The sequence below is a fragment of the Strix aluco genome, unplaced genomic scaffold, assembly GCF_031877795.1.
Source record: "Strix aluco isolate bStrAlu1 unplaced genomic scaffold, bStrAlu1.hap1 H_2, whole genome shotgun sequence".
NCBI classification, from domain to species: domain Eukaryota; kingdom Metazoa; phylum Chordata; class Aves; order Strigiformes; family Strigidae; genus Strix; species Strix aluco.
This window is the reverse complement of record NW_027436667.1, coordinates 639,952-707,873: the sequence shown is the minus strand read 5'-3', so window position 1 is coordinate 707,873 and position 67,922 is coordinate 639,952. Positions and strand designations below refer to the sequence as shown.

The window sequence follows — 67,922 nt, the reverse complement described above, 5'->3', positions numbered from 1 at the left end:
CACCGTGCCCACTGTAGGAAGTTTGACCAAGACAGGTTGTCCTGGAAAATTAGATGGATTGCTGGAGTGATCAGGACCATGTGGGGCTGACATAATTGTTGGAGGTTTTGGACAGAATGCTGTGGTCTTTGGGCATCCGTTTACTCCCCAGCGACTGTTGACGCTGGTCACCACATCCCACACTCGCTCAGCCCATCCTGGCTTATGATGTTTGAGGAAGTGTTTTAGTAGACCATTTGTTCTTTCCACAGTTCCATTTGCTTGTGGGTAATACGGAGTATGAAACACCCACGAAATTCCCTCCTGGGCTGCCCACTCTTGGACCACTTTGGCTGTGAAATGTGAGCCATTGTCTGATTGGATTGACTGGTTTGGGGAAAATTCCAAACCATTCTTTCAGAGCTTTTATTGTGTTTTCTCCTGTCGCCTTGGCACATGCTTTAGCTTGCACTAGTCCAGATACTATCTCCACACCTACCAGTATATAGTGCTTTCCTTCTGATTTTCGAAAGGGACCAATGTAATCAATCTGCCAGGCCTCCCATAGGCCTTTTCCCTCTCTTAAGTGCAGGGGGTCACCCTCCAAAGGGTGTCTGTCCAGACAGACACAGCATTGTTCGCAGGAAGATATACAAGTTTTACATTCTTCCCTGGTAACTGGCCACCCTCGGGCTTGTGCCTCACAATAGAGGTCCTTAACTCCTGAATGTTTCTGCTTTACATGTAGCCATTCCAACAGACTTTCCCAATCTTCTGCTATCTGGGTGCTTTGTAGGGGAGCCAGCCGGGCTAGTTCATTCACCTCGGCATTCCATCGGCTCACTGGGGTATCATCCTGCTGATGAGATGCTACCCATGCTACTGCAAATTTCCCTTGTCTGGCAATGGTAAGGATATCCTGCCATTTTCCCTTTTGCCATACAGGTACCCTATTGACCTCCCATCTGTTTTGTTCCCAGAATGGAAACCATTCAGTGCAACCTTTAAACACAGCATAAGAGTCAGTATAGATATAGACAGAAGAAGCAGATTGAGCCTCCTGTTGGAAAATGCTCCACACAGCAACTAGTTCTCCTACTTGTGCACTACCTTCTACTTCAGTAATGATCTGTTCCTTGGTGTCTACCTGAAGTGCCACAGCTCGGTATTTCCAAATTTTCCCCTCTCGCTTTGACGAGGCATCCGTAAACCAGACATTTTGCAATTGTCCAGAAAATAAAGGAGTACTTGTATTACAGACAGAAGCTCGGGTGTTTCCCTATCCGGGTCTACCTCATCTTGTATATTTAAAACTTCTGTGGCTCCCTCAGTTACAGAAAACAATCCACAATAGTGTTCTATTTGTGCACACCGTTCTCGCACGGAGGATCTCTGGGCCACCCCGTCAGGGGGTGGAGTTCCTGCCAAAACTGCTTTGATCACTTTAAATGGGCCTCTAAGAACTATAGGTTGTTGCCGGATGGTGCGTTCGACCTCTCTCAGAGCTAGACTAACTGGAATGTATGGAGGATAACTTCCTCACACAGCTGGTGAGTGAACCGACCAGGGAAGGTGCCCTCCTGGACCTGCTTCTTGTGAACAGGGAAGAGCTTGTGGGGGAGGTAAAGGTTGGAGGCCATCCGGGGTGCAGTGATGTTGAGATGATCGAATTTTTCATCCTTCGAGAAACAAAGAGAGGGGTTAGTAAAACTGCCACCTTAGACTTCCGGAGGGCTAACTTTGACCTGTTGAAGAGACTGGTTAACAAAATCCCTCGGGAGACTGCCTTGAAGGAAATGGGAGTCCAGGAAGGCTGGTCATACTTCAAGAGCGAAGTCTTAAAGGCACAGGAGCGGGCTGTTCCCGTGTGCCGGAAAACAAGCAGGCGGGGAAGGAGACCGGCCTGGCTAAACAGGGACCTTTGGCTGGATCTCAGGAAAAAAAGGAGAATCTATCGCCTTTGGAAGAGGGGCCAGGTCTCTCATGAAGACTATAAAGTCGTAGTGAAATTATGCAGGTAGAACATTAGGAGAGCCAAAGCACAGCTAGAGCTCAGCTTGGCTGCAGCTGTTAAAGATAATAAAAAATTTTTCTATAAATTCGTCAAAAGCAAGAGGAGTATTCGAGAAAATCTCCCTCCCCTACTGGATGCAGAGGGAAACATGGTAACTAAGGATGAGGAAAAGGCTGAGGTGCTCAGCGCCTACTTTGCCTCAGTCTTTAGCAGTGGAACTGGCTGTTCCCTGGACACCCAGCCTCATGAGCTGGGAGATGGGGAGGGGAAGCAGAATGACGTCAGCACAGTTGAAGAGGAGGTGGTCAGAGACCTGCTAACACCACTTGGATGCACACAAGTCTGTGGGACCGGATGGGTTACACCCAAGGGTGGTGAGGGAGTTGGCAGATGTGCTCGCCAAGCCGCTGTCCATGATCTACCTGAAGTCATGGCTAACTGGGGAGGTCCCATTGGACTGGAGGGTGGCAAATGTGACACCCATCTACAAGAGAGGCAGACAGGAGGATCCAGGGAACTATAGACCTGTCAGTCTGACCTCGGTGCCAGGGAAGGTCATGGAGCAGGTCACATTGAGTGCCATTAAAAGTCATATAACGGACAACCAGGGGATTAGGCCTAGTCAGCATTGGTTTATGAAAGGCAGGTCCTGCCTGACAAACCTGATCTCCTTCTACAACAGGGCGACCCACTTATTGGATGAGGGAAAGGCTGTGGATGTTGTCTACCTTGACTTTAGTAAGGCCTTTAACACTGTTTCCCACAGCATTCTCCTGGAAAAACTGGCTGCTCGTGGCTTGGATGGGCACACACTTTGCTGGGTAAAAAGCTGGCTGGATGGCCGGGCCCAAAGAGTTGTGGTGAACGGAGTTAAATCTGGTTGGCGGCTGGTCACAAGTGGTGTCCCCCAGGGCTCGGTTTTGGGGCCACTCATCTTTAATAGCTTTATTGATGATCTAGATGAGGGGATCGAATGCATCCTCAGTAAATTTGCAGATGACACCAAGTTGGGTGGGAGTGTTGATATGCTCGAGGGTAGGGAGGCTCTGCAGAGAGACCTGGACAGGCTGGAGCGATGGGCTGAGGCCAACTGTGTGAGTTTCAATAAGGCCAAATGCCGGCTGCTGCACTTTGGTCACAACAACCCCCAGCAGTGCTACAGGCTTGTGGAGGAGTGGCTGGAGAGCTGCCAGTCAGAGAGGGACCTGGGGGTGTTGATTGACAGCCGGCTGAACAGGAGCCAGCAGTGTGCCCAGGTGGCCAAGAAGGCCAATGGTATCCTGGCTTGTGTCAGAAATAGCGTGGCCAGCAGGGACAGGGAAGTGATCTTGCCCCTGTACTCGGCACTGGTGAGGCTGCACCTCGATTACTGTGTCCAGTTCAATTTTGGGCCCCTCGCTACAAAAAGGACATTGAATGACTTGAGTGTGTCCGAAGAAGGGCAGTGAAGCTGGTGAAGGGTCTGGAGCACATGTCGTACAAGGAGGTTGTTTAGTCTGGAGAAGAGGAGGCTGAGGGGAGTCCTCATTGCTCTCTACAGCTACCTGCAAGGAGGTTGCAGAGAGCTGGGGATGAGTCTCTTTAACCGAGGAACAAGCGATAGGACATGAGGGAATGGCCTCAAATTGCGCCGGGGAAGGTCTAGACTGGATATTAGGAAACTTTTCTTTACAGAACGGGTTGTTAGGCGTTGGAATGGGCTGCCCAGGGGGATGGTGGAGTCCCCATCCCTGGAGGTGTTTAAGAGTAAGGTTGACTTAGCGCTTAGGGATATGGTGTAGTTGGGAACTGTCAGTGTTAGGTCAATGGTTGGACTGGATGATCTTCAAGGTCTTTTCCAACCTAGATGATTCTGTGATTCTGTGATAACTACAAATAGACCTTTTTCCCAAGTTGTATACCTTTTTTCAGCATCTTTAAAGCTACGAGAATAAAAACCAATGGGCCTAACAGGACCCTCTGGACCCTTTTGCCACAAATGGATGGACAGTCCAGTCTTGGCGAACCCCCATTCAATTTGAACCGGATCTGTTAGGTGAATTGGACCCAGGGCTTGACAGGCAGTCGCTTCAAACACCAACAGCTGTAAAGCCTCGTTATGGACCGGAGTCCATTCCCAGCGAGCTCTCTTTCTCAATAAGTCATACAACGGCCTAGCAATAATTGAAAAGTCAGGAATGTGATTCCTCCAAAACACAAGCAACCCTAGTGCATGCTGTAAGTCTTTCTTTGACTCTGGCATCTTGATCTGATCGAGAGAGGAGAGAGTATCCAGTGGGATACACGTCATGCCTCCCTTCCACCAGATTCCTAAAAATTTTACCTCGCTTGAAGGCGTTCGTATTTTCTCAGGTGGAATTGTCAGCCCTATACTTTCTAGATGCGTGATGATGTCCTTCTGAGTTTCTCTAACTTCTTCTACCTGACTCCTTCCTATGAGTATATCATCTATGTATTGATAAATCTTCACCTCCGCTTTTCTGGGGATTGTTTCCAGCTCTTGCGCTAGAGCATGGTGAGCTAGTGTGGTAGAGTGCTTGTATCCTTGAGGGAGTAGTGTAAAGGTGTACTGCTGTCCTTCCCAGGTGAAGGCAAAGCGATCCTGGTCCTCAGGCTGTAAAGGGACCATAAAAAACATATCTTTGACATCAATTGTTGCCATGACAGGGTGGGATTGTTCCTGAATGGTTGCTATCAATTCAGCAATGTTTGGTACAGCAGCTGTTAGTGGACCTGTGTTGGCATTGAGCCTCCTATAGTCTATTGTCAATCTCCATTTGCCATTTGGTTTTTGGACCAGCCATGCTGGAGAGTTGAAGGGGGAGTGAGTGGAAACTACAACCCCTTGTTTTCTCAGTTCTTCCAGAACTGGTGTAATTCCCTCCCTTGCTCCTAGAGACAATGGGTAGGGTTTAACACTGGTCACTTTAGAGGGAGGTAGGGTAGGTGCCGCTTGCAATAAACGCACCTCTGTGCCCAATGTTTTGGTCAATTGCCTGATCTGGGGAACACCAAAAGACCATGAGTTTCCCTGGGTGTCCCGCCACTCCCTACCCTTTAAAACATCTATACTAAAAGATTCATCTGAAAAGATCCTATGGCCACCATGGTGTTGACAGGGCTTTCCTCTCCTGGTAACCATAGTGTCACCAGAGTCATAGGTACTGACTGTGTTTTTCCCAAGGCATTTAAAACATTTAGGTTTCTAGATGGAATCGAGATTCTACATTGTTCTTCTTTGGTCCGCGTTAGCGCAGTGATTTGTGCCCCAGTATCAATCAGAAATGTTACCAGTCTTTTCTTTGGTCCTACAGCGACAATAATCAGTAAATCCCCTTTTGTGTTGCAGGTGAGTTATCTTACAAACATCCATCCTCCACCTCCCCCCTCACCTTTGGGGGGCGGAGGGTCTAGTTTCCCGCCACCTACTTTTCCCCAGTCGGCTCCTCCCAAGGTCTATCAAGGGTGGAGCATTAGGGGTTGGTCCGAAAGTGACCCTTTGTCCTGACCAGTTCTGCACAAGTTGTTCTAATTTTTGAGTCGGGAGTCCATCCATCAAGTCCCGGGGAATGCCTTTCTGAAGCCCTAGCTGCCACAGTGCCTGTTGAGTTAGGGGCCATTCTCTCCCAGAATTGTGACCTCGGCGTGACTCCGAGCCTTGGCCCTTCCTCGTGGATGACTGTCGCCCACTAATTTGCTCTGCAGCCTGTACGAACCTGGTTTCGGTTCTTTGGGATGATCCACCAACAGGGCCATATTTTCTCCCAAAATTAATCAATTCCTGGGCTACCTCTCCCCATGTCCATACTTTCCTCCCAGGCCGTCGATGGTCAGGGGTCACTATCCCCTCCAGAGCGGCCATCATTCTTTCTGCATTGGGGGTGTTCTGAATCTTCCCTTGTAGTTGAATGCCAGTGGGTTTCACGGAGTCAGGAAGTGCTCGTATCAGGGGAGTCATCCTCTCTGAGTCCACAGGCATCATCATCGGGGAGCCTTGGTTGGGCTTGAGCTCCCGATCATACATCATCTGGAAACAGGCTGCCTTCTGCACACTTTCCACTAACTGATCCACTGTTCCTGTTATGGCAAGGGGATCCCCCCTCTCCAAGGGGTTCAGCCCTCCAGCCCAGTATGTAGCTCTCTGAGTCAATGACCACGGGGCTCGGCATCACCGGTAGTTAGAAACACACCCAGACCCCAAAATCCTTCTGTTTCTTTCTCTGACAACAAAATTCCATCCCCTCCTGACAAGGACACTCTCCACACATACTCTGTCTCCGATTCTTTTGCAGTCCTTGAAAAATCTTGTCTCAGCTTTGTCAATTTGGTTGCTGTAAATGGGACCTCTTTGGTGATAACGTGAGGACAGTTATCGCTATCGTCCTCGTACACATACTCTGTTTTAACCAGTGGATACATATGGGGAAGGCTTTCTACGGTTTCTTTTGCCTTCTGCAAATCTCCTTGGACATAAATCTGCCGTATCCCCTTCTCCAAAAGCTTCACTTCTGCCTCCGCCAGTGTATCCATTTCCCTCAAAAGTTGCTCCCTCAACTCATCTTTAATATTATATTTTGATTCCTTTCCTCCTCTAGCAATTCTTTGGTTTCCTTCAATTGTTTCTGCAGGGTCTGTATGACCCTCTCCAGAGAGTCTATTACAGTATCAGCTTGACAAGGCTTCTGCTTTCTCTCTGCCACCGCAGCTGCCAGACTCACTCCTAACACTGCACAAATTATAGCTTTTCCTTTCCCCCTCCTAACCTTAGCTTCCTGCTGCAATATGCTTATCCTATCCACCACCCTCTGCGTTTGAAACCAGTGTTTTTTCGCCCAGTCTTGTCCCTGAACTGAGGGGCGAGACCGGTGTGCCTCCAAAAGATCATCTAATTTACCTATGCCTTCAACCCGTGAGGACACATCATCACAAGCATCGGCTGCCTTCTGGGCAGCTATTCTTTTTCCTTTCCTTAATGCAAAAGGGGATTATCATCCTGAGAGGGTCACACCTTAATGTCAAATTCCCCCTTTTCTCTCCCAGGAATCCAGACCTGAATCTAACACAAAAGCAACTCAAAGGGGTTTTTGTCCTGAGAGGGTCACACCTTAATGTCAAAATTCCCCTGTTCATTCTCAGGTGGTCACACCTTATTCAAACGCAAATGCCCACTCTTCCCCCTGTTCACTCTCAGGAGGTCACACCTTAATGTAACACAAAGGGGGTTATTTCATCCTGAGAGGTTTGCATCCAGCACAGCAAGGTAGTACAGCACTCTCGTCTGTAGGGATCCTGTCCGTGACACCAATTTAAAATGTCCCGATCCGATATTGGGGAGGGTTCTTAAATGATCCCAAGAGCGAGATTAAGACACAAACCAGGTCAGATGCTGTACAACCTTGTAAACTTTATTGTACACATAGCTGGTAATAGCAGTAGGACAGAGAGAAAAGAAAGGAAAAAAGTCAGAATCCCTAAGCAATCAAGTGGTAGAGATGCAGCAAGACTAATTACCACCACCACAAATCCAGTGACATCCTGTTGGCTTGATGCAGGTGATGGTGTTCCAAGCTCCAAGCTCTGCCAAAGTCTCAGCTCCAAGGAAGGAATAGATGACAAGGGTGAATAGCGTGCTCATGAAAAAGGAGTGCCCCACCCTTTTATTTTCCCAGTTCCCACGATCTCTCCGAAGAGTCCACCAATTTCCAGGGAGCTCATTGCAATACATGCCGCCCCGTGGTCCCATGCCAGCCTGCACGTCTTCCTCATCCCGATTTAACTTCGGGCGGATGTGGTGGTCCGTTGGGGACAATTTGTCTTCTTCAGAGCGTATTCCTCTGTCAGCAGGATGCCGAGGCCAGGAAATGGGGGTGGTGTGACAGCAATGTTTGAGACAGATAACACAGTCCCTTACACCTGGCAGCTGGAGAGAAGGTTCTCCCCACTGATCCCTGGCCCTTTTTGGGTGGACATCATTGTCCCCATCTCATCTTCCAGTTTTTGGTGAAACCTGCCTCGTCCTTTCTCCTGATCCTGGATCTGATCTTTTGTCCCTGCTCTGGAGCCCCTGCCAGCAGCTGGGAGATGCTTGTCCCGATAGAATGGACCCATTTTCCCCTCCATCTCATACTGGATATTGCAGCAGCTGAAATGAAAAATTAATCCTGAAGGTGCCTGTGGGAAAGGACCCTCCAGGGGCTTATTTGGGTCACGGCCAAGGATTTGCCTGGTGGTTTCAGCAGTCCTGAGACCCTCCCAAAGAGCAGCATCTCCTGGGGTGAGTAGTGTTTTTGTCTTTGGGTTCAGGGCTTGCAGTTTTGCTTTGCCTGCAAGTAGAATGGGGAAATGCTTTGAAATCTCTATTTTTTAATAGCTTGGCAGCCAACAGGTTCTAATATTGCTTGTAAAATCCAGGTCTCCCCTGATCACCCTCAGGCAGGAGGAGGACTGGTGGGATGAGTGTGTGGGGCATGGGAATGGAGATGGAAATTCCAGATTTCTGGAGTTTTCTGCACTGGTGGGGATTGCAGCTGCTTGCCTCTGCAAGGGTGCTCTGTTTTTGGGTGCAAGCAGCACCCCTTTCCACAGCACCCCCTTCTGCAGTCCTGGAGGTGACCTGAGCGGGGCCCCAGCAGCTCATTTAACATGAGGTAGAAACAGGGAGAAAATCCTCCAAAGTACAATAATAGTAATAATAATAACAAAAAAAAAGCCAAAGCAGCAGAACGGGGAGACTTAGCACTGCCACAGCTTTCTCACATGTGGATTCACAGGTGTGTAGCAAAGGCTCAACCAGAGCCATCTCAATAACTTTGCAAAAAATCCTTTTAAAATCATTCCCATAGAAATGAATGCTTACAAAAATTATTTTCTTAATTTCCTGCCTCTCTTTCTAACGTCACTATCCAAGGATGTGTGCAGCCTGCAGGGGAGCAGGGTGGGAGGGAGCACGCCATGTCTCATCTTAGATAATGCTCTTGGGTTTGCTTGGATCAAGTTGCCTTGGCTATAAAGGTCTCTGATGTGCCCAGGAGGAAAAACTACCCTGGGGAAAGGGGAGAAAAACCTGCTGCCCGAGCCAGCAGTGGCAAAATAATTGGGGTTTGAGTGCTCGGTCACCGACAGCGACTTTTTGGGGCTGATAAAGCATCTTTTCACCTGCCTTTAGGTCAAAGAAATGCAGCTGCGCCGTTGCTGGGGGGTGGTGGCGGGGGGATGTGACTGGTGGGTGTGCTGAGCTGGGCAGGGGCAGCACGCAGCCCCGGTGGGTGCTCGGCCCCAAAAGGCAGTGTAGCACCTGGGAAGGAGGCGGCAGTGGCCACCGCAGCCTGGGACGAGGGGGACAAGTGGGTCCCACCCCATGAGCTCGTGTCCGTGGGTGGCCCCTTGCCCGGTTGGAGCTCTGGGTGCCCATTCCCTCAGGCGAGGGCTCAGGCAGCGCCGTCGGATCGTGCCTGCAGGTAATTTCATTCCTTGTTCTGTGCATTAATCAAATAATTTTACAGGCAAGAAAGAAGGGGGATGGAAAACCAGTGTTGCATTTCCCCTCCGCTCTTTCTCTAACCACCCCTGCAATATTTTTTCTGCACCCCAATGGCTATTTACTGCTGCCTTGCAAACTGAGATGCAAAGCTATGCTGCTCCATGAAGCATAAACCCGAAGGGCTACGGAGACTTGAGCGCTGCTTTGTTTCCCCTCGGCTGCTGCCCCATCTCCCCTCCCACGGCTCTCAGCTACGTGTGTCCATCTCTGCGTGCCAAGCGGATGCCACTGGCCATGCCAAGGGGCTGAGCTGACACCAGTCACATGGTTTACAGTCAAGCTGCCGTCGCAACCAGCACCAAGTCCGGCAGAGGGATTTGCCGAGCAGCAGCATGCAGAGAAAGGCTGGAAAAGAGACTACTCTTACCTCCAGATTACTGCAAAGAGAAAAGACTTCTGGCTTAATTTTTATTTTTATTTTTTTTTAATATTTATTTGGAGCAACCCAAGAAGAGGGTTTTCTTTCTTGTGCTGCTGCAGGAGAGGAGAGAAAGAGTAGCTGGAACATTCCACCACCATCGCACCTTGACACTCACGCACCCCACCTGCCAAATCCCCCAGGCCGCTTGGATCTCGGGCTTCAGGGAGATGACAGAGCCCTGGAAAGGCACCGTCAGCTGCCTCAGCGTGGCCATATTCTTTGCTATGACCATCAGCATCATCTCCTGGCAGGTGCTGGAGCACTCCCCGGCGGGATGCTGTGGGAGCGCCGGCGGGGGGCCCTGCTGCTGCGGGCACTGCCGACAGGGCAGACGGTAGCGGACATCACGGTGGGCGGTGTGCCGGCTGCAGGACCCCCGCCAACATGGGACCGCTGGTGAACCCCACTGCTCCCTGACGTGATGCTGAAGGTAAGAGTGACCCCTGTGCCTGTCTCTGAACTGTGGCATTTGGGGTCAAACGAGCCAAAGCAGGGAGGATCTGGCCTGAACACTCCATTTCCCAGTGCAGTTACGGGGTTGCACCTTGGCTAGGGGCACCCCATCTTCCAAAGTCTCCAGTAGCTGGAGGGTCCCAGGTGGGAAAAGGCCCTTTGGAAGGTTTGTGCCCTGATGCTGAGCTCCCAAACCACCAAGGGGCTGTGGCTGCCTCCTCCTGATGCCGCATTGGTAACCCCAGGGTGGGAGAACTGTATTTATATAGAGACTGAATAAATAACTGTGTAAGATAACAATGTTGGCGAGAAATGCGAGGAGCTCAAAGGTCTCTTCCAGCCACAGACACAATGTGGCAGCTCTCTTGGGATGGGATTAATCTATGTTGGCTGCTGCAAAAATTTATGGTTTTTTTTTTGTATCCTTCCAAGTCTTCTCCCACACTTAAATAAAAGCAGACTCTGAAGGTGAGCCTTAGGGAGAGAAAGGAAAAAACCTCATCAGACCATGGTGACATGTTGTGGTGAGCCACTGGGACAGGCACCGAGTGGGATGGGATCCTGCAGGATGGGGAATTTTCCGCTTTAGCTGTAAATCGCCTGTTGACATCGTTGAGGGCTGGTGGAAGGTGTTGCCTGAAGACAACCGCTGTGCGTGGGGCTGGTTTTCCTGCTGACATCAATCTAGGGTGGTTGAGAGGATGAGAAAGACAGAATAAAAATAAAAAATAAAATAAAAAAAAAATAAAAACCAAAACAACAAAAACCCAAACAAAAAAACCCCAAAACCCCAAAAACCCAAAACCAAACTATTAGAAAATATGATCCAGTGAAATTTAAGAGTTAAGAACAGGCTTTTTTCCCCCCCTTCTTTCCCAGCTGGTGTAACTAGTTCAGCTGACACCTGGTACAGCTATTCTGAGCCTCCAGGGTTTCCACTTTAATAATTTACATCTCCTCTCGCCACCCCTTAGTGAGACTTAACCTCTCTCTGTCCCCCCTGGCTCCAGAAACACTGCCTGAGCCGTGGGGTCAGGGTTGGAGTGAATAAAACTTGGTTGGGTTGAGCTGGGAGATCGTTGGGTCTCTATCTGCCCGTCCCAGCATCCCTCTGCAGCCCCAAATCCCCAGGATTTTGGGGAAGCCCGTCCTTGCATGTGAAGTCACGTGGGATGCTAAATCCTGCTGATCCCCTGCTTTGGCAGAAAGGGGAAATTTTTAGAGGCTTTGAAGCAGAAATTGATGGTTTCTGAAAGGAGGCGGGCCAAGGATGGGGGTGTCCCCCGGGATCAGCAGCTTTCGGAGATGGCTCATTGTTCAGCTGCTCCGTCAGCCCTATGAGAAGTGCCCCAAATACCCCCACTGATCTGCTCTTGCTGAGGGAAGCACTTTTTATCATCAGCCCTCAGGGAAGAGGGAGACTTTGCCTTGAGGGAGAGCAGAAAACCCACAAGTTACCCCGGGGACACTGTAGGGCCATCAGATGAGCGCTCAGGATGGGGTTAAAATCTCCCTGTGTGCACGCAGCTGGAGAGAGCTGCGAATTCAGGCAGTAAACCCACCCCAGAAACACTGAAGAAAATAGTTAGGAGAGGTTTCTTCCTTTTCTTTTTTTCTTTTTTTTTGAAAAAAAACCCAACAAACGGATTTTTTCTAAGCTGGGTTTGTGAAAGCGCTGTCACTGCAATTTAAAGCTGCTGCCTTGAATTTTCCACCTCCACCATCACTCCTGTCCTGCAGCGACAGACACCTGCAAAGCCTCTTCTCTTAAACAGTTTTCAGCATCTTTTCACCAGCAACTCAAAACCCTGTTAATTTTTGATAATCGTGGTTGGGAGCAGAAATGTAACCAGGTGGGGTCTCTGAGGCACAGGGTGTTGTGTGCGGGTGTTACCAGGTTACTAGGCTGCTTCACAGCAATTTTATTTTATTTAAGTTCACCTATCTAAAACTGGCAGCCTTTGGGGAAGATGTCCTGTGGGTTTTTTATTTTAAAGGAAACCATAATTTTTAAGCTATAGTTTTTCTTCCTGCAGTGGGATGTTTATATTCCTCCACATGACTGCATGTTGAAAGCAGACCCGTGAGGGGAAAAGGAAGAAAATTTGTTGTCTTTGGCTTTAATTAGCCTTTAATTAGCAAATTAAGGCGTGGTTTTGTTCTTTGAGGTAAATAAAGCATGTATCTTGCACTTCCGATTCTTGTTGCAATTTTTTTTTCTCTTCCTACTCTTACATCATTTGGTGACTTTCATCAACTGCAGGCTGAGGAATCAAGCAGTTAGGCAGAATTTCAGCATGTTTTGGTACCTGGAAGCCTAGCTCCTGTTCTTGCAGAGCAAAAACTTAAAGCCAAGTATCTTCTCCTGGGTTAGATGTGGAAAGCAGAGTGAGCACCTGATGCTTTTTGCATAAAACACCTAAATCTCATGGGGTTGGGGTTTTTCTTCCTGGGAAAAGACCTGTCCCATGACTGCTCTGACAACACTGGAGTAACACGCAGGGGTTTTGCCTCTCTAAGTGCAGCTACTCGTGTGTTCATCCTCACTCCGAGGCGCTTCCCCCCGACCTGAGGATGCTCTCTTGGCTGCAGGATTGCATCTCCATGGCCAACATCTCCTGGTACGGAGGGGTGAGCATCTGCGCCCAGCGCTGGCCGCTCAATGGTGCCGAGAGCCCCGCACAGCCCTTCATTAGCAGCGACTTCGGCAAAAACCCCACCGGCATCCCATTATTTTTATGTTTGGCAGATGCAAAGGGCTATGCAGGCTGTTTGCAAAATGACTTATTTTCATATTGTGGATGAGGCATTGATGGTAAATTGCATGAGAAATTAGTTCATTTTCAAAGAAAAAACAGTTTCACATGCTGAGGTGGTGATGGGCTCTTACTCAGCCATCTGCAAAACCCAAGTGGTGAAAATAGCTCCTGTTCTAACCACTTCTTAGTCCATCCAGGATCATACCTTTCCTGGTGGGCAGTTTCCATACCAGAAGAGTTTCATAACCCATCACATCAGCTTTACCACCTCCTAAGATGAAAAAGTGTCCCTGGGAGACCTTTGGGGAGTCAGCAAGTGGTGGGAGGTTGAGGAGGAAACCAAACTCTAGGAGCAAGCAGACTCAGACCAAAAATCCCCCTTGGCTAGATGAGCTCGACACCATTTTTCAAGCCAAAGCTCATCATGAAGGTCCAGATCTGACCCTGTTTGGACACCAGAAACAGTCTCCCATGCTGGGCTGCTTGATGACATGACCCCTTGCACCACCAAGTAAACCCAAGACATAGAAACACTACTGAAAAAAAAAAAAAAAAAAAAAAGAAAAGTGGGGAAAATAATGTTTTCCTCTGGAAGATGGATAAAGCTGCTGTCAGGAATGACAGCCGCTTGGCGTAAAACACAAGCACAAATGAAAGCCAGGAGGAGAAATCCTCCCTGCAGGCCATGTCCCCCGGGCCACCCACATCACAAGGAGGTTGGTGCTTTGGGTTTGGGGGACCATGTGGCCGGGGCTGAGGGGGTGGCTGGGCTACCCCTGCTGGCCTCGTGGGTTTTGGTGAGCGTGTTCCCACCAGGGTCGGTGTTGCTATATGAGAAGCAGCAGCAAGACGATGGCTACAGCCCAGAGTGTGGCTGTGCTGCCATCAAGGTGGACCACCCAACTGTGGTCCTCATGAGAGCAAGCCAGAAGGAAAGCTTTGAATAGGGGATTTGGGGAGGAGGAGGAAGATTGGGGTTGCCAAAGTCAGCAGGGCAGGCACAGTGCATGGGAGTGGTATGGGGGAGTGCTGATTTCCCTCCAACGGAGATGCCGAGTTGTTGGAGAAACCCATATCTGACCACAGCGGCGGCCAAGACAGACAGGCGTCGGAGCATTTTGGGTCCTGCAAGCCATCTAAAGACATTGGGTTTGTGCTTGTTTCCCCCAGAGCCAGTCACCTCCCATTCTTTGTCCAGATGAGCCCACTGCACTCGGACTGGAGCCACGCGGGGTTGAAGGGGCTTATTCCCTCCGTGCTGCACAACAGCTTCTTAGGCTGCAACTTCTTCATCCCCGATGCAGTAGGTAATAATTTCTTTTCTGCCTTTTCCCCTATTTCTGGCTTTGCTGCAGAGGGTTTTGCAGCAGTTGCTCAGGCAAGAGGAGCTCGGGAGGTGTGTTTGCACCACCTGGCTTAGTTGGGCTGTAGGAAGGCTCGAAGCACTTTGTTCCCGGTACCCAATTTTCTGCTGCGCTGACTTCGATTGTTGAATGTTACTAGGGAATCGGCTGAGGAACTGAAAACAAAAAAACATGTTGTAAATTTTAATAGGCAGCCCCAGAAGCAGGCAGGTCTCTGGGGATTCGCAGAGAGCTGCCTCGACTGCAGGCGGTGGGCAGCCTGCCACCTCCCGCGGCTTTGCTGGAGCTAAAACCCACCCGGCAAAGGCAAGGAGGGAACACACAGCCAGGAAACTGCACACCCAGGCTCCAGGGTGGGAACTAGATGTTCCTAAAACACCAGCAGCCCTGCTCCAAGTTTGCATTTCTGCTCAAAAGCACAATGGCTTGAGAAATCCTGAAATAAAAATGTTATAAAAGTTTAGAAACAATCCTTTGATTGGGGCCAAGCAGCTCATTTTTCCTCTCGTCTTGGAGGTGACCAGGTTATTTGTGTTTAAAACATGCCCCAAACAGGCAGAGGCTGCAGGTGAAGTGTCAGACTGTAAAGACAGCCCTGAAAAATGGGGTTGTTGGGCAATTTTTCAATTTGGCCTCTATTTTCTTTAGAAAACAAGGCTGAGGCAATCACAGCATACCGGTTCCCTTCCCAAAGAGACGCTGAACCCATTGGTCTTGGCATTTGGTGCTGGGGTTGTGGCCCATCGGGTTGGGTCACCGCAGCTCGGGGCCACTCCGAATGGGAAAATCCTCTGGAGAAAATGGGGCTTTGGCTGGTCTGGGTGAGCCCTTGGCATTGGGGTTCTTGTGCCATCTCTGGGGGAAGCTGGGCCAGATTTTGAGCAGTGGCTCCTAAGGACACTCCAGCCCCAAGGGCTTCATTTTCCTTTCCCTGTCCCATCCCATCCTCTCCTGTCCTTCCTAAGCCCCTCTCTAGTATTTCAGAGGGGAACTGGAATCCCCTTCTACTACATGTTTCTGATTAATTAGTTAGCAATAATCTGCTTCTCCACCACTTTTCACTATGAATTTGAAGGGATGCTCGCCGAGGAGAGCAACTCCAGTGCAGGTAAGCCCGTACTGGGGGGTTTTCGCGGCAAAAGGGACTGGAAAGTAGCTTTTTTTGGGGGGGACTTTTGAATCTTTTTGGAGACAGAAAGGCGGCTAGCCGGCTCTAAGGAGACTGGCAAGCCGGTGGGCGGGCAGCTGAGGAGGCGTGGGCTGTGGGCTGAGCCCAGGGCCGGTGGCGCCTGTTTCGAGCGAGGTGTAAACACACCAACAGTCACTCGCCAAGGAGAGCAACTCACACCCACCCCTCGGTAACGAGCTGGGAGGGCTTCCTAGTTAGCGTGGGCGGAACCAGCACCACCCACCGTTAATTCGGAGAGAAGAACCCTGTGGGAGGGCAGCGACCAGGTCGCTGCCCACCGAGCTCAGGGTGATCAGACAGTACCTGTAAACCACTGGTTAATAGTACTTGTCAACGACCGGTAGCCTGAGCCATGGTCTCCACTCGCCTCAAAAGCACCACCAGCAAGAACGTGGCGACCCAGACGGAGCAACCACGCAAACATGCAGCAGTCCAAGTCCCAGGCTGCAGGGAGTGCCTGAGCCTGTCAGTGCTGTTGGAGGGCCGCAGTGACAGCACCTGTGTGCGCTGTGACCAGCTGGATGACCTGCTCAGCCTGGTGGCAGAACTCAAAGAAGAGGTCGAGAGATTAAGAAGTATTAGGGAATGTGAAAGGGAGATTGATTGGTGGAGTTCCACCTTGGCACCCATGAATCAACAGGAGCAAATAGAGACTCCAGGCAAGGCAGGTGATCCCTCACCCTCATGCTACCAGGCAGAAGGAGGGGACTTAAGAGATGAGGGAGACTGGAAACAGGTCCCTGCTCAGGGAGGCAAGAAAATTCTCTCCCAACCTCCCTCACCCTCCATGGTGCCTCTTCACAATAGATTTGGGGTCCTGGAACTTTTGAATGAAGACATGGAGGAAGAGAATGAGACAAACAATGAGGAAGATCAAGGACCACCAAGGCCAGGTCACTCTAGAAAAGGTATTAAAACCATCTCTGAAAGGAACCCCAGAAGAGTCATTGTAGTGGGGGACTCCACTCTGAAGGGTGTCGAAGGCCCCATATGCAGACCAGACCCACATCATAGGGAAGTCTGCTGCCTCCCTGGGGCCCGCATCAAGGACCTCACAAGAAGACTCCCCTCTCTAGTTAAACCCAAGGACTATTACCCTCTTCTGGTTTTTCAGGTAGGTAGTGATGACATTAGCAGGAGAAGTATTAAATTAATGAAGAGAGATTTCAGGACCTTGGGGAAACTGATCAAGGGGTCGGGGGCACAGGTTGTGTTCTCCTCCATCCCTCCAGTTGGGGGGATGGATGAGGATGAACACTGAAGAACACAACAGATGAACTCGTGGCTTCAAGACTGGTGTCACCATCAGGGCTTTGGTTTTTACGATCATGGGTTGGTATACAGGGCACCAGACCTCTGGGCCTTACATGGGATACACTTGTCCCAGAAGGGGAAGAGGATCTTGGGGCAGGAGTTAGCTGGGCTCATTGACAGAGCTTTAAACTAAATTTGAAGGGGGAAGGGGGCAAAACACCAGCCCATCTGAAGTGCATGTATACCAATGCACGCAGCATGAGTAACAAACAGGAGGAGCTTGAAGCCGTGATGAAACAGGAAAATTATGATGTTGTGGCTATCACAGAAACATGGTGGGGTGCCTCCCATGACTGGAGCGTGCCAGTTGATGGCTACAAGCTCTTTAGAAGGGATAGACAAGGTAGGAGAGGCGGTGGGGTAGCAATGCATGTTAGGGACTGTTATGATTGCCTCGAATACAAATGCAGTGAAGACAGGATGGAATGTCTTTGTGTTAGAATCAGGGGGAAGGCCAACAGGGCAGATGTTGTAGTAGGAGTCTACTATAGGCCACCCACGCAGGACAGAGAGGTGGATGAAATATTCTATAGGCACTTGGGTGAAATCTCACGGTCGATTGCCCTTGTTCTTGTGGGGGACTTGAACTTCCCAGACATCTGCTGGAAATACAACACAGCAGAGCGGGACCAGTCCCGAAGATTCCTGGAATGTGTAGGGGACAACTTCCTAACACAGCTGGTAAGAGAACCAACCAGAGAAGGTGCCCTGCTAGATCTCCTCCTTGTGAACAGAGATGGACTGGTGGATGATGTGGCAGTTGGAGGACAACTAGGGCACAGCGATCATGAAATAATAGAGTTCTCTATTCTTAGGGAGGCCAGGAAAGGGCTAAGCAGGACTGACATCCTGGACTTCCAAAGAGCTGATTTTGTCTTGTTTAGGCACCTGCTTGACAGGATCCCTTGGGAGACGGTCCTGAAGGGTATAGGGGTCCAGGAAGGCTGGGCGCTCCTTAAGAAGGAAGTGTTAATGGCTCAGGAGCAGGCAGTCCCCAGGTGCTCTAAGAGGAGCAGGCGGCAGAGAAGACCACCCTGGCTGAACAGGGAGCTTTGGCTGCAACTCAAGGAGAAAAGGAGAGTTTACAGCCTTTGGAGGAAGGGGCTAGCCACTCACAGTGATTACAAAGATGCTGTGAGGCTATGCAGGGCAGAAATCAGGAGGTCCAAAGCCCAGCTGGAAATTAATCTAGCTTCAGCAATCAAAGATAACAAGAAATGTTTCTATAAGTATGTCAATAGCAAAAGAAAGACCAGGGAGAGTCTCCATCCCCTGCTAGATGCTGAAGGAAACTTGGTAACAAGTGATGAGGGGAAGGCTGAGGTCCTTAATGCCTTCTTTGCCTCAGTCTTTAATAACAAGACTAGTTGTGTTGAGGGAACCCAGCCCCCTCAGCCAGATGATAGAGACTGGGAGAACGACCCCCCCGCAATCCAGGAGAGAGTCAGTGACCTGCTACACCACATAGACACACACAAGTCTATGGGACCAGATGGGATACACCCAAGGGTGCTGAAAGAGCTGGCTGGGGTGCTCGCCAAGCCGCTTTCCATCATTTACCAGCAGTCCTGGCTGACCGGGGAAGTCCCGACAGATTGGAAACTGGCCAATGTAACGCCCATCTATAAGAAGGGTCGGAAGGATGATCCAGGAAATTACAGGCCTGTCAGCTTGACTTCGATACCTGGGAAGCTGATGGAGCAGCTCATCCAGAGTACCATCTTAGAACACATGCGGGACAACCAGGGGATCAGGCCCAGTCAGCATGGGTTTATGAAAGGCAGGTCCTGCTTGACAAACCTGATCTCCTTCTACGACAAAGTAACCTACTTATTGGATGAGGGAAAGGCTGTGGATGTAGTTTACCTTGACTTTAGCAAGGCCTTTGACACTGTTTCCCACAACATTCTTCTGGCGAAACTGGCTGCTCGAGGCTTAGATGATCGCACACTTTGCTGGGTAAAAAACTGGCTGGATGGCCGGGCCCAGAGAGTTGTGGTGAACAGAGTTAAATCCGGTTGGAGGCCGGTCACGAGTGGTGTCCCCCAGGGCTCGGTTTTGGGGCCACTCCTGTTCAACATCTTTATTGATGACCTAGACGAGGGGATCAAATGCACCCTCAGTAAGTTTGCAGACGACACCAAGCTGGGTGGGAGTGTTCTGCTTGAGGGTAGGGAGGCTCTTCAGAGAGATCTGGACAGGCTGGAGCGATGGGCTAAGGCCAACTGTATGAAGTTCAATAAGGCCAAATGCCGGGTGCTGCACTTGGGTCACAACAACCCCCAGCAGCGCTACAGGCTTGGGGAGGAGTGGCTGGAGAGCTGCCAGTCAGAGAGGGACCTGGGGGTGTTGATTGACAGCCGGCTGAACATGAGCCAGCAGTGTGCCCAGATGGCCAAGAAGGCCAATGGCATCCTGGGCTGTATCAGAAATAGTGTGGCCAGCAGGGACAGGGAAGTGATCTTACCCCTGTACTCGGCACTGGTGAGGCCGCACCTCGATTACTGTGTTCAGTTTTGGGCCCCTCACTACAAAAAGGACATTGAATTACTCGAGCGTGTCCAGAGAAGGGCAACGAAGCTGATGAAGGGTCTTGAGCACAGGTCATATGAGGAGCGGCTGAGGGAACTGGGTTTTTTAGTCTGGAGAAGAGGAGGCTGAGGGGAGACCTCATCGCCCTCTACAACTACCTGAAAGGAGGTTGCAGGGAGCTGGGGATGAGTCTCTTTAACCAAGTAACAAGTGATAGGACAAGAGGGCATGGCCTCAAGTTGCGCCAGGGAAGGTTTAGACTAGATGTCAGGAAGTATTTCTTTACAGAACGGGTTATTAGGCAGTGGAATGGATTGCCCAGGGAGGTGGTGGAATCCCCATCCCTGGAGGTGTTTAAGAGTAGGGTCGATATAGCGCTGAGAGATATGGTGTAGATGGGAACTGGCAGTGCTAGGTTAATGGTTGGACTAGATGATCTTCAAGGTCCTTTCCAACCTAGTTGATTCTGTGATTCTGTGATTCTGTGAAATTACAGGAGTATTTTCCCATGATGCTTCATCTTTGTACATCAAAGTGGCAGGAAAATCCAGCATTTTCCCAATGTTTTGCTTTGCATGAGACAAATCCCTTTTTACAACGTTCTGCTAAAATTCAGAAACTCCTGAGACATCCTCCCCAGCACATCTGGTCTTAAAAGGGCCAGGGGTAGATGTCTGATCCACATTTGCTGATGACACTCAAGGAATAAAAACACAGGTGGGGAGGATTCAGCTCCTCTGGCAATGGGGTGAGGTGTCCTGCCCGCACAGAGTGCGGGTCATGTGGGACTCGTCCCACCGTGAGATGCCCCCAGGCAGCTTCACTCAGCTCCTTGTCCCCGGCAGGAGGGAGCCTGGCCGGTGACATCCCAGAGGACCCGGAGCTGTACGTGCAGTGGCTGCAGATCGTGATGTTCCTCCCCGTGATGGCCTTTGGCACACCGCCCTGGCTCTGCTGCAACGCCTGTGTACGTGCCCCCATTCCCCACAGAGGAGGACACTGTCCCTCGTATGACAAACACTTCCAAAAGCCATTAAGGTCCCTACTGGGGAAAGCTGAGGCTAAAAATCATTGTCGTCTTCTTGCTACCCCCAAAATCCTGCGCTCTGCCCCAGCACCCAGATCGCTGTATGCATTCAGCAGTACTTTTGCTGCAAAATTAACGTGAGTTTTTTGTGGCTTTAAACTTCATGGCTCTGCAACCATGGGGCTGGTATCTGCAATGCCTGTAGAAGTGACGGTAATGGTCATGTGTATCTCCTTCCCTTTTGCTGCTGGAGTTGTTTAATTATGGTTTGATCAAATAGTTAATGTCTACAGTAGGGCGAAACCTGCAGATTCACATTCAAGATCTGTTTAAACAGTTGGGGGCATTTTTCCCAGGGATGTCCCCTTTAGGGCAATAAAAGGGGAGAGCGTGTCTTAAGACTGGGGACACAGGGGGAAACGTCATTAAATGTCTTTGCCAGCAACAAAAGAGCTTTTGTTAGACACGAACACCCTGGTGGATATCACCTGCCAGCGGCTGTCCCTGGCTTTTGCACCTAAATGGGAATAAATCCGCTGTATCAGCCCTGTTTGCACCTTGTTAGCTGTCATTACTTGATCAGGACATTGCAATTTGGTAATCTCTCTTCCCAAGGGAATATATATATTTTTTTTTTTTTTTCCTTCTGCTGGCTTTGCTGTTTATTGGATGAAGGACTTGTCATGGGTTTCTTTTTCTTCCCCCACCCTGCAGGTCCTGAACCTCACCCGGCAATGCATACAGAGGCACCAGGATTTCGTTGTGCCACTCCTCCTAAAATACAGCGAGGAATGGCTCAGTTCCAGGTACTCCACCTTCCGGCTGGTGTGGTGGCTCAGCCCCATGGATCCAACCACTTTCACCGTAAAGGATGAATTTCTCATTGGAGATGAGGTAGGAAATGCGGGGACTGAATGTACCCCCCAAGGGTAACTGGGGGCAATAAGGTGACCCCTGTGCTCGCCTGTCCACCCCTCTGCATCCTGTGCTCGTACAGAGGTGATGTGAAACCAAAGGGCTGAGGGGACCCTGCTGGCTCCACCAGGTTTGTCATTTATTCAAAATGAAAAGTCTATGAGACTTGTTTGTTTGTTTGTTTGTTTAATATCAGGGTATTTTTCAGTCCTTTCTGCCAGAAGACATCTCCTGACGATCACCACTGCTCCTTTCTCCCCTCTTTTTGGGCTGTTAATTCCGTTACATGGAGTTCCAGCCCGCAATAAGCAAGTAGCAGCACAAGTTAGGTGCATGCTCTCAAGCTCTCTGTGGCACATTTAAGATGGATGGATGCTTTTATCCGTTTTTCTAGTAGAGATTTAAACACAGCTGGTATCTGCTTCCCCAGAGTTTTCCTCTGCTGCTTCAGATTTCAGTGGTTTCATGCTGCAAATACTCCTTGCAGGTCTGGTGTTTTCACACTTTTGGGCGTGGCATGTAGTGGGGAGTTTCTCCCTGCAGATGTGTCCTTCTCATCTTACTGCAGCTCACAAAGTCATTTAACACACAGAAGGCATGATGTTTGATGTGATGGATTGTCCTTTAAATCTAAAAGATCTTGGAAAGGCAAGTCAGGCCTTCTGAAGAAGACTTCTCTTAAAGAAAGCTCTGCCTCATCCTCCCGTTTTTGTAAGGAGACATTTTATTTCGTGCAGTGGCGTCACTTCATCTTTGTCCCTCCTGCTCTGCCTGGGTGCAGGATCCCAACAGTTCAAGATTTTGGCAGTTTCTACAGGTTTTTCTTTTCATTAAAGGCATAATCCTCAGGTCATATTATTGCACCCATTTTTCAGCAACATGTCAGTCTGTCTTTACAGGGGGATGCTGCTAATCATGGGGACATCATCTCCCTGGAAAAAGAAATCTCAAACCCAGAAGCAAAGCTCAACAGGAGTTTGTTTCTTGATTTAATAGAAAAGCAGCTTGTGCTGCAGAGTTCTCTTTTCAGGCCCTGCCTGCAGCCTCCAACAGACATTGCAATAACTGATTTCCAAGCTTGACTTTCTGGCCACAAATCCTGTGGATCCAATTCAAAGTTGTTTTTTTCAAAGGAAAGTTACTTTCGAAGGAGATTACTTTCAAAGAAGCAGCAGAAAAGCATTCTAGCAGAGAGCTCAGATAATCCAGCGGGAAGGTTTTAAAACACAAATCCTTGGCACAGATGACTTTGAGAGCAGTGCTGTGCAAGCACAGAGGCTGGAGGAGGCCGAGGCATTTCTGCTGTCCCCGTGGGCTGTAGAGCACACACTGGGGCAGGAGCAGTGGCATTAGTTATACCTGTGAGCAAGCTAAAGCCTAGTTCCTGCCCCCAAAAGCTCTCGAACTGAAAATCCCTGATGCCGTTGAATCAGCCAGGGCAGAAATGTGGCCTGCGTTAGTGAGGTGAGATGCCCAGTAAAATACCGCAAACTTGTGGAGAAAACAAAAGGTGGGAGCAGCTTTAGCCTTCTCTTCCAGGAGGTGCAAAGCTCTGGCTTGGCTGAAAGCTCCTAAACTATGGTAAAATGTGGTGTCTGCTCCATAAACTTGTCAAGGCCAAGCATTTCTGATAAAACATGATGTGAATCTGGCAAAAAGCTCACCTGATTTTTTTAATTACTTGTTGCTTTTTTTTTTTCCAAAAGAGCATGAGCCTGTGGCAGGAGAGCCCAGACAGGGGATGTTTTAACTTCCAAGCTGGTTTTTGGAAGCTGTAAGAATAGAAATGCACTCCAAAACTGGCTTTGGTGCAATTTGGAGTGTCGTTAATAATAAACTATGGAAAATACACAGGGTAGTTCTGTCCCGGTGTGGTCTGAGGCAGGACTAAGCATTAGGACGCTGGGATAAAGCTTTGGGGCATCATCCCTCAGTGCAAGCAGTGGCTGTGGGGTGCTGATCAATACGGCTTTGTGCTATGGCTGAAGCCCTTCCGCTTCTGAGTTGCACCCCAAGCTTTTCTGGGGGTAACTCTGGGCTGGAAGGGATAGCCCTGCTTTGAAATCTGACTTTCAAGCTGGGATTTGTACACTCATTTCTTCCAGATCTCGTTCACCCGGATCTCTTGGCAGCGCACGTTCAACCTGAATCAGGCTGAATGATGTATCTGTCAAATTAGCAGGAGTGCTCAATAATCTCTTCTGTCAAATGTTTGCTGACTACAGAGGGAGACAAATACCTGCTCCCTTTGAGCAGACAGGACAGTGATGCCTTTGGGTTTCTGCGAGTGCTTTTGGGATGCTGTGGTGTGGGACTGCAGTGGTCAGGGTGGTTTTGATCCCTGACCAAAGGTCTCGAAACTGTATTTAACACTGCACAGCCATATTCCAGCACTGCTTGTGAGCCAATTTCCACTACTGGGGAAGGGAATTGGACCTGACTGCTGCTGAATCCTTCCAACAGAGCATGTTGAAATGTAACAGCAAAGAGACAAGTTGCACTGATTTGGCAAAAAAAAAAAAAATACTGGTGTGTGCTGGTTTGTAGCTGTGATGCAGCATCGCTGCTTGTCAGTGCCATCTGCCTGGCGAAAGCGGATGCTGCAAGAGGCCGGGAAGCCAGGTCTTGCTGTCAAATATATTTATAAAGGCCAGGAGGGTCCAAAAGTGCCCCCCAAAGTGTGCCAACACTGTGATGTCTCCCTGGGATGATGGTGCCATGCAGTTCAAGGAGCGTCACGAAGTGGTGCAGGGATGAGTTGACCAGGACCTCCAAAAATGGGATTTAAGGACTGATCCATAAATTTCATACCCAGTTTTCACTATTTAGGAAAAACAAATTTCTGATGGTTTTTTTTCTGTTCAGGTTTTCCAAATTATGAGCTGGATTGACTCGAGGGGCTGCTGCAGGCAGGGATGATCCCAGTCCCATGTAACCAAAGGCCAGTGCATCATCTTTTCTCATCATCTTTGTGGTTGCTTGCTTCTCCCTTCAGCCTCATGGTTTGCTGGGTGCAGGTAGCAGCATGTCCTGGCTAATCCTCCCTGAGCTAAATTTCTTTATTTTCTTTTTTTCACCGCAGGTCCTGGTTGTCCCAATAACAGAAAAAGGGCAAACATGGTGACATATCTACCTACCTGGAGAAGGGCACCTATGGATGGACATCAACACTGTCCGCATCTTTGACGGAGGCACCGTGCTCAGGAATTACTCTGCCAGCCTTGCAGAGGTCCCAGTTCTTGTAAAGACCTCCTAAACCCCCAGACTGCCACAGCTCTGGGACAGTTGACCTCTTTCAGAGCAACACTGGCCAAATGTGGTCACTCTGCCTTGAGACTACTTCAGCCTCTTTGCACTTTTCCAAGAACCCCTTTTTAAATTATTATTTCCACAGAAAACGTTTGAATCATTTATTATTTGCTGTTATTATAAGAAGGCGGAAATGCAGCTGTGGCACAAACATCCCTCCACACAGAATGTTGACCTCTATCATTCCAGGGCTGTCCCAGTGAAGTGTGTGTGTGTGTGTGTGTGTGTGTGTTTAGGTGGGCACACCAGCATTTCCTGGTCCCTGGCATCACGCTCAGAGGTGCTTCCCCAGCCAGAGAGTGGATTTTCCAGAACAGGAGACAAAGGAACATCAGCTTATACCAGCGGGGAGGTTTTGCAGTTAAAGAAATAAGTATAGACAAGGAAAACACACCATGACAACTTTATTCATGTGTATGGGCATCCCACTTGCGCAGCGGTACCTGCTTCTCACATCTGATGCAGGGAAGTCCTGGGTAGCAAGAGCCTGACTTTGAGGCTAATTGGAAAATTAGATGAATGAGGCTGGGGACACCGGGGTCCCAGGACCTCTCCATCCATGCTGGGGCCCTGACCTGCCCCCGGGAGGTACCCAGGTCCCCCCGGGGGCGCAAGACAGCCCCGCAGCGGCCTGATGTTGCTCTGGTGCTGTCACTCGCTGCCACCATCTTCAGAACCACCAAGCACAGGGATTTGCCTGGGGGGGCCCTGCCACCCTGGCCCCAAGTAGCCCCCCTGGCCCCGAGCAGCCCCGTTCCTCTCGGTGCTGGAGGGTGCTGAGCCAGGCGGTTCCAGGAGCCCAAGGCCAAGGAAATGGCCGCTGTCGCTCATGGCACACAGTCTGGCACCCACACAGAGACATGTGGGGCAGTGTCACGTGCATCATAGGGACATCTCTGTGAGATCACAGCCCCGTGGGCGGGGACACCTCTGTGAGGTCACAGCCCCACAGTGGGGACACCTCTATGAGGTCACAGCCCCGCAGCCCCGCATCACACCCACACGGCGGTGGCCCCCAGTATAACAAAGAGCCGCCCAGGGCAGAAGCTCCACAGCTTTAGGTACACTGCTGCACACCGGCTGGGGCTGCCACTGTGACGAGGCCAGGAACTGCTTTCCTGCCTTCCCAGCTCCTGCCTGCACATGTCGCAGAGCTCAGTCACTGCCCTGCCCCAAGGAGGGCAGCGGTTTGACCAGGTGTTTGAGAAACGAGAAAAAGTAGAGGAGTCTTAGGTGCAAGGTATCTTGTTTGGACTTTTAGTCAGCCCTGATGTGCGCAGGCTGTTGGACTAGATGGGCATTGTAGGCCCTTTCCAACGGCATGATTTGATTCAATTTGATTCGATTCTGTTTGATTTGATTCGATTCAATTTGATTTGATTCTGGATCTGCCTGGCAACTGAGAGAAAACTCCCTGAAGGTTTTGGCCTGCGTGCAGCCAAGGCACATAAGCGCCCCTGATCATCAGCTCTCCAGATGCTCCAGTCTAGTCCCTTTGTCATAACTGTGGCCCTGTGTTGGACTCTCCAGTATGTCCACGTCTCTCCTGTACTGGGCAGCCCAGCGCTGGACACAGTACACTTGCCAAATGGGGCTTTTTTTTCCCACTTTGGTTCCCAAGAGCCCTGAGATGTCACCAGAGAGTCACTGTGACTCTGTTACATCACCCCCGTGGAGGCGTGGGGCAGTCCCGAAGGGCCACAGTGTGGGAGGTCACAGCTGTCTACAGGTGGGGGGACCGGACCGGACCCCCATCCTGTGGGCTCGCTGCTGAGGGCGCATAGAGGATCTGCCAGAGGGGGATGTCAGTCCCGACCTGCCGCACCCCCACCCTCGTGCCGCCATCACGGCGAGGCCAGGAACCGCTTTCCTGCCTTCCCAGCTCCTGCCTGCTCATGGCCGAGAGGTCACTGCCCTGCCCACAGAGCAGGAGCACACAGAGATGCCCCCGGTGTCACTCATCTGCCCCAAGACAGTCCCTGGCGTTGGTGGCACCACCGGCACAGCCCCCGGGCAGAGCAGACGCCTCTTCAGCAGTACTTCTGCTTCCTGCAGGTCACAAGTTTTGTCTGTCTCTCGTTTGCAGTGCAAGATAGCATTGGAGGAGGAGAAGGACTTGGCAGAACAGGGCGCATCGTCCCCTGCTGCAAACACCAGCCAGGCACCCCAAGCCGCACTGCTGGATACCCCTGAGGACCCAAACGGCTTCGTCGTCCTGGAGAGCACCGGCTACGCGGCCTGCAGGAGCTCATGCAGACACTGCTTCTGTTTGTCCTGCATAGAGGAATGGGCCCGCAACCAAATCATCTGCCCCAACTGCGGCCATGTCTTCCACCACATCTTCCCCCAGCTGAGCCACAAAGTGCATGACATCACACCTGGTGACAGTCCAGGGAGATCTCGCCGTCGCTCTGCACAGAGGAGGAAGCAGCGGCGACGTGGCTCTTATGGCAGAGACCATGGTAGTGACCATGCCAGGGCCCCCGACAGGAGCCAAAGTAGGTCCCAGAGGTGGCACCACCATGGCCACAGACAGACCCAGCACGCCCAGGGCTACGACTCCTCCAGAAACAGGAACCGAGTTCACTGGGCGCACCCATGGGGCCCCCGCAGACAACAGCAGTGGAGGGAGGACAGGGAGCACCCCCGTGCCTGGGACAGCCACCGGAGCAGGTCCCCCAGGCAAGGCTGGGAAGTCCCCATGGGGCACTCGGGCACCATGGTCCATGATTCCTCAGCAAGGTGGAGGTGGAGGAGCAGGAGCAGGAGCAGGAGTAGGATTAGGAGAAGGGACCCTCAGAGCCAAGCTCCAAGCTGCAGCGGCTTCTCCAGGAGTACCCGTTCCCGACGCAGGTCCCGCAGCACCCGGGGCCGAGAGCAGCGGGAGCATCGAAGAATGGACTGGGAAGGGGGCCAAGCTCTGAGCCACAACCAGCAAATGGCAGCTTATTCTGGGAGAAGAGCCCAACATCAGCAGGGAGGCCGTGACTACTACAGACAATGGCAAGTGGTAAGGAGCCGGTCCCGGCACAGGTCCCACAGCACTGCCGGGCACAGGGGCTGGTAGCACACCCTGGCAAGAAGGGACACACAGCGCTGACCCCCTGACCAACAACTGCTGGGGGAGCACAACAAGCCCGGGGACACAGAAGGCCCTCGAGGGGGTGGTTGTGCGACATGTGGACGGTGGCAGTGGCACAGTCACCCCACTGCTCCTGCTGAGGAATGCCACCCGTGGCACAAAGCCCTCCCGTCATCCCCTCCTGGGGCAAATCATGGCCTATGCTCGAGCAGGGGCAGCCGGAGCAAGGTGCCCAGGGCCGCAGCCAGCCAGGCGTGGGTCAGCTCTCAGGACGGAACCTGCAGAACTCCTCTGGGCAACCTGTTCCAGGGCTTCGTCTTGCTCCAAATAAACACGAGTTTTGCACCGCACTTGATGGGGCCTTGAGCTGATCAGGTCTGTATTGCGGGAGGATATCAGACCTGCACAACTCTGTGAGAGTTATAACAAGCAAAGCCATTTATTTTTCCAATAGTACATACTTATGCTCTCGCCAAAGCTCTTCATAATCAGCAAATCAGCAATTAGACAGTTATCAACCTTTTCTCCTATCAGCATCAGACCACTCTAACATGCACTGTGCAGACCAGTCACCTGCTCATTCACACGCTGTTCATGTGGCGGTAACTTCTCACAGTTCAGCACTTTCCCACAGCTCAGTGTTGCAGCTGTCTGTTGTTTTTCCCTGCCATCTTTCCCCAAGGCCTGTTTCTCATCAAAGCCTAGCTGTTGATTCAGAGGCTGTGCAGGGTTGACAGGCCGATGCCTCCCACAGGTCTGGGGAAGGGCCTGTAGTGGGCTCACAGCACCCCGCAGCCTGGCGCTGCTGCAGCCTAGCGAACTGCCTCCTCAGGAAATGGCTGTCTAAAAGACACTCACCTTCAAGGCCCGGTGCGCCATTACGGTTCACTTTGGAGCTGTTGTTCTGCTCACACCGCCACAAATCTCAGCTGGGACAAAGCCTGACAGGAGTTGCAGTCCCCGGGCTGCCACGCCCCGCTGGCTGCAGCTGGCATAAAATTACAATTCCCAGCATGCCGTGCACACTGTGGTGGCCCCTCAGAGAGGTGGCAGAGCGGGCGTGGTGCACCCTGGTCCATGTAGTTGCAGTGTCGCATCGGGCGGGTGGCAGCGGCGGGGGGAGACTCCATTTCCCAGCAGGCCTGGTGGCGGCGGGGGTGAAGTCGGTCAGCGCCAAGATGGGAGTCGATAAGGAGCTGCTGGAGCTGGACCTGTACAGCCTGTTGGGGGTCGGCAAGAAGGCATCGGAGAAGGAGGTTAGGGCCTGTAAGGAACTGTGTTAGACTTTGTTTGTCTCAACATTGCTGTTGCACCACCACCATTTCCTGGCCTCGGCACCCTGTTGCCATGGAGGAGTACGTTCTGAAGGAGACAAAGGGTCCCAGACAAAACCACGACATCCGCCCGAAGCTAAATCGGGGTGCGGGAGATGTGTGGGCTGGGATGACCAGCACCTGGGCATCTGCGCATGGAGGACCACGGGACCAGGAGCCCCATGATCAGGATGAGACGTGCAGGCTGGCACGAAATGGGCAGAGGCTTTTGGAAAAGGTCGAGGGGGATGGGACAATAAAAGGACTGCGTACTCCTCCCTCGGGGGCACTTTCTTCAACACCTGTTACTTGGAGCCGGGACCTCAGCGGAGCTTGGAGCACCATCACCTGCACCGAGCCTGAGCCAACAGAACATCACTGGATCCCTGGTGGTGGTGGTAATTAGCTGCATATCTACTGTTTTCCTTGCTTAGGGATTCTGACTTTCCTCTTGTTTTCCTCTCTGTCCTATCACTATTACTAATTGTTATAACAAATAAAGTAAACAAGGTTGTACGGCATCTGACCTTGTTTGTGTCTTAATTTCACTCCTGGGATCGTTTAAGAACCCTTCCCGATATCGGATCGGGACAGGGACGCAGGCCGGGAACCCTCACGGAGCCGCCGAGGGGCTTGGACCAGGGCCTCTCTCTTCCCTCCCCTGCCTGCCCCTCAGTACCGGGGGCTGTCAGCGAGGGCAGAAGGCGGCTCAGTCATGGGGCTGCGTTTGCTGCTCTGTGGGTATTGAGTTGAGTGGTTGCTCCACATGCTGTTTTAATAGGACATCGCTGCCGCAGGCTGCTGCGTGGTCGGCTGGGGCTGTTAGTAAGTGGGAAAGTCCCTTTTTTCTGATGTTGGCTTTGCTGCATGCAACTTACCCTTCCATTTTCTCCTCTTGAGCCTGGGAGGTGGGACTTTGGAGGAGGATGAAATCAGTTGGAGCGAGCTGCAAAATGTGTCTCGGACAATATTTCTCTTTGTTTGTTTATGTGCCTTCAAAAGGAAAGCTCCTCGTGTGTTTACCAAAAATCCAGTTGTTAGAGGTTGGTCTAAGTACTGCACGTTTCCATAAGTCCTCTTGTTAGTTTTGTGGGTTGGAAATGACATGTTTCCTTTTTTAATTTAATTGGTAAGTCAATAATAAACACAAGATTTGAGCAACTGAACAGGGAAAGTGACTTTTTCAGGGGAACTAAGGTGCTGAGTACCATTGCTGCCCCCATAATATGGACCCCCAGGACCCTTGGGGTGACACGGGTGACCAGACCCAGCTGGCTCTGGCGTGAGTGCTCGTTCAGGGGCTTTCCTACCCTCCAAGGCTCGGCTCATGCTGACTCCAAAAGGCAGTTTACCGCCACAGAAAAGGGATGTTTCCACTGTGACTCCTCAGCTTGCAACCCTGCTGCTGTTTGTTCTGGAGGTAGCACATCACCAAAGCACTGAGGAGTTCAGGAGAAAGACGTTGGGCCAACTGCAACATTTCAGTGCCATCCTGAAGGCCCCGGCCACCCACCACCTAGGACCGGGTACGATATGCGAGACCAGGATCCCCACGAGATCTGGTGTATGGCTCTGCTCCTTGCCACAGGAGCAGCTGCCCCAAGTGACGTGGGTGGAACTCACCTCAGAGGGGGTGGCAGGAGGCTGAGGGCATCCCTGCCTGTATGTGGGCATGATGATGTCACCATGGCCACTGTGACCCGCCAACAGTGTCCCTGCTCATATATGGGGGTGCCAATGTCACCATGGCCGCTGTGACCCGCGGGGACAAGCCTATAAAAAGGATCGCTGGGCTCAGGCCATGTGTCAGTGCGACCTGGGAGGTGAGGAGAGGGCAGGGGAGGGATGGGGCTTGTGGGGGGGGCTGCCGAGGGAGGAGGGGGGGTCCCACACCTCGGGGCACTGGGGCTGTGCTGAGAGCTGACCCGCGCCACTCTTCTCAGAGTCAGCCGAGGAGCATCTTGGAGAGACACCTCAGTGCTGGGACAGGGACAGGGACAGGGACGCTCCCAACAATCGCTGTGGACATGTCCATGTCTGAGAGGAAACAGGAGTCCCCCGACTTGATGGAGGAGGGTGAGAGCAAAGTTTCCCTCCCACAGCACAGCAGAGGGGCTGTCAGGGCGGTCAGCGTGGGGCCGAGTGCTGTGGCAGGGGGAGGCAGTGCCTGCGATGCCCCTTCCTCACCACGGCCCCCAGCCCTTCCCCTCAGCCCCTCAGGGACGGAGCAGGCCCCTGGGGACAATCCCTCAGGGATGCTTCCCACGGCCCCGCAGAGCTGCTCATTCCCACCAGCATTTGCTCTCTCCCCTCCAGTGTGTGTGCTGTGCGGCCGGGCAGCGGCGGACCTGGATCTCTGTGGGCACAAAAACGATCTGGAAGGGCTCTGTGCCCATCTGTTTTGCCTGGTGAGTGCGCTGGGGCTCCCTCCAGCTCGCCAACAGGCACTCCTGTCCATGCTCTCCTCATATCACAGAATCACAGAATCATTCAGGTTGGAAAAGACCCTTGGGATCATAGAGTCCAACCATCAGCCCGACTCTACAAAGTTCTCCCCTACACCGTATACCCCAACATCTCATCCAAAAGACCTTTAAATACATCCAGGGATGGGGACTCCACCACCTCCCTGGGCAGCCTATTCCACTGTCTGACCACTCTTTCTCTGAAAAAGTTTTTCTAATGTCCAGTCTGAACCTCCCCTGTTACAGTTTAAAGCTGTTCCCTCTTGTTCTGTCACTACCTGTGAGAAGAGACCAACACCAACCTCTCTACAATGTCCTTTCAGGTAGTTGTAGAGAGTGATGAGGTCTCCCCTCACCCTTCTCCTCCTCACATTAACAATCCCAGCTCCCTCAATCTCTCCTCACAGGATTAGTTCTTCAGGCCCTTCACCAGCTTCGTTGCCCTCCTCTGCACTCGCTCCAGCACCTCGAGATCTCTCTCATATTGAGGAGCCCAAAACTGGACACAATACTCCAGGTGTGGCCTCACCAGTGCAGAGCACAGGGGGACTATCACATGCCTACTCCTGCTGGTCACACTATTTCTAATACAAGCCAGGATGCCGTTGGCTTTCATGGCCACCCCGGCACACTGCCGGCTCATGTTCAGCTGCTTGTCAATTAGAACCCCCAGATCCTTCTCTTCCAGACAGCTCCAGCCACACCTCCCCAAGCCTGTAGCCATGCAGGGGGTTATTTGTGGCCCAAGTGCAGGACCTGGCACTTGTCCTTGTTGAAGCTCATCCCGTTAATGTTGGCCACCGATCCAATCCATCCACGTCTCTCTGTAGAGCCTCCCTATCCCATGCTTCCGCTTAACTTGGTGCCATCTGTGAATTTACTGATGATACACTCTATGTCCTTATCAAGATCATCAATACAGATGTTGAACAGAAATGGTCCCAACACCGAGCCCTGAGGAACACCACTTGTGACCGGCCGCCAGCTGGATTGAGCTCCACTGACTGTGGCAACTGAGGCACAGACTCTCGAAGAAATCCAGAAAGAGTTTATTGTTACAACAGTACATACTTATGCTCTCAGATGCTGTCAGTAAAGCTCTTACTTCATAGTTAACAAATAAGCAATTAGACAGCTATCAACCTTTTCTCCTATAAGCATAGGGCCACTCTTAACACACGCTGTGCAGGCCAATCACCCCCTCGTTCACGCGCTTTTCTCGCGGTAGCATCTTCTCGCAGTTCAGTACTTTTCCACAGTTTAGTGTTGCAGCTGTCCGTTGTTTTTCCCTGCCACCTTGGCATAGCTCAACAGCCTCTTATCTTTCTTCCAAGGCCTGTTTTTCATCAAAGCCTAGCACTTTCTCACAGGCTGTGCAAGGCTGACAGGCCGATGCCTCCCACATCTCCCTTTTCTTTGTTTTGCAGCTGCACCTGCAAGACTTGTTTCAAGACTTTATCAATTAAGGGTTAAGCAAAGTTGAAAAAACACAGCATACTTAAAATAGTTTCACAGAAGGCTAGAAACAATACAGCAGTTACAGTTACTAGTTAAAAAGAGTAGGCGAAGTTCATTACCCATAATTAAGGGATATGACTAAATACTACAAAAGTAAACAATAAGGAAAATACAGAATAACACACTTACTTAATGGGGTACTAACATTCAGATCCGCAATTGCTGGGGAACCCTGGATGCAGCGAGAATTTACAGTGCCCTTCCTCGCAAACCGGAAATCCTATGTGATGCGTCCATCCGTAGGTGAGGCATCCAACATCGCTGCAAGCAGGTCCAGCCTCATTTATCTAAATCAGCAGGCCAAAATAACTGGCAATTTTCTTTGAGCGGAAACATCTGATCTCATCCTCCTGTTGGGTTCCACCCAGAGCCTGGCCACCATTCAGGGGGGGAAACCAAGGGAGTTTCTAATAAGGTTAAACACTTGAGTTCTTAATATTGCTAAACAAAGGAAGTTGAATACACACATTATTACAGCATTTCATCCTCATTAATAACTACATTTTGTGTAAGCTACATCTTTCACTAGTGACTAATAAGCTTATATATTTCATTAATGAGTTTGAATTACTGTTAGCATTTTCTCTTAAAAGAGTTGGCAACTCTAGTGTGATTAAGGACAGAGATAGTGCATTTTGTCCTATTGCAGCAGCAAGCATTACCCATACATTCTGCTTAAATGATAAGTTGAAGAGATCGCGAACTGTTGGCACAGGGGCATCCACAGCACCCACAGCTGGCTCCTGAGTGTCCACCAAAGGCTGCCTCTCACGCCTCAGGTATGGTTGCACACACCTTGCCGGTAACCACCGGGGACCTGTGGAGACACAAGCATAACCTCTTCCCCAGGTTATTAAAGGATATGGTCCTTCCCAGTTAGCACTGTCCAGGTTTTTTGCTAACACTTGAGCCTTGCCCTGGACTTCTTGGTGATCTGGTATCTGTCTCACAGGTGCCAGGGGAAATGTTTAAAAAGTTCATGACATATAATGCCTTATTTAGCCTTTCGTGAGGTGTAGATTGATACCCTCCATGTCCCCCTTTTTTGTTGTTGTAATAGACACTTTAACGTGCCATGCGTACGCTCCATAATGGCCTGTCCGGTCGGTGAGTGGGGAATGCTGGTCAGATGCTTGACTCCCCACTGTTGAAAGAAAGGAAAAAAAGAAACAGAAACATAAGCAGGTCCATTGTCTGTCTTAATCTGTCGTGGCATGCCCAAGGAAGCAAATGCAGCTAAAATGTGTCTTCACACATCGCGTGCTTTTTCACGTGTATGGCAGGACGCAGACACTGCTCCAGAAAAGGTATCAACAGACACATGTACACATTTTAATGCTCCAAATGCAGTGAAGTGAGTGATGTCATATTGCCATAATTCTAAAGAGGCAAGTCCCCGAGGGTTGACACCACTAGCTGTTGAAGAGAGGGAGTCCTTCTGGCACTCAGGGCAAGTGGCAGTGATGTCTTTAGCCTGATGCCTTGATAAAGAAAACTGTTTTTGTATTGCTCTGGTGTTTTGGTGGAAAAATGCATGTGAAAGCCGAGCTTGCTCAAAGACATTAGGTACCACCTGTGCCACCAGAGTCAATGCATCTGCTCGTCAATTGCCTTCAACCAAAAGTCCAGGTAGTGCAGTATGCGCTTGAATATGCACAATAAAATAAGAAGTCTTGCGGTTATTTAATAATCATAAAAGGGTGTACATTAATGTATATAGCAGTGGATTATTAACGTCCTTCAGACATGAATTCTCTATACTCTGTACAAGATTGGCAACATAAGCAGAATCAGTAACAATGTTAATTGGGGTATCCCAGCGTTGAAATACATGGACTACTTGTCCCGATCCGATATCTGGGAGGGTTCTTAAACGATCCCAGGAGTGAAATTAAGACACAAACGAGGTCAGATGCCATACAACATTGTGAAGTTTATTTGCTGTAACAACTAGTAATAACTGATGACAGTGATAGGACAGAGAGGAAAAGAAAGAGAAAAGTCAGAATCCCTAAGCAAGAAAATGGTAAAGGTGCAGCTAATTACCGCCACCACCAGTGATCCAGCGATGTTCCGTTGGTTTGGGTTCCTCCAAGATCCAAGCTCCGCTGAGGTCCCGGTTCCAAGTAACAGGTGTCAAAGAAAGAGCACACCGAGGGAGGAGTACGCAGTCCTTTTATTGTCCCAGTCCCCACGATTTCTTCAAAGAGTCTGCCCATTTCCACGGAGCTCACTGTAATATGTGCCGCCCCGTGGTCCTCCATGTGCGCATGCCCAGGTGTTCATGGTGGTTGTGCTGGCAGGGGGTCGACCTGCAGTGCCTTCAGCCTTTGCATGTCTTCCTTGCCCCGCACCCAGCTCGCGTGCAGGTACAGCTTGTCAGGCACTGCCAAGGCTGTCGTTGTTCTAGCCTTGAGCGGATGTCGTGGTTTCATCTGGGACTCTGCGTCTCCTCCAAAGCATACTCCTTCAGAGCAACAGGATGCTGAGGCCAGGAAGTGGTGGTTGCGGAGCAGCGATGTTGAGACAAACAATGTCTAACACAGTTCCTTACAGTACTGCAGCTAGCTCAACGATCTGTGGTGATCCCGGGGATTGAGTAATGCCTGCCAAATTTGAGTACGTGGGTCTTGCCATACTATGACTGACTTTCTTGTTTTTCCAGATCCATCAGTAAACACAGTCAAGGCTTGCAACGGTATGTCGCTGCACTTTGGCATGGCATATAATAAAAAATTTTGCTGTAATATTTTATGTGACAGACTGTGTACTAAAAGCTGTCCGGGGTAGTCACAGATCACTGTCTGGAATTCTAAAGACACTGGTATTAGCCATGTAACATGTGCATAGTAACTGGAACAATGATACACACAGGCTCCTGACCAGCAAGTAATAGTAGGCGCTGCCTACCTTTCATGATCAGTTTGGCAAACATTTCTGGATGAGTAGTGACCGTCTTGTGCATTTGGTGTGACAAAAAAATCCGTTCAGTAATAACAAGAGGGTCACTAAGTGTTTCATCCCATTGAAACAGCAGAGCATAGGGCTGCCCTGAAGGATTAAATAATATCAGTTGATATCGACGGCTGGACACACATTGCGATGCTTGTCTTTCTGAGATGGCGTTAGCTACCCGGTGGAGACCTTGTTTCACTTTCTCTGTAAGTACTGTGGGTGATGTCAGTGAAGGATCTCCTCGCAAAATATCAAACAAGCTATGCTGATCATCATTAGTTAGACTCAACAATGGCCGTATCCAATTTATAGCTCCGAACAGTTTCTGTAAATCATTTAAAGCCTTAACATCAGTTTTAATTTAACCTGTTGCGGGGCAATAGTCTGGTCACAAATTCTCCACCCCAGGTACTGCCACTGTGATGATCGCTGTACCTTTTCAGGTGCTATTTGCAACCCCATTTGAGATACTGAGTCTTTGGTTAAAGCAAGAGCCTTTTCCATCATCTCCTGTGTTTCTGCTGTTATAAGGAGGTCATCCATATAATGATATATAACAGCCTGGGGGACCTGCATTCTAACAGGGCTCAAAGCCTTTGCAACAAACCACTGACACATCGTGGGACTCTTTTTCATGCCTTGTGGCAAAACAACCCAGTGGTACCGTCTTGCAGGTTCACTAACATTAATACTGAGAACAGAAAAGGCAAATTTAGGTGCATCATCTGGATGCAAGGGAATGGTAAAAAAACAATCCTTTAGATCAATTATTACAAGATGCCAGTTTCGGGGAATCATTGTTGGGGAGGGCATTCCTGGCTGTAACGTACACATATCCTCCATGGCATCATTAATGCGTTGGAGATCTTGTAAAAGTCACCATTTATCACTTTTCTTTAAAATAACAAACACCGGGGAGTTCCAAGGACTGGTGGTAGGTACGATATGTCCTGCACTTAACTGTTCCTGAACTAAATCATTAAGGTGGTGCAACTTTTCCATTGGCAAGGGCCACTGACCCACCTGCACAGGTGATTGTGTTTTCCAGGTTAGTTTCAGGGTGGGTTTAGGGGTGGGTTGCGTTGCAGTGGCGATTAAGACAAATTTGATCCAATTTGAGTTCCCCATCGAGCCATACAGTCACGACCCCATGATGTAGTAGGGGTTTCTAATATAAATGGACGAATAGTTGCTACCCAGTTTACTGGGCCCCTTACATGAATGAGACCTTTGCTTTGAAATGTTACAGCAATTCAAGACAGCAATTAACACAGAATTTCTGCATCCTGCTAGAGGAGATATTTCACCTATGACACTTAAAACACTTAGCCCGAACAAACAGGCAGCACCAGTGACCCAGCAGGCAGGCACTAGGGCGCTCTGTCAGAGAACTCCGCACTCCGCAGCTGCAGCTGGGATGCGTCTCACACATGCAGAACAGTCACACAACCACACAAAGAGGCCCCTCACACTTATTACTCACACAACATAAAATGACAAACACTACAAACATCAAAACACCATTAAGAACATATAAAGCCATTGCTTATTGATTATGTGGTGTTGGCAGACAAGGGACGCCGCATCCCCGTGTCAGCACCTTCTGTAAAAACTGCTGCTTTTGGCATTGGGGTGGGCAGGTGGGCCGAGAGCGCGGTGCCGGGCTTGGCCGCCTGCAGTCGCTCTGCAGCGGTGCGGGGGCTCAGGGAGGCCCCAGGCCGCCGCCACCAACTCCGCGCTTGCAGGTGCGGGGGTGCGAATGCTGAGTACAGAGATCCACACACCCGGTTTTCCAGATAGAATACTGTGCCGGCGTTAGTACCGTTTTTAAAAGTGCCAGCCAATCCCACGGGACCAACTGATACCCATGAGCGATTGCCTCCACTATACCTGTTGTAAATGAGTTTTGAGGCCCGTCCTCATTAACGCTTTTCTGTCGTTCTTTAATAACAGAAAAATGCAGTCCTTCCCAACGTGGCTGATGTCCTGACTCATAAACTACAGGAGCAACAATCTTTCTCGCCATGTCCATATCCCCTTGCACCAAGGCTTCTTGCCTCACTTTTACCCACCGATCATCCCCAGCTAAGGGAGGACACAGGCCAGAGTCTCTTTTAGGATTTACAGCACCAGGGTCTGAAAGATTATCACAGTCTACAGGGTCAGCATATAAATCTTGCTCCCGAGGTTCAACATATGCGTCCTTGCCCTCTGAGTTCTTATTCTCTGTGTTAACAGTCTGGCCGCGTTCATTATTGTGCCTTTTTATTATCTCAAAAAGAGTTCTCCATGTCGATAAGAGTTCTGCCGCAACCTCATTCCCTCGGGTTGCGTAGTCCCACAGTCTTACTCCTGCTTCATCCCATATCAGAACAGTGAATATAGTAACCACAGCTGCTACCCAGTTTAAAATTCTCTTCAAGGCATGCAGATTAATATGCACCTTATATTTAGCTAACAGTCTTTCCATCAGTGCAAGCACTGACTTTTCTTCCAAGGGTATTGACCTACCCACAGCTTCCACCTAACACTGCTTCCCCACAGCTCACCTTGCTCATACTGCAACGGTGATTGATGCTGGCTTCTGCTTCCTTTCAGCAGCTACTTAAGTTCTGTGGGGGTTGTCACCAGGGTGATCCAAGTTGGTCACACTTATTTCCCGCACACACGGGACACCATCTTTGGCAAATGAGGCAAGGACTCCCGATGAAATCCAGAAAGAAAGAGAGTTTATTGTTACAACAGTACATACTTATGCTCTTGGATGTTGTCGGTAAAGCTCTTACTTCATAGTTAAGAAATCAGCAATTAGACAGCTATCAACCTTTTCTCCTATCAGCATAAGACCACTCTAACACACGCTGTGCAGACCAATCACACTCTCATTCATGAGCTGTTCTCATGGTAACAACTTCTCACAGTTCAGTACTTTTCCACAGTTTAGTGTTGCAGCTGTCCGTTGTTTTTCCCTGCCACCTTGGCATAGCTCAACAGCCTCTTATCTTTCTTCCAAGGCCTGTTTTTCATCAAATCCTAGCACTTTCTCACAGGCTGTGCAAGGCTGACAGGCCAATGCCTCCCACAACTGACCACCACTCTCTGGGACCGTCCACCCAGCCAGTGCTTGACCCAGCAGACCGTACGCTCATTCAGGCCATGGGGAGCCAGTTTTTCTATGAAAATTCTATGGGGAACTGTGTCGAATGCTTTTCAAAAATCCAGGTAGACAATATCCACAGCCTTTCCCTCGTCTAACAGTAGGGTCATCTTGTCATAGAAGGAGATCAGGTTTGTCAGGCAGGACCTGAGTTTCATAAACCCATGCTGACTAGTCCTGATCCCCTGCTTGTCCATTATATGACTTTTAATGGCACTCGAGATGACCTGCTCCATGACCTTCCCTGGCACCGAGGTCAGACTGACAGGTCCGTATTTTTCTGGAGCCTCCTTTCTGCCTGTCTTGTAGATGGGTGTCACATTTGCCACCCTCCAGTCCAATGGGACCTCCCCAGTTAGCCATGACTTCAGGTAGATCATGGACAGCGGCTTGGCGAGCACATCTGCCAACTCTTTCAGCACCCTTGGGTGTAACCCATCCAGTCCCACAGACTTGTGTGCATCCAAGTGGTGTAGCAGGTCTCTGACCACTTCCTCTGTAATTGTGATGACCTCATTCTGCTTCCCCTCCCCATCTCCCAGCTCATGAGGCTGGGTGTCCAGGGAACAGCCAGTTCCACTGCTAAAGACTGAGGCAAAGTAGGCGCTGAGCACCTCAGCCTTTTCCTCATCCTTAGTTACCATGTTTCCCTCTGCATCCAGTAGGGGAGGGAGATTTTCCCTAATCCTCCTTTTGCTGTTAACGAATTTATAGAAACATTTTTTATTATCCTTAACAGCTGTAGCCATGTTGAGCTCTAGCTGTGCTTTGGCTCTCCTAATGTTCTCCCTGAATAGCTTCACTACATCTTTATAGACCCGGCCCCTCTTCCAAAGGTGATAGGTTCTCCTTTTGTTCTTGAGATCCAGCCAAAGGTCCCTGTTTAGCCAGGCTGGTCTCCTTCCCCACCTCCTTGTTTTCCAGCTTGCAGGAACAGCCCGCTCCTGTGTCTTTAAGACTTCTCTCTTGAAGTTATTATGTTTATATCTATCTTTTTGTATCTGTGTAGCTAAAATATTTCTCCTAAGATTATCCCTTGTTGAAAGGTGACCTCAGAGATATTTGTACTTAGCATATGGTTGAGGAGTGTGGTTTATTCTTTATGAAACTTGATCATGCTTCACTTTTCTTTGTTTGCAAATAGGAGAAAATCATCTGTGCCTGTGTGCAGCCAGTTCTCTAAGGAGAGCAGGTGGGGGATGGTGCAATGGAGCTGTCACCTCCAGCTGCAGAGATCGGTGGACAAGTCTGATGTAAGGAAAAGGGATGTAAATCCCAGCTGGCCAATGACAGAAATGGTGAGGTGGGGGGAAGTGAGGAGTAAGGTTGTCCATACAGTGCCAGACCTTGAGGGACTGCTTTTATTTCCTGCCCAGACCTCCTGAGATGACCCTCTGGATCAATAGCAATTGCAGAATGCTTCTATCATCTCTTCTCTAATCTAAAAAGAAAATAAAATTACCTTTAAAATAAAAAATAGTTTTTGTTATATCCTCTTTGAAATCTTCCTCCTTAACTACACTATGAAATGACTCCAATTAGCTGTACAAGCCTTGAAGATGTGAAGAAAACTAAAGGAAGAGAAATATCTCGTTACATTTTAATGAGCCCCATGGTGTATTTGGCCCTGAGTCCATGAACCTCAGATACTGAGACTGAGCAAACTACTCAAGAAGTCAAAGTCAGAAGACATCCCAACGATCCTTGAAGCATTGATTGGCCCCACTGAGGACCATTACTGACAAAGCCTCCCCATGGACTCGTTAGAGCAGATAATTGGAGGCTGTGATTGCAGGTGGCTGTAATGCTGAGAAAACACTTGGTTTGTTTTATGAAGCAGAAAGGCCAAACCCTGGTCCTCAGCCCTGGGAAGGCAGATCCTGCCCCTCATGCATGGCTTAGGGCTCTTCCTGGGGGCAGTGGGGTGTGTGGGTGAGCAATGCCAAGTGTAGGAAAACTGCACAACACCTCCCGGCTTCCCCAAGCAACAGTGAAGAGGAAATGAAGTCCAGAGCCTCAAAATAAGTTTCTCCTAGTAGGCCTCAGTGGCAGAGGCAACTGCCATAGCTGAGGGGACAGAGACGCTGGTCCTGTTGAGGCCTTTTAGCCTTGCCAGAGCCCTTGGTCATCTTGACTTCAGGCTGTCCTACACTGTCCCATGCCTGCACCTCTTTCCCTCATCAATAGGTCATCAATGAGGTCAGAGCAGGTTGCTCAGGCCTTCCTTTATTTTCAGCTTGAAAAGATCCAAGGATGGAGATGACACAAGCTGTCTGGGAAACCTTATCCAGTGTTTGACTGTCTGGACAGAGAGAAAGCTTTTGCTCATTTCTTTCAGCTGATGCCCATTGGCCCTCATCCACCCAGCATGCACAACAGTGAAGAGCCCAGGCTCATTTTAATGATGACACCCAAGAAGATATGGGAAGGCTGTTACTAGGTCTCCCCAAAGCCATCTCTTCTCCAATGGCTTTCTGGGCTACATTAGGAAGAACACTGCCATCAGGTTGGTGGAGGTGGTCTCAGGGTTTTCAACCCTGCCACCTTCACTCACAGTGCAGCCAGAGCTGCCCTCATCTCCCACTGGTCCTCCCCTGCCTTCTTGTGAAAAACAAGTCCAGGAGAGCATTCCCCCATGTTGGGTCAGGGATCACTTTCCACTTTCCCTTCAACCAAGGCCTTCTAGCGGAGTTCTGTGGTCTTCAAAGTCCCCATTGGTTACCAGATCCTAAAATTGTGTCCCTTCCTCCAGCTGTCTAAAGGACACTTCATCCTCCTGCTATCCTTCACCAGGAGTTTCACTGATCCTGACCAGAAGACCACTGTATATCGAGGAGTCAGTGATCCTCATAACAGTAAACCTGAGTAGACCGAGGCCTGTGCTGTGCTGGGCTGTGCTCCATGTACAGCTTGGGCTTCAGGCTGTGCTGTGCTGAGTGTATCCCTTGGTCTCAAGTTAAACTTGATTGTAGAAGAGAGGAGTGCAGGAAACTTCCACCTGTCACTGGCAGTCAGGCAATGTGCACGTTCTTACCTTTATACAAAACTGCAGCAACAAATTCCCATGTGAACATTGTTTTTTTGGGCAGTAGAAAAAAAAAACACATCCTGGTGCAAAATAACACTCAAGTCTGCTGCTGGCCTGTCAGGGATTCTGGCAGATGTGACCTCACAGCTGCCTTCACAGCCATGCACCTTCTGCTGGCCCATGAGATCCTGAGGCACAGCTGACCTCATCAGAGCATTCCACCCCATCTCTTCTTCATCGCCTACGAGGTGATCAGAGACAGGTCACCTCACATTCCTCTTCCAAGGCATTATGGCTGCTCTAGAACCTGTGCTGCCCCCAAGGGCTGAACAGCCTAAGTCAGGGTTAGGAAAGGGATTGAAGTGACGAGGTCAGAGTGTGGGAATGAGGGCTTCAGAGGGTTAGGTGTTGAGGTTGGGGTTTAGGGATTAGAGCTCACCTTTCAGGATTAGGGATTAGGCAAAATTTAGGGACAAATACCATTTAATATCTTGATCAACAACATCTCCTGCAGGAAGGGCTGAGCCTGGGGTTCTCCCAGGGTACAGCATGAGGGGTGTGAGATTGATGAGCCTCCTTCCACCCCCACCTGTGCAGGAAGGGGTGGGAATTGGTGGGAATGGGTGACTGGGTGCCCCACAGGTTCACGGGCCCTCCGCTGGGCCATTGTCGCTCTTGATTTACTGCCTCAAGACCCTGGGACAGGGAGAGGCCCTGGGGTCATGACTCACCAATGAACCTCAGAGCCTCACATGGCAAGGGCTTCTGCAGGTTTTACAGGTGTGGCCAGCTCTGGCACAGGTAATGCTTGGTTCTGCTCCTGTTCCTGGACAGCTGGACAGAAAAGAAGGGTGCAGGGTTGGTGTAGAACTGCCCCGAAACCAGGCCATCCCCCTGCACAGGGTCACACTCCCCATCCCTTCCCTCCACCAGGACATTCCCAGCTGCCCACTGGGAGCCATGTGGCATTGAGATCAGAGAGAGAGGGGTGCTCCCAGGGGATGCTCTGGTGCCATCCTGGTGGCAGGGCCCGCTTCAACACCCCAATGGGGAGCAAGGGGTGAGGAGCCTGGAGCAGAGCTGGCCAGTGCTAGAGGAAAGGCAGCAGGTGTGGAGCACCCAGCCAGGGGCTCTGGGCTGCAACAGTGACAGGGCAGAGCTCTCCATCTCACATGATGGGAACGGGGCAGATCTCACCCAGGCTGGATCGTGGGGGTTGGGGCTGTGCTCTCAAGGCACTTGCCAATCCTCCACGCCTGTGCTGTCTGGGCTGTGTTTGCAATCTGCCCCACTTTGGGAACCATGCAGCATTGAGGAGGGCCTCTTTTGTTGTGGCTGCCCCCTCCCTGGAACTTCAGTAGGCAACCTGTTCCAGTGGCTAAGCACCCTCATCACAAAACATTTCTTCCTTATAGTAAATCTAAATCTACCCTCTTTCAATTTAAAAAATCTGCCCCTTACCCTGCCGCTACAGGCCCTTGTAAAAAGTCTCACATTTTTCTTGACCTATGACCACTACATTTTCATCTGCAAACACCTTGGAGAGTGCCCAGACATCTCCCAAGATGGTGTTCGAAGGCATCAACCACATGCCCAGTATAAAGAGGCTGAACACCCGGGGCTCAGTGCTTGGGACAGTACAGGAGTAGTCTGAGCGTGCTTGAAGAGAGGTTTCAGAGATAGTGGAGCTTTTTCTCATAGTGGAAAAAAACATAAGAAAGAAATGGTGCCACAAAGTGCAGTTGGGGAGGTTGAGACTGGATACAAGGAGAAAAACATGTCACTCCAAGGGCAGTGTTATGGTGCAGTGCACCACCCAGAAGGAGTCTGGATCAGCCCAAGGCTTTTGGTTTCAAGGAAGAGCCAGGGAGGAGAGTGAGATATCAGTAAAGGAAGAAAGATGCTCAGGTGAGAGCAAGGTGTACATTGAATGAATTGAGTGTGTCCAAAGAAGGGCAAGGAAGCTGGTGAAGGGTCCGGAGAACATGCATTATGAGGAGAGGCTGAGGGAACTGGGGAGGTTTAGTCTGGAGAAGAGGAGGCTGAGGGGAGACCTCTTTGCCCTCTACAACTCCCTGGAAGGAGGTGGTAGAGAGCTGGGGATGAGTCTCTTGAACAAAGTAACAAGTGATAGGACAAGAGGGAATGGTTTCAAGCTGCACCAGGGCAGGGTTAGACTGGGTCTTAGGAAGTATTTCTTTCCAGAAGGAGTTGTTGGGCATTGGAATGAGCTGCCCAGGGCAGGGGTGAAGTCTCCATCCCTGGAGGGCTTGAAGAGTCGGGCTGACATAGCACTGAGCGATATGGTCAGCGTGAGGTTAATGGCTGGACTGGATGATCTTCGAGGTCTTTTCCAACTGAGATGATTCTGTGATTCTGTGATATCAGTAAAGGAAGGAAGATGCTCGGGGGAGAGCAAGGTGGGACAACTGAGTGGGTGACTACAGCCTGCAGGGAAAGAGACACAGGTGATGTAACACCGTAGGACAACCTGTGGTGCAGATGACAGAGGGTTGTGGAAAAGCTGAAAGCCCCTACAAAGTCAACCTCTTCCTGACTTTGGCTGTGGCTGTTGTTTCTGCCACTGATGCCTCTGAGGAGGCACAGACCCCTGCAGCACAGGGGCCTCATTGCCCCCTTGTCCCTACTCAGGAGCCTGAGAGGTGCACATCTCCATTGCCCACTGCCCCAGGAAGAGCTCTGAGGAATGTGTGAGGGACAGGATCTCCCTCCCCAGGGGCTGGGGGTCAGGGCTTGGCCCTTTGGTTAATGGGGTCAGGGCTTGGTCCTTTGGCTTCATGAGACACATCCAGGTTTCCTCAGTATCAGAGCCACCTTTCCTTTGCTTTTAACAACCTGTCATCACTGTCTCCACATTCCTGCTCTAAACGGGAGCTTGGGGAGGTTTTGTCAACAATGTCCCTCAGTGGGACCCATTAAAGCCACAAGAAACTTTGTAGTTTGAATCTAACTTTGTCTTCTTCAGAGGTTTCTTCAGCTTCTTCTCTGTGTCTGAGGTTCATGGAATTGGCACGAAACCCATCCAAGGGGTCATCAAAATGCCTTGGGCTGCTCCTGTGCTGCGGAGCTGGGCCGGGCTCCTGGGATGGAAGTTGCACAGGGCAAGTGGCCAGCGCTGGAGAGAGACGGCTCTGCCCAGGAGCAGCTCCTCTGCAAAGTGCAACAGGGCTGAGGGCACTGTCTGCAGGTACATGAGAGGAGTGAGGCAGAGAGAACTTAAAGGTGGTCTGGGGTGGATGGACGGCTGACAGCTAACTGGGGGAGAAATCTTCAGAACCCTTGACATGGTAAGTATCTCCATTCATGGCAATGAACATGAGCTTCATGGAGGGACCTTTTAAAGCCGGCAGAGCCCCCAGGAATCTCACTGCTCTCTAGAGGAGAGGACGTGCTCCAGAGCAGGGCTTCTCTGCTGCACTGTCAGAGGGACAGGCCGTGGTGGCTGCCTTCTCCCGCGGACAGCTGCAGGGGTGTGCAGCCGGGGGTACAGCCATGGGTGCACAGGGCTGTCCTACAGAGCAGGGTCCCTGCACCCCAGGGGCTGTGTGCTGGGGCAGGGACTCTGCCGCCTGCCAGGGTCAGCACTCAGCCTGCCTGGGAAGCTCCTCACGGCACTGTGGGGAGAAGCTGTGGGGGGAAGGGGAGACCCCCAGCAGGGCAGGGTCCTTCTGCTGTCCAGAGGGTGCTGCATGGGTCAGGGCTGCTCACAGCTCCAGATCACCCCAGGGAATTTCCAAGGGGACTTTTCTAGAGGAAGTCAAGATCAAGACTACCTAAAAGGGAAGGAGTTTGTGCTTTGAATATGTAGGGAGTGGCATTCGGAAGATCTCACGATGTACGGAAGGAATAGCTGTAGCCCTCCCTTGTTACGAGGTAAGGTGATGGATAGGCTTGTAATGTTAAGGGCACACCCACGAAGGAGGTACTTGGTGAACGTATACAGGTAAGATACGCAGTTTAATAAATGGACATTTTGTATCCATCATATTGGTGTTTGTACTGATGTCCCCGTGAAGGTCTTAACCTCCTGCGGCATTAGTCTGCGATCTGAGCGCCACTGATATGTGGATTGGCAGGTTTAATGAGGCAGGCTAATTGCGGTGTTGCAGTATTAGTCTCTGCGACCTGAGCGCCACTGACACGTGGAGAGGCAAGTTCAAAGAGGCAGAGCTAACAGCAACAAATGGTGACCGCGATGTGATTTACGACATGATTTTGGGAAAAGATAAGCTGTGGCAGTCGGCGGTGCACAGCAGGAGGTGAGGAGCTCTACGCAGGACGAGAGACTCCGCGGCGCGCCATAGATGTCACAGTTAAGGTACTGAAAAGATGGGGTAAACAAAATAAGACTTCTATGAAGTCGAGAACATTAAAAACAATGCTACAAAGGTTGATAAGGCTCGGTGTTTTAGCAGAGCCGATAGACGGTATGAAGCCAGAGCTCTGGCCGCGAATAGAGGCGGAGTTAGCAGAGCAAGCAAAATTAGGAAAGCCGGAGCATTTAATGGCTTGGGGGCAGGCAAATGCGATGATGAAAGCTACCCCGGAGGAGCACTCAGCGAGCTCCAACGATGGGGCGGACCCCCGGAGGAGCACTCAGTGAGCTCCGACGATGGGGAGGGGGAAACCGAGGTGCGTAGGGGAGAACTAGCAGAAAAATGGAAGGCAGACATGCAGCGTTGGGGGGCAGAGATGTGGGAGGCATTGGCCTGTCAACCTTGCACAGCCTGTGAGAAAGTGCTAGGCTTTGATGAAAAACAGGCCTTGAAAGAAAGATAAGAGGCTGTTGAGCTATGCCAAGGTGGCAGGGAAAAACAACGGACAGCTGCAACACTAAACTGTGGAAAAGTACTGAACCGCGAGAAGATGTTACCGCGAGAAGATGTTACCGCGAGAACAGCGCGTGATCAAGAGGGTGATTGGCCTGCAAGTGCGGAGTTGACAGCGGCGGCCCTGGGCCTTCCCAAGCCCCCCCCTCCAACGCCAGGAGCGGCAGTTTTTACAGAAGGTGCTGACGCTGGAATGCGACGTCCGTTGTCTGCCAAGACCACATAATCAATAAGCAATGGCTTTATATATTCTTAACAGTGTTTTGATGTTTACAGCATTTATCATTTTATGTTGTGTGAGTAATAAGTGTAAGAGACTTCCTTGTGTGATTGTTTTGCGCGCATGAGACGCAGCCCAGCTGCAGCTGCGGAGTGTGGAGTTCTCTGACAGAGCGCCTTAGTGCCCACCTGCTGGGTCACTGGTGCTGCCTGTTTGTTTGGGCTGAGTGTTTTAAGTGTCATAGGTGAAATATCTCCTCTAGCAGGAGGCAGTAATTCTGTATTAATTGTTGTCTTGAAGTTAGGTGCATACTCTGTGGAGAGAGTGCACCTTTGTACCATCTATCTAAGAAGGGTATTGTCATAAAAATCATCTACAACCTTACAGGGGTTGTTCGTTTTATCAGAGGTCAGACTTACTCAGCTTCTTTATTTTACTACAGCTGGGGTGACTCAGGATTTGGACCAGCACGTACCCCTCAAACATTTTGAGCTCAGACAGGGAGACAAAGTTGACCTCTGATAAAAGTAACCTCACTAAAGCCGAAGAATCTGTTGAACTGACAGGCATTTTACATACTGGTGCAGATGTGACTGTAATATCTGTGAGCTTCGGTAACTCGAGTGCTTTTCAGGGTTGGTGGTCATGCTATAACATTTCAAAGCAAAGATCTCATTCATGTAAGGAGCCCAGTAAACTGGGTAGCAAATATTCATCCATTTATATTGGAGACCCCTGCTACATCATGGGGTCGTGACTATACGGCTCAATGGGGAGCTCAAATTGGATCAAATTTGTCTTAATTGCCACTGCAGCACAGCCCACCCTGAAACTAACCTGGAAAACAGAATCACCTGTGTGGGTGGGTCAGTGGCCCTCGCCAATGGAACAGTTGTGCCACCTTAATGATTTAATTCAGGAACAATTAAGTGCAGGACATCTCGTACCTACCACCAGTCCTTAGAACTCGCTGGTGTTAATTATTTGAAACAAAAGTGGTAAATGGTGACTTTTACATGATCTCCGACATATTAATGATGCCATGGAAGATATGGGTACATTACAGCCAGGCCTGCCCTCCCCAACAATGATTCCCTGAAACTGGCATCTTGTAATAACTGATCTAAAGGATTGGTATTTACCATTCCCTTGCATCCAGATGATGCACCTAAATTTGCCTTTTCTGTTCCCAGTATTAATGTTAGTGAACCTGCAAGACGGTACCACTGGGTTGTTTTGCCACAAGACATGAAAAATAGTCCCTCGATGTGTCAGTGGTTTGTTGCAAAGGCTTTGAGCCCTGTTAGAATGCAGGTCCCCCAGACTGTTTTATACATCATTATATGGATGACATCCTTATAGCAGCAGAAACACAGGAGATGATGGAAAAGACTCTTGCTTTACCCAAAGACTCAGTATCTCAAATGGGGTGACAATTAGCACCTGAAAAGGTACAGAGATCATCACAGTGGCAGTACCTGGGGTGGAGAATTTGTGACCAGACTAATGTCCCACAACAGGTGGAACTTAAAACTGATGTTAAGAATTTAAATGATTTACAGAAACTGTTACGAGCTATAAATTGGATACAGCTGTTGTTGGGCCTAACTAATGATGATCAGCATAGCTTGTTTGATATTTTGCGAAGAGATCCTTCACTGACATCACCCAGAGTACTTACAGAGAAAGCAAAACAAGATCTCCACTAGGTAGCTAATGCCATCTCAGAAAGACAAGCATCATGAGGTGTGCCCGGCCATTCGTATCAACTGATATTATTTAATCCTTCAGGGCAGCCCTATGCTCTGCTGTTTCAATGGGATGAAACACTTAGTGACCCTCTTGTTATTATTGAATGGATTTTTTTTTGTCACACCAAATGCACAAGATGATCACTACTCGTCCAGAAATGTTTGCCAAACTGATCATGAAAGGTGCCACCAATATTGCATCACTATCTCGCAGATACCAGATCAACAAGAAGTCCAGGGCAGGGTTCAAGTCCTGGAAAGTGGTAATTGGGAAGGACCATATCCTTTAATAACCTGGGGAAGAGGTTATGCTTGTATTTTCACAGGTCACAGTCCCGGTGGTTACCAGCAAGCTGTGTGTGACCACACCTGAGGCGTGAGAGGCAGCTTTTGGTGGACACTCAGGAGCCAGCGGTGGGTGCTATGGATGCCCCTGTGCCAACAGTTCACGACCTCTTCGGCTGATCATTTAAGCAGAATGTATGGGTAATGCTTGCAACTGCAATAGGACAAAATATCTCTGTCCTTAATCACACTATGGTTGCCAACCTTTTTAAGAGAAAATGCTAACAGTAATTGTAACTCCTTGATGAAATATATAGGCTTATAAGTCACTAGTAAGAGATGTAGCTTAGATAAAATGTAGTTATTAATAAGAATGGAATGCTATAAGGATGTGTGTATTTAGGTTCCTTGTTTAGCAATATCATGAAGTCCCCAAGTGTTTAACCTTATTAGAAACTCCCTTGGTTTTCCCCCTTGAGTGGTGGCCAGACTCTGGGTGGAACCCAACAGGAGGATGAAATCAGATGTTTCCGCTCAAAGAAAATTGCCAGTTATTTTGGCCTGCTGAATTAGATAAATGAGGCTGGACCTGCTTGCAGCGATGTTGGATGCCTCACCTACGGATGGACGCATCGTGTAGGATTTCCCGTTTGTGAGGAAGGGTACTCTAAATTCTCGCTGCATCCAGGGTTCCCCAGCATTGCGGATCTGAATGTTAGTACCCCATTAAGTAAGTGTGCTATTCCGTATTTTCCTTACTGTTTATTTTTGTAGTATTTAGTCATATCCCTTAAAGTAGTGAAATTAGCCTACTCTTTTAACTAGTAGCTGTAACTGCTGTATTGTTTCTAGCCTTCTGTGAAACTATTTTGACTATGCTGCATTTTTTGAAGTTTCCCTAACCCTTAATTCACAAAGTCTTGAAATAAGTGTTGCAGGTGCTGCTGCAAAACAAAGAAAAGAGGATGTGGACTCAAACTAACAAATCTGTACAATGGTTAGAGGCCAAAGCAGTCCAAATGGCACTCCAGCAAGAGACAGAGAATCCTGTTAATATTGTTACAGACTCTTTATATGTTTATAAACTCGTACACAAAATGACAACAGTAGGATTTGTGCAGACAGAAGTGTCGACCTTACTTTATGAAGCTCTACAACAGCGCATAGGGCAGGCCTTTATTACACATGTGAACAGTCACCAATCCCTACCAGGTCCGATTGTAGAAGGCAATCATAAGGCTGACCAAGCGGCACGGGGTGTGTCATCATTGGACGCCGCAAAGAGTTTACATGCCTTTCTACACCTTGGAGCAAAAGCCTTAGCAAAAACATGTCATATTTCTCTGTCACAAGCAAAAAACATAGTGGCACTTTGTCCCTACTGTCAAAAAGGCCCACTGTGGGAGGCAGGTGTCAATCCACGGGGTCTCTCTTCCAATCAGATATGGCAAACTGATGTAACAACATGTGAATTGTTAAAACCAAATAAGTATCTCATAGTAACCATAGACACCTTTAGCTCTACAGTATTAGCCACAATGGCTCGTAAGCAAACAGCCAGACACATTATTGTTCATTGGGAAGGCATTATCGCCTTGTTAGGGAAGCCACAAGAGATCAAAACAGATAACGGCCCTTGTTTTGTTGCTAGGCGCACAAAAGAATGGTGTGCATTGTGGGACATCAAATTAGTACACGGCCTTCCTTACAACAGTCAAGGACAAGCGATAGTGGAACGTGCACATCGCACCCTGAAAGCAAAGCTCCAACAGCTTGGGGAGGGGGAAGGTCATAGAGGGACAATACCCATAGACCGCCAACAGGCTCTTTTGTGACGCGCTTTGTACACCCTAAATCATTTTGTTCGAGGCGATGAGTCTACACCTCCCCTGTGGAAACACTTTATGCCAGCCCAGGTGACGAAAAACTATCCTTTGGTCCAGATGAGGGAACCAGGCACGATAGCTTGGGAGTCGGAGTGGTCACTGAGGGTGTTTGGGCGTGGGTACACAGCAGTGGAAAAGGACGGCCTAATCAAATGGATACCCGCACGGTGTGTAAAACCTGATCTAACATAAGATGGAGTTTTGTGTTACAGCGTTGGTGGTGGATCACCCTCCTTGGTTGCGTGTTGCCAACTCACGCAGGATATTGGAGAGAGTGGGCACGAGAACATCACCGCGAAGACGTCTGTTTTCCTCTGGATACACGGGCAGAATCTTGCTATGTTTTCATCACAGCCACCTTTGTAAAACCAGAATGGTTTGGGTGGCTTGACAACGTGTGGACTTAGATTACTAATTAGCTTAGTTGGGATTGGCTCATTTGGGGAATTATTGGAATATGGGGTGTGCTTCTCGCTGTCTGTATCGCCTTTACATGTATTAGTGCTGTAGTTTGTAGATTGTTTAAGAAGGTTAATGTTTTGTTCTTAGATCAACATATGGGCCTTGCTCATCACCGCTTGGAACAGCGCAATAATGACAATCAATCAGTAATAATGATGTTATAAAGCATGGGGAGGGGGAAATGTAGGGAGTGGAATTCGGAAGATCTCACGATGTACGGAAGGAATAGCTGTAGCCCTCCCTTGTTACGAGGTAAGGTGATGGATAGGCTTGTAATGTTAAGGGCACACCCACGAAGGAGGTACTTGGTGAACGTATACAGGTAAGATACGCAGTTTAATAAACGGACATTTTGTATCCATCATATTGGTGTTTGTACTGATGTCCCCGTGAAGGTCTTAACCTCCCGCGGTATTAGTCTGCGATCTGAGCGCCACTGATATGTGGATTGGCAGGTTTAATGAGGCAGGCTAATTGCGGTGTTGCAGTATTAGTCTCTGCGACCTGAGCGCCACTGACACGTGGAGAGGCAGGTTCAAAGAGGCAGAGCTAACAGCAACATGAATATTCTGCTCTTGGGTGGCCTTCAGGACAGTGGGATGCTGGAATTTATTTCCCTGTTTTGGAGAAGGAACATTTCTGAGATGTTCCTTAGTCCCTGCACTCACAGGGAATCCCCTGGACAGTGCCCTGCTACCAGAGGAGGTCTGCATGGCAGAGCTGAGCATAGGGTGAGTGGGATGGGGACTGTGAGCACTGACAGATAGGAGAGGTTGGGATAGAGAAGCAGCTCCTGGCAGGGAGAGTTCCAGGCAGCAGAGAAACAGGCAGAGAGGGATCTGCTCCCAGAATCGCCTTTGGAGGAGATTTGGGCAGCTCCCTGCCATCCCCTGCAGTGCAGACACCTTCAAGGAGCATCCAACCTTGGTCTCCTCTCCCACCCAACACAGTCTTTGCCATCAGGGTTGTGGTATTTCAGGCGGAGTCTTCTTCTTGGCAGCCTGACTGCAGTGAGGAGAAACCCCTGAGTGCTTGTCTGTCTGTCCCTGTCCTTCCTCCCTTGGCAGGAACGTTGGGGCATTTTCTCTGTGTTTCCTCCCCTGTCCTTGCTGCTTGTGTCCCCACCTTACCTGGGGGTTCTGGGCATGGCAGTGTGTGGGGCTGGCAATGAGCTGACCCTCACTTAAAGACACCCCATCTTCAGGGATTTTGACCCTTTCCCTGGGGTCTCTCTGGGCTGCAGGCTGCCCTCCAGAAGGGCACAGCTCTGCCATGGCCTCTCTGTGCCCCATGGAGAAGACAACTCGGTGGTAAGGCCATGGCAACGCAGCTCATCGTCTGTGTGTGGGCAGCTGCAATGAGCCCTGTGTGTCCCTGCCCAGGACGGGGGAAGCTGAGATCCTCCTCAGGTACGGTGAGATGGTGGGGAGGGATTTGGGGATCTGCACTTGGAAACTGGATTCCTCTGCTGTCAGAAGTTCCTGATTTCTTCTCAAGTGACTGTCAGGGTGTGATCATCCTCCAGCTCAAAGAGCTGCAAGGAAAGGGCAGCTGAGCACAGGGCTGATGGACAGAGCAGCTCTCCACACTGCACTAAGGGACAGTCCCTTTGTCTGTCAGCACCAACAGGGATTCACATCGAAAGGAACAGGAACGCCAAGAATTTCTGCCTTAAAAACCTCTCCTCAGTTGTGATGAGGCAACTAGAACAAAATAAACAAAAGCAAATCCCCACAGCTCTGCTCTGCTTTTGGGTGCAATGGGAGTGACAATGCTGAAAAGTTCATTGCTATCAAAAGTGGATTTAATTTGAGATCACCTGTGTTCCTAGTTATCTGCTGTTGTAGGGCAGGGCTGACTCCTCCAGAGCCCAGAGCAGAGACCCCTCTTTCCCTGGATACCCTCAGCCAGCACCAACCAGAGCACATGACATGGACCTGCCAAAGGTTTCCTGAAAAAGGCCAATCAGTTTGGGGGGGTTCTGTGAGAAGTGGAGTAAGTTTTGTTCAGAGAAGTCTACCCTAACTTGTCACTGATTTTTTCCTCCACGTACAGATCCCCATGTCCAGAGGAAGCAAATGTCCCATGGCAGCTCCATCACCCAGTTCCTCCTCCTGGCATTTGCAGACACGTGGGAGCTGCAGCTCTTGCACTTCTGGCTCTTCCTGGGCATCTCCCTGGCTGCCCTCCTGGGCAACGGCCTCATCATCACCACCATTGCCTGTGACCACCACCTGCACACCCCCATGTACTTCTTCCTCCTCAACCTCTCCCTCCTCGACCTCTCCTTCCTCGACCTGGGCTCCATCTCCACCACTCTCCCCAAAGCCATGGCCAACTCCCTCTGGGACACCAGGGACATCTCCTGTGCAGGATGTGCTGCACAAGTATTTCTGTTTCTCACTGTCATGGCCTACGACCGCTCTATTGCCATCTGAAAACCCCTGCACTACGGGACCCTCCTGGGCAGCAGAGCTTGTGTCCACATGGCAGCAGCTGCCTGGGGCACTGGGTTGCTCAATTCTCTCCTGTACACAGCCAAAACATTTTCACTGCCACTGTGCCAAGGCAATGTTGTGGACCAGTTCTTCTGCGAAATCCCCCAGATCCACAACTCTCCTGCTCAGACTCCTACTTCAGGGAAGATGGGCTTCTTGTGGTTAGTACCTGTTTAGTTTATGCTGGGTTTATTTTCATCATGCTGTCCTATATGAATATCTTGAGAGCTGTGCTGAGGATCCCCTCTGAGCAGGGTCAGCACAAAACCTTTTCCACATGCCTCCCTCACCTGGCTGTGGTCTCCCTGTTTATCAACACCTCATTTTTTGCCTACCTGAACCTCTCCTCCATCTCCTCCTCATCCCTGGATCTGGTGATGGCAGTTCTGTGCTCAATTCTGCCTTCAGCAGTGACCCCCTTAATTCACAGCATGAGGAACCAGGAACTGAAGGGGGCCCTCTGGAAGCTGTTTTCATGGACATTTTTCATCAGGGATAAACTCCCCATATCTCTCTGCAGATGTTTTCCAATGTACCCCACACTAGACCTGAGATGTGTTTTCCCTTGTCTTATTACTACTATTGCTAATATTTCTATTATCATCTTCATTATCCACATTATCACTATCATTGTCATTATGTTCCTGCACAAATATTTTGATTCATCCCACTTCTGCCGAGGCATTAATCTTTTCAGTTGCACCTGAAGCCCATATAAAAGTCTTTCTCACTCTCTCACAGCATCTCTGCAATAAACTGGTGTCGCAATTAGCTCTGCCTCATTAAACCTGCCGACCCACATGTCAGTGGTGCTCAGGTCGCAGGGACTAATACCGCAGGAGGTTAAAACTTTCTCGGAGACATCAGCACAAACACCAATGTGGTGGATACAAAATGTCCGTTTATTAAACTGCATATATTACATATATGCGTTCACCAAGCACCTCCTTCGTGGGTGTGGCCTTGGCGTTACAAGCCTATCCATCACCTTACCTCGTAACAAGGGAGGGCTACAGCTATTCCTTCCGTACATCGCGAGATCTTCTGAACGCCACTCCCTACAAACTGGGATCTCACCGGTAGAACACTTGAAGGCTGGGATCTTCTTCCAGTGTGGATGTCAAGAATAGGCCCAAGGAATTAAACTCTGAAAAGAGATTTTTTGTTATGATTCTCCATATCTCCAGGAGCAGAGAGCTCCCAGTCACCTTCTGATCTGTTGAGGCTGGCAGCTGGACTTCAGACTCCTCTGCCAGCACCTTGTGACAGTGAAGATGGTGAGTGGGCACTGATGTACATACTCAGGCCTATCCCACATGGGAGGTGGCAGGTGATGCCCTTCAGGAGGGGAACCTGGAGCTGTCTGGAGAGCGTGGGGGATCTGCAGGGACATTGTGTGCCTGGGGTGGGCAAGGAATGGAACCCCACAAAGTGTGAGATTCTCTGAGGTCGAGTCACCCAAAAGTGAAATGTTCACTCCTGGTATCTGCAGGTGAGTGAGGACTCTGCAGTCCCAGGGGAGGCAGAAGAGACCCAGCAGGCATGGGGAAGGGAGGCTGGAGAGTGATTCATGTCACCATTAGTAAAGTACAGCTGACAGAGCTAGAGATACACCTGGTGCCTTTGGAAATGCTCCCCAGTCCCTCCAAGCACCACTGCCATATGCTCAGGATTAACCCAGCCTGCAGCCAGACAGAGCTCTTCCCCTGCTCGCTGTGAGAGCACCAGGATCCAAGAGTCTCCAGGGGTGGCAGGGAGGGCAGTGCAGGTCCCAGCACTCCCAGAAGTCCCTCTGGTGCCAGAGCAGCTCCAAATGCTTGGGATAGGACTCACAGAAATATCCAGTGAGCTTAAGGGGAAAAAAAAAATAAAATCACCATGCTAGTGATCCCCAGCTCAGCTGGAGAACACAGTGACCAACGTCATCTAGCTGTGAAATTTTCCCTGCTCAGAGCAGACGATAGTACTAGACACCTCCGGAAGTCCCTTCTGACCCAAAGAAAGGGCTGTAAGGTGGAGCTGGGGGCAGGGGACACGGCTGTGAGTTGAGGCACAGCTGGATTTTGCTGACCCTGGTCAACCCTGTCCTCAGGATTTCACCTCCCAAGAGAAGACACTGTCCTGTGGGGACAGGAGTCAAACAGGTGTGGAGAAACTACAGAAAAGTCCTCAGAAACACTGCCAGGCATTCTGGAATCACAGGGTAGGTTGAGGTTGGATGGGATTGCTGGAGATTTTCTAGTCCAACCACCTGCCCAAGCAGGATCCGCTAGAGTAGATGTCCCAGGACCACATCCATTTGGGTTTTGAGTATCTCTAGGTTATGGTGGCTCCCCAACCTCTCTGGGAAACTGTCGACGAGGAAGTCTCGGACACAACTTAGACGACCAATTTGATCAAGTTGATGCCACTTTATTAAAGGATACACAGCAATTTATACACTATCACAAAGCACATGCGCTGCTATCTTACTGCTATTAGGCTAAAGCTACTTGTCCACGCGCCCTTCTGCCCTCTATGATTGGTCCCAGTGTGGTGTCCACGCGCTGCTCTCCCCCCAAGTTGACCCCCTGTTTTCGACATTCCAACATTTTTATCTCCTGGGCAGGAATGTAGTTTCTCAGGCCATCTCGGCCTTGTTTATGTCTTTGAACAGAGCTACAGCTTGCTGTTACAGTGAGGCCCCTTGGTCTGGATCGCTCACAACATGTCCGTTGTTCTCCAGTGATGCCACAGGAAACCTGATCCAGTGGACAGACACCTTGGTAGGGAAGAAGACTTTCCTTCTGTTCAGCTACAATTTCCCATCTTTCAGTTTGTGCCCGTTGCCTCTTGTCCTGTCACTGGGCATCACTGACAAGAGCCAGGCTCCCTCTTCTTAACAGCTTCCCATTAGAGATTTAGGAACAGTGACAAGCTCCTCCTGAGCCTTCTCCATATTGAACAGGCTCAGCACTCTCAGCCTTTTTTCACATGAAAGGCGCTTCTCTCCCTTAATTGTCTCTGTTACCCTTTGCTAAACTCGCTCCAATATCTCTTTTGTACACAGGAGCCCAGCACTGGACACAACACTCCAGGTGTGGCCTGACCAGTACTGAGTACAGAGGAGGGTTTTTACACATTTTCAGGATGTGTATTAATTGTATGAGAAACGACACAGAATTCCCTCTGTACTGGCCTTGCCAGTACTGTCTGTATTATACTAATCTTTTGGGTATTTCCACCAGTCCTGACTAAACTGACCATGTTTGAAGTCACCTTTCCAGCAGCCTAACTGGACTTAGGCACTTTCCATTGTTCCCCAGATTTCCTTTCCTCTTACTCTGTGACCATTCAAACACCTTTCACCCACCCAGCTGCTGCTTTGAGCTTCAGAGATGTAAAAAACTTTCCTGTCTTTCACTAGTCTGCCTAATAGTCTCTATAGCTCACTCTTTATAAGTGTATTTATCTTTTCCTATCTGTCTGTCGAAAACATCTCCTCTATGGTTATCCCTCATGGAAGGTGAACATCCTTGGAGAGAGCTTGGACTTGGCATACAGTTGAGAAGTGTGTTTTCTTGTTTATCATGTTTTACTTTGGGGACTTTTGCAATTAGGAAAAACCCTTCCATGCCTGATGTAGCCACTTCCCTAAGGAAAGCAGATAGGAGTTGGTGCAAAGAAGCTGTAACCTCCAGCTGCAGAATTCAGTGGAGAAGTCTGATGTCAGGAAAAGTGACATTAAGTCCCAGGTGGCCCATGAGAGAAATGGCAGGGCTGGGGAGGTGAGGAGCAAGGTTGTCCCTACAGTGTCAGAACTCAAAGGACTGCTTTTCCTCACGGTCGAGACCTCCATCGGAGACACCCTGGATCAGTATCAATTAGAGAACGCTGCTGTCATGTCTTCAAAGCGGTCATTGAAATCCTTAACTCCATTCCTGAAAAATCCCCAATTAGCTGTACAAGTCTTGAAGACTTGATGAAGATGGTGGAAGTGACATGAGTTGTTAGGGCTTTCTTCACTGTAACGAGCCCCGTGGTGTATTTGGTGCTCTGAGTCCCTGAGCCTCAGATACTGAGAGAAGGTAGAAGTAGTCTCTCAAGAAGTCAAAGTCAGAAGTAAAACCCAAAGATTCTTGAAGCATTAACAGGCCCCACTGAGGGCCATCACTGACAAAGCCTCCCCATGGGCTTGTTAGAAGATAATTGGAGGCTGTGATTACAAGGTCAAAGCAGTGTGTGGGTGGCTCTGATGCCACGGAAACCCTTGATTTGCCTTATAGAACAGCTGACCAAGCCTTGACCCCCAGCCCCTGAAAAGGGAGATTCTCTCCTTCATGTGTGGCTCAGGGCTCTTCCCGTGGGCAGTGTGATGTGAGATGTGCAATGCTCAGTGGAGGACAACAGTATGACAGTGTCCAGCCTTCCTGGGGTTGTTCAAGGAGGCAATGAGACCCTAGGGTCGTGATGGCAACCTGTCTCCTCATAGGCCTTGGTGGCAGAGACAGCTGCCATGGCCAAGAGGAAGAAGGTATCAGGCACATACAGGCAGGATCGAAGCTTTTTGGGAAGGACCAGCTGGGAAGGCAAGGATGAGGAGTGGTTCTTCTTCTGAGAGGTCAGCAGGAATGCATGGAGCTCTGCCTTGGGATGGGGGATGAGCCAGCTAGGTGCCTATGGGTCAGGCATCGCTGATGTTGTAGAGGGTGTTTGCTACAGATCACCTGATCAGGAAGCACCAGCTGAGGCTTTCTTCAGGCCACAGGCAGAAACTCACATTCACAGGCCTTGGTCCTCATGGAAGGACAACATGGTTGGACACATGCAATCCAGAGAGTTCCACAGAATGACAGAATCACAAGTTTGGAAAAGACCTTGAAGATCATCTAGTCCAACCATGAACCTCACTCTGATCCACCAGATCCCTCAGCGCTGTGTCAATCCGACTCTTAAACCCCTCCAGGCATGGGGAGCCAATTTGTAATCATTTCCAGTATTCCTGGATGGCTGGGGCTACCTATTCGAGCCCATTGTGTGATTAAAGTGACCCATTTACTCCACATGTCATCAGTTGCATGGTGTGTAGCGAGGACACTCCCTTTGAACATCCAGCCCACCCCTGGCAGTTGGCGTGCCAGGAGGAGCTGTGCTTCAGTCCTTGTTGTAATTAGCTCTGCTTCTTTAAACCTGCCGACCCACATGTCAGTGGTGCTCAGGTCGCAGGGACTAATACCGCGGGAGGTTAAAACCTTCTCGGGGACATCAGCACAAACACCGATGTGGTGGATACAAAATGTCCGTTTATTAAACTGCGTATCTTACATATATACATTCGCCAAGCACCTCCTTCGTGGGTGTGGCCTTAGCGTTACAAGCCTATTCATCACCTTACCTCGTAACAAGGGAGGGCTACAGCTATTCCTTCCGTACATCGTGAGATCTTCCGAATTCCACTCCCTACATTTCCCCCTCCCCATGCTTTATAACATCATTATTACTGATTGATTGTCATTATTGCGCTGTTCCAAGCGGTGATGAGCAAGACCCATATGTTGGTCTAAAAACAAAACATTAACCTTCTTAAACAATCTACGAACTACAGCACTAATACATGTAAAGGCAATACAAATAGCAAGAAGCACACTACATATTCTAATAATTCCCCAAATGAGCCAATCCCAACTAAGCTAACTAGTAATCTAAGCCACCCAAACCATTCTGGTTTTACAAAGGTGGCTGTGATGAAAACATAGCAAGATTCTGCCCCTGTATCCAGAGGAAAACAGACGTCTTCGCGGTGATGTTCTCGTGCCCACTCTCTCCAATATCCTGCATGAGTTGGCGACACGCAACCAAGGAGGGTGATCCATCACCAACGCTGTAACACAAAACTCCATCTTATGTTAGATCAGGTTTTACACACCGTGCGGGTATCCATTTGATTAGGCCGTCCTTTTCCACTGCTGTGTACCCACGCCCAAACACTCTCAGTGACCACCCCGACACCCAAGCTATCGCGCCCGGTTCCCTGACCTGGACCAAAGGATAGTTTTTCGTCGCCTGGGCTGGCATAAAGTGTTTCCACAGGGGAGGTGTAGACTCATCGCCTCGAATAAAATGATTTAAGGTATACAAAGTGCTTGACAAAAGAGCCTGTTGGCGGTCTATGGGTATTGTCCCTCTATGACCTTCCCCCTCCCCAAGCTGTTGGAGCTTTGCTTTCAGGGTGCGATGTGCACGTTCCACTATCGCTTGTCCTTGACTGTTGTAAGGAAGGCCGTGTACTAATTTGATGTCCCACAATGCACACCATTCTTTTGTGTGCCTAGCAACAAAACAAGGGCCGTTATCTGTTTTGATCTCTTGTGGCTTCCCTAACAAGGCGATAATGCCTTCCCAATGAACAATAATGTGTCTGGCTGTTTGCTTACGAGCCATTGTGGCTAATACTGTAGAGCTAAAGGTGTCTATGGTTACTATGAGATACTTATTTGGTTTTAACAATTCACATGTTGTTACATCAGTTTGCCATATCTGATTGGAAGAGAGACCCCGTGGATTGACACCTGCCTCCCACAGTGGGCCTTTTTGACAGTAGGGACAAAGTGCCACTATGTTTTTTGCTTGTGACAGAGAAATATGACATGTTTTTGCTAAGGCTTTTGCTCCAAGGTGTAGAAAGGCATGTAAACTCTTTGCGGCGTCCAATGATGACACACCCCGTGCCGCTTGGTCAGCCTTATGATTGCCTTCTACAATCGGACCTGGTAGGGATTGGTGACTGTTCACATGTGTAATAAAGGCCTGCCCTATGCGCTGTTGTAGAGCTTCATAAAGTAAGGTCGACACTTCTGTCTGCACAAATCCTACTGTTGTCATTTTGTGTACGAGTTTATAAACATATAAAGAGTCTGTAACAATATTAACAGGATTCTCTGTCTCTTGCTGGAGTGCCATTTGGACTGCTTTGGCCTCTAACCATTGTACAGATTTGTTAGTTTGAGTCCACATCCTCATTTCCCAATGTCCTTCGGTTTTCCATACAATTGCAGCTGTTTGCGATTGTGATGAGGCGTCTGTAATATATGTTGTGTCGTGAAGAGGGCGCATGGATAGAGGTAGGGTGAGTTGTAGTTGAAGTGTCTTCAGGTGTGTAATCCATTGTAGACCCTTTCCTGTCGTTATGGAGCCCGGAAAGTCAAAGATGGCACATTGTAAGTCCTCCGAACGTGTAACCATGTCCTCCCACACCTGCTGCTTCCAGGGGATGAGTATAGTGTCAGGTTCCTTTCCAAAGTGTTGAAGAGCCATGTTGCGTAGGTGTCCTATGAGGTCTGCTAAAACAGCGACAATGGTAACAAAGGCAGCCTTGTTGGTATTTTGGTAAGCCCAGGCTAAGGTCATGGGCTTGCCGTCCGTGCCTTGAAATAGGATGCCTACTGTGCCATGTTCAGAAATAAAGCAGCCCGCTGTGATTGAATGTTTCGGATCCCATCGCTGCAATGGTCGCTGTTGTTGTAAAATAGCTTGTATAAGCTTTAGATTGTCCTGACACTCCTTCGTGAGTGTCCTTGGCTCCCACAAGTGTTCACCTTTCAATAATTCATAAAAGGGTTGCATAAGTCGCAAGGGAATACAGACAAAGGTGCGGAGCCACTGTAAGGCTCACACTAGTTTCTGAATGTCATGGAGAGTGGCAACGTCTGGAGCAAGAGCTATCGGTTGCGGACTTATATTGTTCTCAGTTAAAGTCATGCCCAGATATTGTAACCGTGTACCACGTTGGATCTTTGCTTCAGCAATGCTCAAGTTATGTTGTTGCAGTAAGGCTTTGGCACGTTGAAACAGGTGTTCTACTTGCTGTTCTGTAGGTGCTGCTAATAATATGTCATCCATATAATGCACCACATGGTGGTCAGACCTACCTTCTCTCAAAGGTGCAATGACCTTGGCCACATATAACTGACAAATAACAGGTGAGTTTTTCATACCTTGTGGTAGTACAGTCCATTGCCAGCGCTGAGCTGGTTGAGCAAGGTTCACAGACGGCACGGTAAAGGCAAATCTCTGTCAGCAAGATGCAAGGGAATGCTGAAAAAACAATCTTTGATATCAACAATCACAATGGGCCAGTCTTTTAGTATGGCGGAACCCCAGGGCAATCCAGGTTGCAAAGCGCCCATTGCCTGCATCTGTTGATTTACAGCTCTGAGGTCGTGGAGCAAGTGCCATTTGGTCGTATCTTTCTTTTGGATGACAAAGACAGGAGTATTCCAAGGGCTTGTGGAGGGTTCTAAATGACCCGCCTGCACTTCTCTTTCTACTAATTGATAAAGTGCACTTAATTTTTCTGAGTTAAACGGCCACTGCTCGACCCACACCGGTGAAGTTGTCAACCACTTAAGTTTTAAGGGTGGTATGTGCTCGGCAGTGGCCCCTACCTTAAATTTGTAATGTCAATTTTCATTTGCTGCATACAGTCACGGCCCAACAAGACTCCGTGAAATTCTGTTAACACGATGGGTTTTAATGTTGCAATTAAAGCTCCTCTGTCTTGGTCTTGTACTTTAAACGTTGTCGTGGTGATGGCTTTATATACTGGCTTTGCCCCTCCTACTCCTGTTACAAATCCCCCAAAGGTAGTTTCCCACTGTCCTGGCCACCACTTTTCACCTATTACTGTCACATCGGCACCTGAATCAATCATGGCCTGTACTACTATTTCTTCTGTTCTTCCTGGGAGGGGCTGACTTATCCAAACGGTGACCATGGGCTTGTCGCTACAATCTAAGACCAGAGCCACGGTTCTTGCCCCGACGCCTCCATCACCGGTGGGGTTTTGTCTGGGTTGCTCTCTTGAGGGTATCCCTGGGCATATCTTACTGTCACTCGGGGAGTATAAGGGGAGTTGTCTCTGCTCTGTGGGGGCTGTTTGTAGTGACAGGAGGAGCCCTGTCCCCATTCCTGGCTCCCCCGCTCTTGTTTCCCTGCCGCATGTGCTCATGCCAGCAGTCTCACGCCCAGTGACCTGATTTCTTCTTATGGAACTTGTATGATGCTGGTAGGTCATATCTAAGTTCTGCTATGACTTCCATTCATCTGCTTTCTTTTGAATGTGCTGCCGTGTTGAAGTTTTGTGAAGGGAATATACAGCCCTTTTTGCCATTTGTAAAGCGGTTTTCAGAAAAATCATATCCATTCCTTTATTATGCTTGGTACCAAACGGAGGGTTCATAATAACTGTGTCAAAAGTCTCTGACATGCTGTCAGATAAAGAACAGACATCACACTGAACCATGTTGATGTTTGTGAGCTCAAAGTCTTCAATATTGCTATTAAATATTTCCAGTGCATCTGCATCTATGGCAAACCCCATACACAATCCTGCTCCTAACATTGCACTTCCAATGCTGAGCATGCCACAACCACATCCTAAACCTGCAATTGTTTTGTTTTCAACATCATCAAAAGTATTGTGAATTGTATAAAGCATACATGCTGCGATATGAGGTCTTGTTGGATACTGTTCAAGGAGCAGTTTTGGACTTTCAAAAGTATCAACTTGTTGAAGACAGCTTTCCAGTTCTTTAAGCTTTAATTTCCTCATGTTTATAGTTTAACGCGGCCCCAGCGGGGCGGGCTGAGGGGCCAGGCTGGGCCGAGTCGAGGCGCCGCCGCGCACTTCCGCTGCGCCGCCTGGCCCCTCGCTGCCAGCCCCCGACACCGGGCCAGGCCGGGCCGTGGAGCGCCAGGCCGCCGCTACACTCCATGGCGCAGCACCCATGGGGGATTAGGGGACGCCTGGCAGCCAATCAAGGAGCGGGTCCTGCTCCTGAGCAACTTGCTCCTGCTCTTGTTGTTGCCCGACCACCTCCATCTCTGCCCCCCAACGCTGCATGTCCGCCTTCCATTTTTCTGCTAATTCTCCCCTACACACCTCGGATTCCACCCCCTGCATCTCCCCCCAAGGGTACACAGGAGAAGACGCAGGGGGCGGAGATGGGATCCTGTCTCTCCTTCCCTGTTCTCCACTCCCGTCTTCCCCTGGCTGTTTGTCTTCTACGGGCCACGCATCTGGATTTCCCGTTGTATCCTCCCCCTCCTCATCGTCGGAGCTCGCTGTGAGCTCCTCCTGGGTAGCTTTCATCATCGCGTTCGCTTTCCCCCAAGCCATTAAATGCTCTGGCTTTCTTAATTTCGCTTGTTCTGCTAACTCGGCCTCTATTTGTGGCCAGAGCTCTGGCTTCGTACAGTCTATCGGCTCTGCTAAAATGCCGAGCCTTATCAATCTTTGTAGCATCACTTTTAATGTCCTTGACTTCATAGAAGTCTTATGTTGTTTACCCCACCTTTTCAGTGCCTTAACTGTGACACCCATGGCGCGCCACGGAGTCTCCCGTCCTGCGTAGAGCGCCTTCACCTCCTGCTGTGCACTGCCGACTGTCACAGCTCGTCTCTCCCCGGATCACGTCGCGGTCACCATTTGTCGTAATTAGCTCTGCTTCTTTAAACCTGTCGACCCACATGTCAGCGGTGCTCAGGTTGCAGGGACTAATACCGCAGGAGGTTAAAACCTTCTCGGGGACATCAACACAAACACCAATGTGGTGGATACAAAATGTCCGTTTATTAAACTGCGTATCTTACATATATACGTTCGCCAAGCACCTCCTTCGTGGGTGTGGCCTTAGCGTTACAAGCCTATCCATCACCTTACCTCGTAACAAGGGAGGGCTACAGCTATTCCTTCCGTACATCGCGAGATCCTCTGAACGCACTCCCTACAAGTCCTGATCACGTCTGAAGCAGCTCGGACCCATTCATATGCTGCCAATATCTCCTTTTCAGTTGAAGTAGAGCGGTCCTCGGATCCTCTGTATCCCTGACTCCAAAACCCCAAGGGTCAACCCTGAGTCTCCCCTGGTGCTCTCTGCCAGAGACTCCAGGTAGGGCCATTCTTCCCGGCTGCAGTGTAGAGCACATTTTTAAAATCTTGCCCTGTCCAAACTGGCCCAAGGGCTACTGCATGAACTACTTCCTGTTTAATTTGTTCAAAAGCCTGTCGCTGCTCCGGGCCCCATATAAAATCATTTCTTTTCCGGGTCACTTGATAGAGAGGGCTTACAATCTGACTGTAATTTGGAATGTGCAGTCTTCAGAAACCCACCACACCCAAGGAAGCTTGTGTCTCCTTTCTGTTAGTTGGTGGGGACATAGCTGTTATTTTATTAATCACCTCCATCGGAATCTGACGATGTCCATCTTGCCATTTTACTCCTTAAAAACTGAATCTCTTGTGCAGGTCCCTTGACCTTACCGTGCTTTATGGCCAAACTGGCTCTCAGAAGTATCTGGATTATTTTCTCCCCTTTCTCAAAAACTTCTTCTGCTGTATCATCCCATATAATGATGTCATCAGTGTACTGTGAATGTTCTGGGGCTTCACCCTGTTCCAGTGCAGTCTGGATCAGTCCATGGCAAATGGTGGAGCTGTTTCCACCCCTGGGACAGTCAATTCCAGGTGTATTGGACACCCCTCCAGGTAAAAATAAACTGTGGCCTGCATTCTGCTGCCAGAGGGATGGAGAAAAATGTGTTGGCAATATCAGTCGTGGCGTACCACTTTGGCTGCCTTCGACTCTAGTTCATACTGAAGTTCTAGCATGTCTGGCACAGCAGCACTCAGCAGTGGCATGACTTCATTCAGGCCACGATAGTCCAATGTCAATCTCCACTCTCCATTAGACTTTTGCACTGGCCATATGAGGCTGTTAAAGGGGGAGCGCATCTTGCTGGTGACTCCTTGGCTCTCTAGTTGATGAATCAGTTTATGGATAGGGATTGCAGAGTCTCGATTGGTGCGATATTGCCCTCGGTGTGCCATTGTAGTGGCAATTGGCACCTGTTGTATCCCAGTGCGACGGGAGGGGTGTGATACAGTTGGCAGCCCTGTGTGTGGCATGCAGTGGGGAAGGGGTAAGTGTTTGTTGTGAAAATGTATCCCTGGGTCGTGTTTTGAGGAGTCAGGTGGTATTCAAGCCACACCTGTGTGGTGCAGAGACAAATGCTGGAGTGGGCAAGGTTACAGCTCAAGCCAACCCTTTCACTGACCGCCAGCGGAGACCGGGGGTGATGCCCAGTCGGGTCCCCATTGGACCTGTGGCAAAACCATCTTCCCCTCCTGCCCGCTCTGCCCTCGGCATCTGCTGCTCAGCCGGTGGGTGGCTGCCGCAGTATTTCCTGTGGGAGGAAGCACCGTTGACATGGGCCTGGGGCTCTGGGGGCCCATGGCCGTGCCCCCAGCAGGCGGGGGCCACCACGGTGGGGCACAGGGTAGGGCAGGGAGAGACGCCAGGAGAATGGGGAGAAAGCAGCACTCAGAGACACGGGGTCAGGGAAACAGGAATTTATTTTCTTGTGAATAAAGACCTGCTGCAGCCCTGTTAGTGCTGCCGGCAAGGAGGCCTCTTGAAGGGCTGGGGAGAGTCCTGGGGGCTGGCCCCTCCTCCTCGGGGGGAGCCTGGGCCTCCCACTCGAGCTGTCCCTGCCCCAGTTGTGCAAGTCCAATATCCTCCCACAACACTTCACTGCCATTTTTTGGTAAAATATCCCTGATAATTAAAAAAACCCAAGATCATTACAATACACAAAAAATTAAAGGCCACATCTACCCCTGAGAAACATCAATCAGAATCATTTTTTTTAAAAAAAAAGCCTATCTACAGTGCTTCCCCATTCCCTCTTTATGGAAGTTACATATATACTATCCAAGTCCTTACTGGTTTTCAATAGTAAAATACATGTGTACTTCACAGTTCAAAAAGAACAATTTCATTAATACAGGATATAAATTCTAGATAAGACAAGAGAAATTCTGATGCAGTTACACACTTTCAGATCTTCATTAACCAAAACCAAACATTTGGTTGAACTTGATGGAATTTTGAGAGCAATACAACAATCTTGGTTTTCATTTTTCAGAAAAGAGGTATTTTGCCTTCTATACAGCACTTTTTTTTTTTTCTTTTTTTTTTTTTATATAGCTCTTCCGGTGTACAGGGTTTACACAGTGCTACTCTTCCCAAACTATTTTGAAAAGCATGAGGAAATACTCATTTCTGTCTTCCTCACAAATAAACTAATTCAAAACCAACTCACCTCTCCACCCTTACAAAGCCGAATTACTTCTTTGTAAGGCTCTTTGTGTTAAAAACAAGAACCATGTCACTACGCCCAATTCATACCATGGATGTGCATTACTGTTCCTCATTTCCGAACACACACAAACATCCAGGCTCTTCTGCAGGCAAAGCACACTCACTCCTCCCTTCTTCCACTGAGAGAACGACAAAAAATGTTGCCACCCGCCCCTCCCCCAGTGACTGAGCAGAGCCGGGCGGGGGCAGGAACCCAGCCCCACCCCGCTCCCCCGCGCAGATGTGAGCCCCCGCAGCATGGTGGGCTGGGTGGAGTGCTCTTCTCGGCGGGGCAGCGCGGGGCCGCTTCCCTCTCTCCGCTCTTCAGCAGCCCTGCTAGGCTAGGGGAAGAGGGGGAAACACACTTATCAGGTCAGCAGCTGCCCATTGGCTGCCATCTTGGCGGACCCCTCGGGGAAGTGTATTCACCGGTTCCTCGTCTCTCTGCCGCGTGAGGC

At 49.7% G+C, this 67,922-nt stretch overlaps 2 pseudogenes; one reads left to right on the top strand and one right to left on the bottom strand.

The window, feature by feature from the left end:
- The first annotated feature begins 13,657 nt into the window (after positions 1-13,657).
- LOC141919156 (SITS-binding protein-like) lies at positions 13,658-24,763 on the top strand (annotated as a pseudogene).
- Positions 24,764-63,297: 38,534 nt separating this feature from the next.
- On the bottom strand, positions 63,298-63,958 carry LOC141919165 (rRNA N(6)-adenosine-methyltransferase METTL5 pseudogene; annotated as a pseudogene).
- Between the last annotated feature and the right edge of the window lie 3,964 nt (positions 63,959-67,922).